Source organism: Telopea speciosissima, chromosome 4 (genome assembly GCF_018873765.1).
Source record: "Telopea speciosissima isolate NSW1024214 ecotype Mountain lineage chromosome 4, Tspe_v1, whole genome shotgun sequence".
NCBI classification, from domain to species: Eukaryota; Viridiplantae; Streptophyta; class Magnoliopsida; order Proteales; family Proteaceae; genus Telopea; species Telopea speciosissima.
Genome location: NC_057919.1, coordinates 58049685 through 58121773, shown reverse-complemented (window position 1 = coordinate 58121773; position 72089 = coordinate 58049685). Strand labels below are relative to the sequence as shown.

At 38.9% G+C, this 72089-nt stretch overlaps 1 protein-coding gene across 1 annotated transcript; it reads right to left on the bottom strand.

The window, feature by feature from the left end:
• Positions 1 to 29552: 29552 nt before the first annotated feature.
• On the bottom strand, positions 29553 to 68535 carry LOC122658346. The gene is made up of 14 exons (XM_043853262.1): positions 68441 to 68535; positions 65574 to 65655; positions 64010 to 64113; positions 46420 to 46546; positions 46058 to 46152; positions 45002 to 45125; positions 36040 to 36120; positions 33607 to 33705; positions 32370 to 32528; positions 32213 to 32273; positions 32035 to 32105; positions 31302 to 31343; positions 30601 to 30795; positions 29553 to 30181 (listed from the first exon to the last, which is right to left on the bottom strand). Exons 1-14 carry the CDS (start codon positions 68476 to 68478, stop codon positions 29738 to 29740), a joined length of 1722 nt encoding a protein of 573 aa, XP_043709197.1. The 5' UTR covers positions 68479 to 68535; the 3' UTR covers positions 29553 to 29737.
• Between the last annotated feature and the right edge of the window lie 3554 nt (positions 68536 to 72089).

The window sequence follows — 72089 nt, the reverse complement described above, 5'->3', positions numbered from 1 at the left end:
AGGATCGGAAGTGAAAGTCCTCATAGGAAAAGCCGAGGTAAGCAAAGTAGTACACCTTGTGTCATTCAACCCAAAATTTTAGGAGTACAAATCTTGGACGAAGTATACGGAAATAGTTGCGTCTCTCTATTTCTAGAAGTATAAGCTCGAGTTTGATTTTCACTTGGGTCCTTATATACCTTGGACTTTATATTAACTAAACCGGAATTGATTTGTACCATTGTGTAAGGTGGATACTATTAGAGGACAAATCAATACAACTTAGTTTAAGCTAAATAACTAAGCAATCCGGAGCGGAAGTTGAGCACGTTTTAACCCCTCTATCCGGCACTATCCAATACCATTTAAGCAAAGCCAATGTGGTGGCAATGCACTTAGTAGGAAATCACAAACCCTTCCTTGGTAGCCTTAACGATCAATGGGCAGCTCATAGAGGAGGCTAGAAGAATGGAGTTGGAAGTGTTAGTTGGTGATGCTACTATGTTATTCCGCCCGACAATACAACCCTCATTAATAGAGAAGATCAAAGTAGCCCAACCTCTGATGCGAGAATTTTAAAAAGTGATGGATGGCATTGAGAAAGAGACGCGGAGGAATCGGATTTTACTTTATCCGAAAATGGCATCCTTCGATTCGGGGGTAGGTTGTATGTACCCAATGATGAGAAGTTGAGGGAAGAAATTATGAGTGAAGCCCATTGTTCTCCATACTCGTACATCCTGACACCAAGATGTACAAGGATTTGAAGTTACACTTTTGGTGGATAGGCATGAAAGCTGATGTGACAACATTCGTATCGAAATGCCTCACCTGTCGAGGTAAAGGCCGAGAGACATCGACCCTACGGATTACTACGGTCACTTCCCATCCCAGTGGAAGTGGGAGCACATCACCATGGACTTTGTCACGGGGTTACCCCGCACAATTAGGGGTGTTGATGCCATATGGGTGATTGTGGATTGGCTCACCAAGACCTCACACTTCATTCGATTAAGGTAACTTACCCAATGGAAAAGCTAGCAAAGGCTGTACATGGACAATATTGTTCGCTGCATGGGGTTCCGGTAAGCATCATCTCCGATCGTGATCCCAGGTTCACATCCGATTTTGGGATGGTTTCGAGAAGGCTATGGGCACCTTGTTGAACTTTAGCATGGCCTTCCACCCACGGACCGATGGGCGGTCGAGAGAGACCATACGGACACTGGAAGACATGCTCGGGGCTTATGCCATTGATTTGAAGGGTAGTTGGGATGAACATATCTCACTTATTGAATTTGCTTACAACAACGATTACCAAGCTACCATTGGTATGGCATGTCGAAGCACGAGTATGGCGAAGGTGTAGGACACCACTTGTACTAGGGCGAGGTTGGTGAGCGAAGAATTTTGGGGCCCAATTGATACAAGCCACATGTGAAAAGGTAGATTTGATTAGAGATCGAATCAAGGCGGCGTTGATCAGCGAGAAAAGCTATCTTGACTTGAAGAGAAAGGACCTTGAGTTCACTATAGGTGATAAGGTGTTCCTTCGGTATCACCACGAAAGCGTGCTACGATTCGATAAGAAGGGAAAGCGAGCCCTAGGTACATCGGACCATATGAAATCCTGGCAAGGGATTGGACCATGGCATACTGTGTGCACTTCCCCCATCTTTAGTCGGTGTTCATGATGTATTTTACAAATTTATGTTGAGGAAGTACATTGCGGATCCGGCCCACGTGTTGACCCAAGAATTACGAACTCTCAGAGGACTGACTTACGTCGAGGAGCTGTGAAGATTCTTGAGAGGAATGAGCATAATCTTCAAATCGTGTCGTCTCTTATGTTAAGGTACGATGGAGAAACCATTCTAATGAGGAGGCATCTTGGGAGCGAGAGCGAGATTCGAGCAACGCATCCCCATCTATTCAACATGAGTCGTTTTAATTTGAACCATTCGCGAGGAGGCATCTTGGGAGCGCGAGCGAGATTCGAGCAACGCATCCCCATCTATTCAACATGACAGGTACGTTTTAATTTTGAGGACAAAATTCTTATAAGGTGGGGAGGATGTTAAATCCGTGCCCAAAACCCGGTTTAAAACTCGGTCTGACCACCGGTCTGGTTTGAACCTTTTATGTAGAACCGGGAGCGGAGTACGCTCGTGAACTATGGACCATGATACTCAAGCCATCCCACAAGATTGTTGACCGTGACTCTAGGAGAAGTCGTTGAGGATAGGTACATCGGCAGAGAGATAGGGGAAAGTTTGTCTTCGAGGGTGCATTCCTAGCATTTCCTTATTTCGAGGATCCGCCCGGCCCTCGCCCGGTGTACCCGTTCCCACTTATAGATGATTGAAAGTAAGTTAATATCCTAATAACTCATGAGTATAAATACTAGAATGGGCTTAAGACCTGATGTCCCTTCTAATCATATTATGGGCCTAGTAGTATAATGGGCCCAATAACTTAAAATGGACCTAAAGACCTAAGACAACCAAACATGACTTAAGACTAAAGTGAGGTAAATAGGGGTCAATCCACTATTCACCTCACAATAGAAAAACCTAAATCGTGGAGAGGAAAGGAGAGAAGGAAAGAAAGAAGAAGAAAAAAAAAGAAGAAGAAGAAGGAAGAAGGAGAAGAAAGAAGAAGAAGAAAGGAGAGAGGTGGAACTCAAGCTTGCTCTCCTACATTGGTGAGCATTCTCTATCTCTCTCTATCTCTCTCTATCTCTCTCTCTCTCTCTCTCTCTCTCTCTCTCTCTCTCTCTCCCTCTATCACTTCCTAATTTATAGACCTAGGGTTTGGAATTATGAGCCATTAATGGTAAATCCTTGATGCTTAACTATGAAGCACCTAACCCTACCTTAAACCCATTCACCCTTCTCCATTTATGAACCCGAAGTTGGGGATTTACCTCCATTTATGGGTTTCACCAACCCTCATGGAAGACCATAGAGGTGTGGTTTGTGGGTTGTTAAATAACATTGATTAAAGACCCTTTCAAAACCCTAATACCCAAACCCATGAGTTTTCTTTCCATATGTATTTTAATGGAAGAAAACCTAATCGATCATAGGGTTTACAAACCCATGTTGGGTGTATGCTATGGCACCTTGGTTGGAGTTGTTCTCATGGCCAAAGAGACCCTAAAAATCCCTAAGAATATCCCATTTTAGCCCAAGACTTTGGGGCTGCAAAACCATTCTCGGAATGGCATGAACGAAAAGATCGGCACATGGACGGGCACATGCAAGTGCCCACGAGGAACTAGATCTCGCGTGGGAAGTCCGAGAGAGACAGGCACATGGACGGCACATGGACAGGCACATGCAAGTGTCGGTCCTGAGAAAGATCTGCGGTGGGAGGTCGAGAGGGACAGGCACATGGACGAGGCACATGCAAGTGCGAGTCCACGAGAACCTAGATCTCGGTGGGAAAGTCCGAGAGGGACAGACACATGGACAGGCACATGATATAGCCTTGTTGTATGTGCCGGTCCCCTATTTTAGCCTTGTTTGATAACTTATGGGGCCCAACTCTTCTAACCCTAAGGCACAATCTCTCCCCACGTTGTACACTCTCTTTAGGTTGGTGACCCGACTCGGGCGTATTAGTACGTGGGGCAGTGTACTTGGCATCGAACGCCGATTTGAAGAGCTCCGTCTTGACGATTGGGAGAATCAAGTGAGTGAGTTAAGCAAACGTCTTAATTTATGGAATGTTTGTGTGTCGTGTCTTGCGAATGTCATTCATGCATGTGTGCTATAATATATAATTATTAGTAAGATATAGGACGATATAAATGTTTAGATGTTGATAGGATTTTACATTCTTGTTTTGCGATATTATTTGTTTTTGCACTATGGTGCGAATGGTGTTGGATTTAGTTATGGGACTCGGTGCTTAGGTTGGTCTGGACTGAGGATTCCATAATATGGACTCACTCATGGCATGTAGATCTAGGGCTTGAGCGGGATCCAAGTGCCGGGTGGGTGGCTTGAGATTGCCGTGCTTGAAATTGCATTAGAGTTGTCCATTGCATTAGGTGGAAACGGGATGGTGACCGACCGATCGCCTCGGTATTCACATCTCGTACTTGTATACGTGCGTATGGGCTAGAGGGCGAGAGGATAGCCGGCCGACCGTATTGCGGTATCTATGGACTCGGCCTCGGCCTATGCACATGCGTACCTCACTCATACAATAGGTGAATGCTGGCTAGGATAAATGTTTACCCAGATGACTATGACCCTTACCGACGGGGTTAGGTGTCGGTCAAATCCGTGGGTTCGACCGTTATTCGGGTATACCCACCGGGAAGTTCGGGCGCCAACCGTATTTTGGGCGAACGCCAGGCGGGATTTGACTCGGGGTTTGCGTATATCTCTTGGTGGAGACCGATGCAGAGCTTCAGTAGCGACTCGGGTTTGTCATCGCCGGTATACCATCCGTTTATGGTACCGATGTTGGGGATGCTACTTAAGGTGTTGCTATAGTACTATACGACTTAGTTGTGTGTTAGGTGGATAACAATAAAACCATTACATCATCATTCATTCATGTAGCATGATTGTAAATTGTATGTGATGTACGGTCTACCTTGGTGGTATGGGACACCTTGGTATCCGTTCATCATGTATGGTTTGCGATCAACCCCATTCATTATTATTATTGTGTATGCTTGTGTGGCTTAGCCACTCATTGGGCTCGATTGGAGCTCACTCCTCGAGGAAACATATTTTTAGTTGATGCGGTACATTCGAGCATGACGGCACGGAGTTCAAGACTCCGATGAAGGTCATGAAGAGTGGTGGACTTGAGTATGAGGATCATGGACCGGAGTGCTATCGTGAGATGTGTTCCACGAGGAACAAGTGATTCTTGGTGGTGGCCATCTTTTGTTACACTTTGATAAACTATTTTCTGATTCAAAGGTGTATTCTTTTATTCCTTTCTTGATAAGTGTATTTATTATACGGTGATAATACATAGATCCCGATTAGAACCCATTGATATGAAGGGGTAAATTTGAATAGACAATATTTTATATGCTATCACCTAGCTTCCGCTAACTCGATGTTATTAATATTAATCCTTTCCTTTTACCTATTATTTGTCGTTGTGAATGAGTTAGTCTTGGGTACTGCATCAGTGATTCTGGTGGTTAGAGAGCGTATTGGTACGCTCCAGTTGCATTCCCCGTGGTTCAGGGATGGGGGTGTGACAGTTTGAAACAATAATAAAACACCCCCCTAATTTCACCTTTTATGTATAACCCCCTGATGGCTCACGGTATTAGTGAGTTGTTAGTTTTTAAAGTAAAAAGACGGTTTTACCCTTTTAATATAGTGACTTATTTTAAGTACCATTTTACCCTTATTCCCATTCTTCTCCTCCAAACATGAATACTCCTAAAACAAATTCATTAATGACGAGGATATTGTCTTCAACAGAAAAATCAGAAAACGCTAGGGGTTTTTGTGATTTTTAGCCATCGATTCTGGCTTCTCCCGATGGTATTCAGTCTCCATGATTCTAGCAAACGACTGCGTGACTCCGACGAACTTGATGCCGATGTCTAATCGTCGTTCTAATGCCCATAGGAAACCCTATATCCGATTGAAACCCTAATAAACCCCTTCTTTTAATGTCCGATTCAAGTACTCTTAAATCTGTGTTCCCACCCCTCTATTGCAACCCTTTTTTTTTTAGATAATCAGCAGGTCACTGGAGATGAGAAAACTCATCGCTGCTGATGCAAAAGTGAGCAGAGGACAAATGGTGGGTAAGCAGAGAGCACCTTGCTCCTTGCTAGCTGGGCGGCCATGGCTGCACAGCCCTTGCGGCTACGTTCGGTCATGGCTACACAGCCTTTGTGGGCCTTAATATGCGCCTGCTATGGTGCTTCAAACGACAGTCATGGCTGCCGATCATGGTGGCCTTCGGCTGCCCCTTTTTTTTTTAAATACGACTCAATGAAAGAGCCATCGACATTAAAAAAAATAATTATAGCAGGTTGTGGGGTTGCTCGTTAATGACAGTAGCAGTAGCAGCAACACCGGCGATGATAAAGATACTTCATAGTTCGTTGGAGAAGAAAGGGATAGGGTTTGGGCTATGGTTATATTCTATAAGGGTAAAATTGTCCGTGGCAAAATTGAAGGGTAATATAGCCATTTTCAAATGTTTAACTCCACCTAACGGTTTAAACTTAACGGTAAGGGCTTATTTGTAAGCCTCACAAATATCAGGGTGCCGTAAAAGGTGAAACTAGGGTGTGTTTTGTTATTGTTTCAAACACCAAGGGTGCATGTAATTTGCTCCTTTTTTTTTTTGCTTTTTTTTTTTTGTCAAATCCTATGAAGGGCCCATATGCCACTAGAGGAATAAATAAGTTGAATGTTAAATTTAATGGTCTATCTTAACCAAAAGATTCACCATGTGGGGAACTGGGGATATCTAAACGACGGATTTTGGGTTTCTTCCACACACAAAAATGATTTGGAGGCTTTTGTTTTATTTTTTAATAAGTGTGTCAAATAGGAAATTGGCATCGTCACCCAATCAGTTTTGCATAGATCCTATTTTATGAGTTACCTTTCTATTTAAAGGAAAATTTTATAGGACTGGCACACGATGAGTTATGATGTATGTGTGAAATGTTGGCATCATAATATATTCAACCATTCACCATGTGCCACTAGTTGAAGAAATCTACTTTGCTCTACCCAGCATAGCCCCCTTGAAGGCACTTGGGCTAGATGGGTTTCCACCCATATTTTTTCAAAAATTTTGGGATGAAACAAAGTCAAACCTGGTCCATTTTGTCTCTGAATTTTTCACTTGGGGGTTGCTACTGAAAGAGATGAACAAGATATGTCGTAGTTCAAAGAGGGATAATTTGGAGTGCGTGAGTCAATTTCGATCGATTAGTCTATGTGGAGTTGCAACAAACATCATTACAAAAATAATGGCGTCTCGACTAAAAGATGCATTAAGCAACATTGTCTCGCCCCCACCAATCGGCCTTCATCCCAGAACATTTGATTTTCGATAATGTCTATATTACTCATGAGATATTTCACTACATTAGGCATAGGAAAAGAGGTAAGAAGAAATTTGTTGCAATTAAATTAGATGCAAAATACAAAAAATGATAGACTGTAATGGCCATTTATTGAGAGAGTTCTTCTTAGATTGGGGTTCTGTCCCCGTTGGGTAGCACTAGTTATGGAATGCATTACCTCTGTGTCATTTAATATTCGTATTAATGGTGCGGATAGAGGTTCTGTCTCTCCCACCTGTGGTATTCAGCAAGGGGATCTCTTATCCCTGTTTATCTTTATTTTGTGCTCGCAGGCTCTTAGCTCTATCATGTCGAAGGTTGAATAATTGAAACTAGTCCATGGTGTTAAAGTTTGCATAAGGCTCTACCAATTTTCCACTTGCTATTTGCAGCCGACTACCCTCTCCGAAGTTAAGCTACAAGAGATACACCAACCTAAGGATTGTTGGGATATGTATTGCAAAACTAATGGCCGGGCTTTTAATATGCAAAAAACTATCCTTACTTTTAGTCCCAATACACCCGCCGCATCAAGCGATGGTTTTCAAGGATTCTCAAGATCCCATACGGAGAAGGTCCTTTAAAGTATTTGGGCCTTCCCACGGATTTCAGGATTTCTAAAGCGCAATTTTTTCAAGATGTTAGAGACAGAGTGTGCAATAAAATGGAAGGGTGGAAACAACAACTTTTGTCTCATGCCAGTAAGGAAGGGGGTGAAATCGGTAGCTTGTTCGATCTTCAATTATGTAGTCTCTCACTTTAAATTATCAATGCTTCATCATGACCAAATTAGAAAATCAGCCGCTAATTTCTATTGGGTTCAAAATGGTGGTAAACAAAAGGCTCACTGAATTTCATGAACTAGACTTCATTGATCGAAGGAGAAGGGGGGTATTGGACTACGAGACCCTCTCTTGCATAATCGAGCTTTACTTTCTAAGCTTGCTCTGAGGCTGTGGTCCAATCCGGGCTCTCTTTTAGTTAAATTCTTCAAAGCTATTTACTTCCCTTCTTATGACTTTATGCAAGCAATAAAAGGAGACACTCCTTATGGGCGTGGAGGAACATCTTAGAAGGGTTTAAGGTAATGTAAAACGCTTAATTTGGCGAATGGGCAATGGAGATAGTATTTCAATATGGGAAGATTGTTGGATTCCTACCATCAAGAACTTTGAGCTGCGTTTGGTGACGGTCTGAACAAAGAACGTCCATTCTTGACTAGAAACGTTCTTTGGCGTTTTTGGTCTGCAACGGTGTTCTAAGATCGAAAATGACCGTTTGATAATGATCTCAAGAACGCGGTTCAGAACGAAAATGATGTTTTGTATAATCTGTTCTTTCTTATTTGATATTAATTACAATAATGTCATCCTTACCAAAAAATACATGTCTCTTACATAACAAACATAAATTAAAAATATCTTATAAATTTTCATATTTAACATAGATTAAAATATTTAATAAATTGCCAAACTTAACATAAATTAAAATATACCAACTTATAGTCAATTAAGGCATGAAATTACAACTTTAACAACCTAAAATTAGATTTAATCTTCTTCTTTCTTCAAGTCTAACTTGGTAAGACCTTCAAGGATGTCTTTGAACATCTTGGCATGATTCTTCGATGATGTAATTGCACTGTTGTAATAACCTTTCAGAAATTCCGATGAAGGCAGAGCGGATACAGCTGTTGAGCCTAACGGACAAACCGTTGATACATCAGTCTGTTGGCTAGAAGATGAAGTCGTGCCTTCTTCAATCCATTGGAAAAATCCATAGCTGCGATTGTCACTCTGTAAATTCATGTAAGTTACGAGTATCAACAATAATATATAAATCATAGGAAAAATATATAAAATAAATTAAATAAAATGATTGCATGGCTAATCGTACCCCAGTCGATTTGGGACACCACCAAAATGAGCAACCACAGTTTATTTCTGTTTTCGTTGTCCTAACATTATATTGTCCTTGTGCACATGCACACCACTTCAATTGATTAACCCAAAGAAGAAAAGAACATCCTCTAGGACATCTGAAATAATCCCTGCCTCTAGACTTCCCGGACTTAAATTTTCATATCATACATTCTCTTCTACATTTCTCTCATTTTGCAACAGAATGTAAATTCATATTAGTAGACATCTGCACATTGAATATGAATGTTCTTAAATTGCAATGTCTTGATGAATATACCCAGTTTATATGACAGTTAGATTTAACAGACATAACAAATTATTGAAAAAAATGGATTAAAATAACCATCCATCAACTTAAAACGTTGTTTGTCTTAACAAATCCAACAAAAGTTACATGAACTATCAATAATTTGGTCAAACATATACAAAAAAACTCATATAAGTCAGATTTTTGTCATCCTACTACTTCTGGCCAAATCATTTGTAATATTTTTTCGCAAGTCATTCATCATTCTTGCACTGTCTTTCTGATTAAGAGTAGACATAGATGTTTCATACGACTCGTGTACATGATTTAGTTCACCTATGATTACTTTGTCATCATTACTTAATTCAGCAAATTCTTTGTTCGTCGTTTGTTCGTTATGAATATAATTATGCAATCCACAACAGGCAATTACAATGTATGAATGGAGTCTGATATCATAGCTCGGCATATGTCTTAATATTTTAAATCTATTTTTTAGAATCCCAAATGTACGCTCAATTACATTCCTAAGTGAGGAATGTCTGTAGTTGAACAGCTCTTTAGCAGTCCTTGGGTTCCTCCTAGCTCCTTGGTAGTCTGAAATATGGTGGTACCTCTCACCTCGAAATGGGATCAAATACCCAACTTGACTTGCATACCTCGAGTCTACAACATAATATTTTTCTATACATACAAACCATTGTAAGGAAAAACCCAAGTTAACAAATTAAGTACTTTATATCAACTGATTTCATATATCAGTAGGATTAAATGGGTTTTACCTTCAAGTGGGTGTGGGAATTGTAATGCAGGATCTCTCCTTGCGTGTTCAAATATACAACAATCATTAGCGCTACCCTCCCAACCCGCATAAATATATGTGAATCGTATATCGAAAGAACATACACACATCACGTTTTGTGTGGTAATGTCATTTCTATTTCTGTAACGAATAGCGTCTTCCTTAGGCACTATATCACTAATATGACTATCATTGATTGCTCCAATACAATCCTAAAAATAAATTTCATAAAATAAACTTGTCATACTAAAAAAAGAAAAATTAAAATAATTGAATTTTCATATTTGTATTGATTGCATATTACCTTAAAAAAATAATAGAGTTTCGATTTTGTTTGTATGTCTAATTTAATTTGCTCGATATTTAGTGGTCTGATCTTTTCTTTTACTAATTTTTTCATAACCATTAACACCCTCTTGAATATACGGCTAATGGTCTCCCCAGAATGTTGAAAGTCCTCTTGAATATCCCAATTAGAGAAACCCTTTTCCACCATCATCATAAGCATGACTATTTGCTCATCCATCCTTAAATATCGAGTGTGTTTCAACCACTTTCTAGATATCATCAGTATACATAGGTTTTGGAAGACATATCTTTTCATGCAGAACATCTGAAAGCAACGGTCTGCATGACCACTCAAAATCCCATGGGCCAGTATTGATCTTGGATGTTTACCATCGTTATAAGGTTCTTTTGCGTATAGAGATTGTGCGGCAAGTAAAGTTATAGCTATCATAATCATGTCATCCTCATCACTTGAAGATTCATTACTGAACTGGTGTATTGTTGCCATGACTGCTGCATATGCACAACAATACATAAATTTTAAATATAATTTAAAATAAACCTCAAACACCAATACATATTGTTCAACATAGATCCACATAAGCAACAAATTGTTCCAAACAACCAAACAAAATCAAATAAAATAAAAGTTTATATCATCATATCACTCAAATGAAATATACAACATAACTAAATTCAAGTTCATAGGATAACAACACACTATTCTAAATCCTCCAACAACCACATCCTCCTGCCAGGCCTACAACCCATGAATGACTCCCTCCACACAGCTGACTCCCTAATTTATTTTAAGGCCTTCAGATACATGTCCTTACTTATATTAGGTATTTCATTAAGGACACTGTGTATATACCAAAACACTAGTGTCGATAGAAGCTGTAGGAGTCACTGATGTGCCAAAGCTTGAAACTTCAGAAGTAATCTCAATACTTGTAGTTGTCTTCTCTATCTTTATCTGGCACAACTTTTCAATATATCCCAAAGCAGTTGTGACACTATTGGATATACTCCGCTTCCGCTTAGCTGTTGGAGTTCTATCTTGTTTATGGATTGTAGTCTGTATCTCTTCCTCAACCTCATTGACTTGTATGTTATCTAGACATTTTGGAGTGGTGTAAATTGGTGTAGTTATTTTCTCATCAACCTTTAGATCTTCAATCCCAGTTGTCTCCTAGTCTTGTGTGCTATCTACTCCACTGTCTCCACGGACATAAGAATCTCCAAATATAATTTGAAGATCAGGCCAATGTGACAAGCTTTGATGCCTAAATTTTTTCCATCCTGAATTTATCTATATATAATATAAAATAAATTATTAAACATTTACTACAAAATTACCAACATAAGACCAAATATAATAGTTTATATCAAACCAATGAAGATATTAGTATAGTATTTACCACTATAGCTTTATCCCAAACACTGTTATCGTCAATAGTAAATGTGTTGGTGATTGAGTTCTATCCAAATCTCATAGTTTGAATCAATGATTTGAAACTTCGGTACTATATCTTCATTTTGTTGAACTTGTTCCTTATCTGTTCTCCATCGAACACCCTACTGAGTCTGGCTTCTAATCGGGTATGAATGTCATCCCACCCAATTTTGTTGAAGGTTGCCCCAATCTTATTGTCGACCCTTACATTATCTACCATGAACCTAACTAGTAAAGCAACCTCATTGCTGGACCAAGGGGCAAGACCAACTTTTGATTTTTCTTTTGATTTTGATGAAGTAGTCATACTATCTGAATAACACATACATTATATATAACAAACAATATAAAATAAAAAAAGCAATGGCATTAAAGGTGAATTATGGTATACAAGCAATTTAAATAATTGATTAATAAATTCAAAAGAGTATAAACATATGAAAGAGAATAAAACAATGAAGATAACTAGATCTCAAGATTGAGTGTCTACAAGGTCATATCATGATGTACTCTTTTGTTTTGATTTTTGTGTGGTAGGAAAAAGAAGTAGATAGAAGATTAAGTATTATTAAAGAAATAGGTAAATGAATATCTACTTAAGCTTCTTGTTAGTAAGGGATAAGGAAAAAGATCACTTAGATAGAATATTAGGACAATCATTTCAAACCCCCTTCCCACAAAGAAAAATATAGTAGGTTGCAGAAGACATTGGGTAGAATGATGATTGATGAGTACAAATGCTACACCAAAAGGTAAATATAAATATGCACTAACTCCCTCTTATATAAATCACAAGCACCATATGATTGCACTCATATACATCCTACAAATCCAATGCCAAAGGTAACACTAGCCATTGCTCAATTTTTAGTCCTACAAAAAATTTTATTATCCACACCAGCGCACAAAGACAGAACCAACACAACCATAACTCAATGAATCCCCAGTCATACATACAATTTGCTGTCACATTATGAATGGATGAAAATGAGATCAATTTATTTTTCCTTTTTTAGTACATGTGCCAGGGGAGGGATGGATCCATTCAGATAATTAGTTACTTCCTTTCTCCAAGCAAGTTAATCAAATCCTGAGTAAAAACACACAATGCTTTCTCTAAACCTGGTTATTTGTAATTAACAAATAATAAAATTTATTCTGGGTTCACCCTTGACATACAATTGTATCAACAAATGACATAAGAACTCCAAGTCTAAACGCTAACTTAAACATTGAGTTCATTATTGACTAAAATGCATTCCAATAATGCATAACAACGCAGCCTTAAACTAGATCAATGAGATGGATAAAAAAAAGCAAAAGGATGAATAACACAAATCACATTAAGGCCTTCTAATCTCATTTTTATCACATAGAAAGTCATCAAAACAGCAATTCTAGTTAACACATTCAAACCCAAATGATAAGGTAAGATTCTAAATAGACATATGTATTATGTTGAGCTCCCATATACTGTATAATAAACAACTCTCTCATTTCAATAGCATAAACACCATTTTCCCCTCTTATCCCCACATACCTAACATATTATTTCAGCAACTAATTATATATATTTTTCCTCTCATGACCATATTAGCCTCTTTATTTTAATATTTTTTTTATTATTCAAACAACCCATTACATCATGTAAAACATAGACATCCCTTTACTTGAAGATCATGTGAGATTTCTTACATGTTTTCTACTACTATTTCATATCATTTGTAATCATAAGAGCAAAATAATAAATCATTTAAGATAGTAATACTCATTTAACAAATAAAAAATCGATTACAGGAAAACCACTGATTTTCTCTAACTATGTACATTGGCAATGCTATTAATCTAATACATAACAGTCCCAATTAAATTCAGCATATAAGTGGTCCCCAAAATAGTAGCAGAATAAAATCCCTAAAATCCCTACAATCTATACCTAAAATCAATTTTTCTTAAAAAATCCCTGAAGCCTATACCTTTCGGTTCAAAAATTCCAATTAAAGGGATGCTGATCCAATTCCTGAGATACAATGGGAGAAAAAAATACAGAACTTGTCAGATCTTCATCCAACAGGGACGACTGAGAGCGAGACAGAGAGAGTGACACAGAGAAACTGTGAGAGGGAGAGAGAGTTACAGAGACAAACATAAAACGATGCAAAGACTACAAAAGATAGAGAGCGAGAGAGCGAGAGAGCAAGAGAGAGACAGAGAGAAAGAGATAGCGAGAGAGAGAGAGAGAGAGAGAGAGATATATGAGGCGATCTCACCTTCAAGGGTTGCAGAGCGTTGCAAATCTCCTTCGTCTCCATAGCTCCACGGGTAATAGACTTCTTCACAAACTCAAAACCCCAGACTTCTTCACGAGTTCTCTTCGAAAAATCACGGGTCATCCTTGATTTATCCCCTTCAAGTTGTTTTCGTTCTTTACAGACTGTATTTGAGACGATTTGTAAAGAACATTCTTTTGATGAAAATTTTCTCCGATTCATTCTGAAAGACCAATAAAACGAATCAACAAACCAAACACGATTTCCTTTTTTTTGTTCTCAAAGAATGGAAGAACGACAAAGAATGTCGTTCCGACCGTTATCAAACCAAACACGATTTTCTATAGGATGCCTCATATCTCGAGTCTCAAATCTTATTGACTCGATTACTCGAACCTGAAATTCAGCAATGTTGGATGAATTATTCTACCCAGAGGTTAAGAAAGAGGTTCTTAATGTAAACCTTAGAGTGCTTTCTAGGCATAATATTCAAGTATGGGGTAGAGCTAAAAGCGGCATCTTCTCGGTAAAGACGGCTTACCATTTTGCTTGATAATCAAAGGGCTAAATCAAATACTCCTCCAGCATACTTATCCCGAATCTATGAATGGCAAAAAGTAATCAATCAAGTGTGGAAGAGAATCTGGTCAAGTAATACTCTTCCCAAGATCAAGTCCTTTCTTTGGAGATTGTGCGCCCAAGGTCTTGCCTCTGGGAAGAACTTAGGCTGAGCCAAATGACTACTGATTTAGCTTGCCCTCTATTCAATTGTTTAGCAAAGACTAATGATCATATCCTATTTGATTTCCTCTTCACAAGGGAAACCTGGTTTGGTAGCAACCTCTCATTTTTTGTGCCTACCAACACTGAACCAAAACTCCATGAATGGCTACTTAGCTGGGATCATCTAGTAGACCAAGATAAGCTTAAAGCTGCTGAAAATCTCAGTTTGGTATCATTTATCTATTGGACATTGTGGTTTGCAAGGAATAACATGATTTTCGGTAGAATACATTGGTCTCCGATTGAAGTATTCAAATCAGCCTAAATTCTTATCAATTAAGAAATTAGGGTAACATCAAAGGGTGAACCAACACTCACTACCTGCTACGACCAATCCCTAATGGTCTCCTCCACCTAGTGGCACATTCAAAATGAACTGTGATGTTGCGCTATTCCCTGACTATCATTATGGAGGTATTGGTGTGATCATTCACGACTTTATGGGCTCTCTAAAGTTTGCCTTCTCAGAACCACCAAGTTTCTCCTCTAGTGGGTGGGTGGGAGCCTTAGCGATCAGATTCGGTCTCCTAAATGCCCATGTCAACAACTTGAGTTACCTTCAGGTAAAGCATAACTTTAAAGAGATCATTGAATACTTCAACAATCCAAAGAAACAACTGTTGTTACTGCTTCAAACACTGGTAGAAGACATTATCTAGATTTATGCGGGTTTTAATTCATGTGTATCCTATCATACTCCGAGAAGGATGAATAGTATTACTCACTCTCTTACCCAGAAGGCTTCGTCTTTAACATGGAAGACAGTTTGGCTGCTTTCTATTCTCTGGCTCTATGATATGTGTATCATTGAAGCTAGGTGTACTCCATTCCCTTTCTCTTCTCAATAAGATTTCTTATTACCAAAAAAAAAATGTTGGATAGTTAAGAAAAATCTTATAGATAAACCAAGTATAGTGGAGATGATCATGATGCTGAGATGGATGTGTGGCAAGACCATGAAAGATAAACTAAGGAATGATCATATTAGAGCTGAGTTAGGAGTAGCCCCTATACATGACAAGCTATGAGAGAGTCGTATGATGTGGCATGGCCATGTCTAACGGAGGCCTTCGGATTCCCCAGTTCAAAGGACTAATTTGATTCATATTGAGGAACTAAAAGTGCCAAGGGCAGCCTAAAATAACCCTAAGTGAAGTAGTAAGGAAAGACATGCATAGCCTAGGTTTCATATCTTGTATGACGTCGAACAGAACTGATTGGAGAGCAAGGATCCATGTAGCCGACCCCAAGGGAATTGGCAAACTTATAATAAACTATAATTTGAGAATGATAGAGAGTAGTAAAGGAGAAAATGAGGGGTATTTTTGAAACTGAAGATAAAAAAAAAAGGGTTAAAAATAACTTACGATTTGATTATTTCAAACTTTGAACAACAGAACCAGCAAAAAAGAGGGAGACGGCTTATGACAATGTATCTTTATCGGGGAAGCTCCAAATGGCCAGAAACTCTAGGTAGAAGTCGACATTTTTTTTGTATAATAAAGCATTCTACTGAACTAAGAAGAAAGGAAATAGTCTACATCATCTACTATAGTTAATATATGCTTATTCATCCTTTCCCTTGAATCCAATTAATCTATGCTTATTCATTCTCGCCCTTGAAGCTAAAATATGGGTTAAGGATATTATCCTATAATCATGCTTAATATTTATAGAAGAAAAATTCTTAATATCAGAAAGGAAAGTAAATGAGTCCCAAGGCCAAATGCCCATGCTTCGATGTAATAGGTCCACCAAATTTTGATAATCAGTTCAAATGGTTCGGTAAATGGCTCCCAACTAATTTGTTTGTTGCACTCCGTGGGGCATTCCCCTTACCTCTCCTTCTAATGTGCTCCCTGTATAAAATCCATGAGGACAACAATGATTTTTTTTTATCACAAGCAATCACAGATGGTCAGATGCCCATCCTTCTTCATTGCAGCTAGCAAAAAAACTTCCATCATAGATAATTATGAAGGGATTCAGATGAGATCAGATTTCCCTTTCCAATGGTTTGGATAACTAGTTTTCAGCATTCCATCTGCGATAAGAAGGTCGTCCGTCTCCCTCCTTAAACCAATTGTGAACACTACTTTTGGTAGCCTGTGGCAAAGATTATAGCATCAAACTGTTGTGTATTTCCATTCTCAAACATGACATTGTTTCCATGAATACTTGAAATTGCAAGCACAACCTGTATCTCTCCTGCCTTAATCTTTTTCAAGGTCCCAACATCGATAATTACAGATCTACCAGTCGTCATTTTGAGATATAATGGTCCCTTAATTGGTCTTCTAATGCTGTATTTAGGAAAATTTCCATGTTGTAAGTTGCTGAGCACCACCATTATAGAATCCACCAAGTTATATGGAAATTTTTTCAATAAAACCATTCCCAAGTACAATGTCTCTTTGTTGAACACATGTACTGAGCCATGGACAACAATAGGGGTTCTTGCGCCCCAGTCATTGAGATCATAAGCCACTTCTATACCAGATTTACCAAAACCAACAACCAAAACATCCTTGTCTATATATGGTTTTCCATTCTTGTATTCACTAGAATGCACAATCTCCTCAGCAAAGCTATCCAATCTTGCAACCTTAGGGATAATTTATTGGGAATAAACCCGATACACAGCGGAATATGGATCGGGTCAATACTTCTAGTCCATGATCAAGAGTAGGGAAGAAACAATTGCAAAATAACATTCATGGTTACCTTAGAGTCGCAAGTGAAACTCCTTCTATAGATAATAGGTCTTCCAACTTGTGCAAACTTGGAGATTGAAAAATCGTTCAACACTTTGAAGCTTGATCCATCCTTGCAACCTTTTAAAAAAACACAAAAATCACCAAAGTCTCTTGAGTTCTGTAACTCAAGTCTCACACACACCACTACAAGAGAGGGGAGAGAGAGAAATCGTGGGAAGGGGGAGAGAGCACTGCCAAAATCATGGGAGGCTCCTCCCTCTCCCTCTTTTATAGTTTTGGAGATCCTTGGGTCTCAAGTAACCTCCTTCCATCTTGGCCTTGGCTCAATCTTCTATTTTGGTGTTTTGTGAATCTTCTAATTTTTGCAACTCCAATTTGCTACTAAAGTGAAGACATAGAATCTCAAAAGGGATATAATCTTTCTAAATTATGGTTAATGAGATATTCTCATAATATCTCTTGCCATAATATAAAAAGATATTTAACCATAAATATTTTGTTCTCCCCTACAATGCCATGTGTCCAATAAACTCCTTTATTGCACATAAACCCTTCCACTTTCCTAATATCCCATAATGAATTGTAGGGTATGTACTTTAATGCTACTAATCCCCAATTCATCATGTACGTTGATTGAGAGAATATGTGATTGCGATCGGACTGCCGAAAAACTTTGAAATCAATTTTCAATATAATTTATATAGTAATTTTATATTAAAAATAAATTAATAAAATATTTTGAATAAACACTGGATCCAGATTTAGTTTCGACCAATCACTTTCTCTCTCTTGGATATTCCCCGCGTACGCGCAGTGGATTCCATGTTGAGAATCCTCTTTGTTTATAATGCAGGATCACGAATCCAGTGTACCGGTTTATAGTCCAATTGGATATCAACCATTGGCTTACCAAAATTCGTAATGCCACACTGCAACAAATGGAATCTCTCAGGTCAAAGGGCCATTGAGTGGCGGGTAAGTATATCACGCATACAACCAGTGGCAATACATAAGATATACATACCAGATTCTCATCTATACACGTTCTCGACGTGTACCCTCATCCATGCACCAAAATCACCATTTCTCGTGACATGCAATATGGAAACCATATAAACGGGATGTACAGTCCCATTCCTTGTTTAGACAAGTTTTAGGTAAAGACCTATAGAACATTCTTATAAGCCCAAAAATAATAAAGTGTAAAAAATTAAATTCAATAATTTAATAATTCGGGTTTGATGGACACATAATTCCAACAATCTCTCACTTGTACATCAAAGCCAATTGCCAACAAAAGTTACACCCATGCTCTCAATATGTTTTTCAAATACTATAGGAGCTAATCCTTTTGTCATCGCATCTGACACATTGTCAGCAGTGCCAACTTTGAAAACAGCTACATTACCTTGCTGGATTATCTCTCTAATCAGGTGATACTTCCGCTGCACATGTTTGTTCCTCTGATGAACCCTAGGCTCCTTGGACTATGCAATCGCCCCCGTGTTATCACACAATAAATGCATGGGGTTCTTGACTAACTCTGGAATAACCTCTAAGTCGGTAAGAAATTTCTTGAGCCAGACACCTTCCTTGGCTGCATCACCAGCTGCCAGGTACTCTGCCTCGGTAGTAGAATCGACTGTAGATTTCTGTTTGGCGCTTCTCCACACAATCGCTCCACCACCCATAAGGTAAACCATACCGAATGTAGACTTTCTATCATCCTTGTCAGTTTAAAAATCCAAATCCGTATATCCAACTACTGATAACTCATCACGCCCATACACCAGAAAATAGTCTTTGGTCTTTCTCAAATACTTGAGAATATTCTTGACCGCAGTCCAATGCTCTTTTCTTAGATTGGATTGAAATCGACTCACTATCCCCATAGCATAGCAGATATCTGGCCTTGTACACAACATAGCGTACATCAGACTTCCCAGTGCAGAGGCATAGGGAACTCTCTTCATCTCTTCAATGTCCTTTGGAGTTTTGGGGCATTGAGATTTGGAAAGTGAAATTCCATGGCGAAAAGGAATATTTCCTTTCTTAGAATTTTCTATGTTAAACATTGCCAGTATCTTTTCTATGTATATGGATTGTGATAAGCCTAGCATCCTTTTCTGGCGATCTCTAATAAGCTTGATCCCAAGGATATAGCTAGTTTCACCCAAGTCCTTCATTGAAACAGTGGTGGACAACCACACCTTTACGGATGAAAAAAACCCAACATCGTTCCTTATTAGTAAAATGTCATCTACGTACAATACGAGAAAATAAACCGCACTCCCACTAAACTTCTTGTAAACGCAGGGTTCATTCATGTTCTGTTCAAAGCTAAACGATTTGACAGCTTGATCAAAACGGATGTTCTAACTCCTGGAAGCTTGCTTGAGTCCATAAATGGATCTCAATAACTTGCACACTTTGTTCTCTTCACCTTTTGAAGTGAACCCCTCTGGCTGTTGCATGTAGATTTCTTCATCAAGAAATCCATTTAGAAATGCAGTTTGCATATCCATCTGCCAGATTTCATAATTGTGGTGTGCGGCTATTGCCAACAAAATCCTGATGGATTTCATCATAGCTACTGATGAAAAGGTCTCCTCATAGTCTATACCTTCTTATTGGGTATAACCTTTTGCTACCAGTCTTGTCTTGAATCTCTCAACCTTTCCATCTACGCCTCTCTTCTTCTTGAAGATCCACTTGCATCCAATGGGCTTTATGCCTTCTAGTGGATCCTCCAGAGTCCAGACGTTATTAGAATACATTGAGTCAATTTCAGAGTGCATGGGTTCCTCCCATTTGGGTGCATCTACATCTTGAAGAGCTTGTTTATATGTATACGGATCATCATCCGATTCAGTGGTAACAATGTAGAATTCTTCTACGATCTTAGCTTCTTCAGTAAGAAGTGTATAACGTGTGGGTGGTCTTATGGTCCTCCCACTACGTCGCGGCTCCTGAACTATATCAGGCTCAATGGGGTTGATAGTTGGTTCAATTGATGGATTAGGCATTTCAGGTATAGAAGACATCTCTTTTATGACAACAGGGTCGCTTCTCTTAGCAATCAAATCTTCTTTAATGAAAGTAACATGCTTACTAACAATGACTTTCTGATTTACAGAGTCATATAAGTTGTAACATATTGTGCCTTTTGGGTATCCCAAGAATAAGCATCTAAAAGAACGTGGCTCCAACTTACTATCTATTTGTTGCTTGCATACATACGCAGGATAACCCCATACGCTGGGCTTGCGCCCATACCATAATTCAAATGGGGTTTTGGGTACAGTTTTAGTAGGAACCCTATTCAATATATAGATCGCAGTCTCTAGGGCATACCCCCAGAAGGATAAGGGTAACTCACTAAAGGTGAGCATGGTTCGAACCATGTCCAACAAAGTCCAGTTGCGTCTCTCAAATACACCATTTTGTTGAGGTGTACCAGGATTTGATAGTTGTGACACAATCCCCTCGATCATGAGATATGCTTTGAAATCGTCTGATAAATATTCCCCTCCTCGATCTGATCGAATGGACTTGATCCGTTTATCTAATTATTTTTCAACCTCAGCCTGAAACTATTTGAACTTTTCAAAAGTCTCTGACTTCTTATGCATTAAGTAGATACTACCGTATCTAGAATAGTCATCGATGAATGTCACAAAGTACTCATAACCATACCTAGCTTGGATGTTAATGGGCCCACACAAGTTAATGTGAATTAATTCTAACAAACCGTCGGCTCTCCTGCCTTTATCGGGAAAGGGCTTCTTGGTCATCTTTCCTTGTAGGCATGATTCACAGGTTGGGAATGGTTCAACCTTTAGGCTTTCTAACGGCCCACCCTTCACCAGCCTGTTAATCCTGTCTACATTGATGTGACCTAATCTGAGATGCCATAGGTAAGTAGGACTCACTGGAGCTCTCTTTCGTTTCAAATCGATATTTGAAACCTCATTCGTTATCAGGGGTTGTTCTAGAAAATACAAACCATTTTGTAAAAATCCAGAAGCAACAAAGATATTATTATAACGAATTGAAAGTCTAGTACCAAAAGTAAATACATAACCGTTTGAAACTAACTTTGAAACGAAAATAATATTCCTTTAAAAGAAGGAACATAGTAGCAATTATTTAAAACTAAAGATGCATAATCAAATTCTATGCTATAAGTTCCGACTGCCAACGCCTTGGCCTCTGCTCTAGTGTCCATCTTGAGACACACTTCATTCTTGTTCAGTCTTTTTGTCTCCTTAAATCCCTGCAACATATTGCAGACATGGACCGTAGATCCGGTATCCACAAGCCATAAGTTAGATGGTCCAATAGACATATTAGTTTCGAAAAGGACAAAAACATTTAAATTACCTTCTGAAGAGGTATTTTTGTCGTCCGACTTTTTTTTCAAGGAAGCCAGGTATGCATGGCAGTTACGTTTTCAATGCCCCTCTTTCCCACAAAAGAAACACTTTCCTTCCTTGGGAGATTTCTTCTTCTGAATTTTTCCGTTTTTTTCTTTATGGGTCTTACTCTTCTTTTTCTTTCCCTTGTTCTTGGAAGAACTTTCTTTCACCTCGGTGAGGTGCACTTCTGCCTTTTCCTTTTTAATCGCTCTCTCGGCTTCTTGTAACATATTACCCAACTCGGTCAACTGAACATCTAATTTGTTCATATTGAAGTTAAAAATAAATGAGCTGAATGAGCCAGGGAAAGATTTAAAAATGATGTTCCTCTTATATCTCAAGGAGAACTTTTCAGAACCTAAACCCTCCAACTGTTCGAACAGGTTTCGAATTTTCATCACGTGGTTCAAGACCGGAGTTCCAGGTTCCAGCTTGAGACTATGGATCTTATCCACCAGCTCGTACTCTATGTGGGTGTCTTGTTGGCTATACAACTCTTTGATCTTAGCCATCATGTTACCCGTAGAAGATATTCCCTTGACAGACTCGACAATCGATTTGTCAATGGAATTCAAAATATACAGTTGAGTCTTTGAATCCCTTTGATGGTAGGATTTGAAGATGTCCACCCTTTCTTTTAGTTGTTCTACGGTAAATTCAGTAATATCCTCAGTTCCATCCATATCAGAGGATGGTATAGTGGGAGACTCTTCCGTTAGGACAGAGTCAAGCCCCTCAGCCTTGAGAATGAGCATAATGTTACGATGCCAATCCTCATAATTTGGTCCGGTCAATTTTGATTGGGTGATAAGTGATATACGGGTGTTGTTGATTGGGACAGCCATATCAAAAAAATCTACACATGTACAAGTAATAACACAATAAATATCGAGACCATTGAATTTTGATTTTAGGCTAATTAAAACAATGGTCATTCATAATTTTCATATCCCTCCATAATGAAAAAAATGTATTGAAACTCACCAATTCTTGCATGTAAAACTTACCCTATCGGGGATTATCCCATATATGGTTAATGGGTGGACTATTCTGTCCGCCTCCTAGGCTTTCAATGTAATTGACCACTTGAACGTCATGTCCATATCCTATCGGTTGACACACACTCAAGTCATGTGTATTCCTAATGATTCGGAATAAATCATGGCATCATAAAAGATGGCCCACTAACGCAATGCCCTCCCACTATCCATGTCCATTTTCTATCCAGTGGGAGAAGGTGCAGATCGTACGATAGTGAGATCCTCACAACGTTCTATAGACTCTATTATGAGGACCTCATTACCTACCTCTACATCCATCATCAATAGGGGGCCATGAACAAAGATCTACCGGTTAAGATCTATCCATATCACACATACTTTTAAAAATGGAAGGTAAACTATTGCGCACAAAATATATTGTCATATATAGAAAATACAACGCACAAGGTAACACATATATAAATTATGGTTATGGGATGGTAGATTTAATGCGAATAATAACGTATTATTACTCCCACTAAATCAATAATAATTTAATTTAATGTGAAAAAAATTATATATCCAATGCATCAAGTGATGCATAATAAAATGCTTGCTCTATCCATTGGTATCTCCATGCTTTGTTCTTTGCATCTTCATGCTCCTTTCTATTTCCTTCCATCATCGTATGTTGACCTCCATCTTTCTTTAAGATCTTCAAAAATTTCATCGGTTGAACTTACATAAAAGAAATAAAATTACAACCTAGTTCTCTATACACTTTCCTTGGGGAAGAAACCCCCTTGGTAACCACAACCCACCATTGGATTGCCCAAGGGGTGGAGTACATAATTTTATCCAAAAGAAAGGGGGGAGAGAGATAGAGGGAAAAGAGAGCACAACGCACATCACATTCCATATTTCACATAAACAATTAAATATCACCATCCACATAGATTTACATATTAAATCCATTCCCATAACTACCAAGATAATATAAAAATTCTCCATGATCTAATTCAATAAGGTAATGATACATGTGATCCCACATCAACATATGACAAAAATTGGGTGAATACAAATTACCTACTTAACTATTAAATGTGAGTGCATTCCAAAAATTGAACTAAAAAGTTTAATAAAAATAACTATTTATTTTTCTTCCCTTTTTATAGCAATCATAATATAATCAAATCAAAACATGTATTATCTTATTGAAAAAAATAACAACTTTATTCTAAGATCATGGAGAACCCTATTCTATCAAAATCATACTCCAACCATGAACGTACAAGCAACGTTCTGATACCAATTATTGGGAATAAATCCGATACGCAGCGGAATATGGATCGAGTCAATACTTGTAGTCTATGATCAAGAGTAGGGAAGAAACAATTTTAAAATAACATTCATGGTTACCTTAGAGTCGCAAGTGAAACTCCTCCTATAGATAATAGATCTTCCAACATGTGCAAACTTGGAGATTGAAAAATCGTTCAACACTTTGAAGCTTGATCAATCCTTGTAACCTTTTAGAAAAACACAAAAATCACCAAAGCCTCTTGAGTTCTCTAACTGAAGTCTCATACACACCACTACAAGAGAGGGGAGAGAGAGAAATCGTGGGAAGGGGGAGAGAGCACTGCCAAAATCGTGGGAGGCTCCTCCCTCTCCCTCTTTAATAGTTTTGGAGATCCTTGGGTCTCAAGTAACCTCCTTCCATCTTGGCCTTGGCTCAATCTTCTATTTTGGTGTTTTGTGAATCTTCTAATTTTTGCAACTCCAATTTGCTATTAAAGTGAAGACATAGAATCTCAAAAGGGATATAATCTTTCTAAATTATGGTTCATGAGATATTCTCATAATATCTCTTGCCATAATATAAAAAGATATTTAACCATAAATATTTTGTTCTCCCCTACAATGCCATGGTCCAATAGACTCTCTTATTGCACATTAACCCTTTCACTTTCCTAATATCCCATAATGAATTATAGGGTATGTACTTTAATGCTACTAATCCCCAATTCATCATGTACGTTGATCGAGAGAATATGTGATTACGATCGAACGGCCAAAAAATTTTGAAATCAATTTTTAATATAATTTATATAATAATTTTATATTGAAAATAAATTAATAAAATATTTCGAATAAACACTGGATCCAGATTTAGTTCCGACCAATCACATTCTCTCTCTTGGATATTTCGCGCGTACGCGTAGTGGATTTCATGTTGAGAATCTTCTTTGTTTACAATGCGGGATCATGAATCCAGTGTACTGGTTTATAGTCCGATTGGACATCAACCATTGGCTTACCAAAATCCGTAGTGCCACATTGCAACAAATAGAATCTCTCAGGTCAAAGGGCCATCGAGTGGCGAGTAAGTATATCACACACACAACCAGTAGCAATACATAAGATATACGTACCAGATTCTCATCTATACACGTTCTCGACGTGTACCCACATCCATGCATCGAAATTACCATTTCTCGTGACATACGATATGAAAATCATATAAACGGGATGTCCAGTCCCATTCCTTGTTCAGACAAGTTTTAGGTAAAGACCTATGGAACATTCTTATAAGCCCAAAAATAATAAAATGTAAAAAATTAAATTCAATAATTTAATAATTCGGGTTTAATGGACACATAATTCTAACATAATTGCCTTCCCATTTTCTCATGGCAATGACATGAAACTTGCAAATATACTCCTTGACCTTATTTGAGACTTTGTTCTTGGTAGTGATACGTCATTTTTCGATGATCCTATCGTATGTTGTCGACTCAACAGATCAACAATATTCCAGGTTGTTCACATTGAACTTTGAAGTATAGTTTTCCAAGTAATCTATGAATCCTTTATTGTGAACAAATTTTTGTGCATCAGAAGGGAAGGGCATATGAGAGAGTTGACAAAATTCCTTTCCCAAGTGAAGTTTTAGGCGATCATAAGAGTGTTTCTTCCATAGAAAGGTAGAACAGTCCTCTCTTTCAAGGACTAAATTTGGGACAAAGAGAAGGTTTAGGCATGCAGAGTTTGCTAATCCTAAAGGACTTGGTTTTAAGTCCATGGTCCTTTTATCAATGTTCTTCATTATTTGTATGTAATTAGGTTGATATTTAGTCATCAAACATTGGTTCCTAGTCATCCATAGAAATAACACATAATAAAGCAAACTAAAATTATGAAAGACGAATCTTTTTTAGTAAAGGTGGAAGAGGACAATAAATTTTCAAATAGAAGGGGTAATGAAGGAGCTTGAAGATACTCTGACCTTAACCCCAAAAATCATGCTACCCATATCCTTTGAGGAATTTTTATTGTATGCGGTTCCCTGACCGGTACAGTTCTCTAGTGCCTCTCACAAGAGGAGGGTGGATCCCACTCGGGCAGAGTGTTCGGTCAAGTGCCCTGGATGGGTCCCACCCCCCTCTTGTGAGAGGCACTAGGGAACCGCACCGGTCAGAAAATTGTAGACGATAAAGATTCATCCTTTGAGATAAAGGGCAAGGCAAAATGAGATGCCAATCGAACTCTTTATCACAAACGCAAAAAGTGCATCGATCATTAATATTTAAAAAATGCCTCAAATAAGCCTTAACAACAATGCCTTTATTAAGAATTTGGAAAAATAGAATTGACTAACACCTTCTAATTAATAAATCCAAAATCTTATCAACTTATTGAGTATAATTCGGCCTTGCCACCCCAAGATATGTATTTGGATATTAAGGATTCCAAAAATTTCTCCAAATACCAACAGAGATTTCGGAACCTACTTTCTTTACTATTGAGATTACATGAGAGGTACTATTTCAAGTCCAAGAACCCCTCTTAATAATATTATAGGATTAAATATTTGAATGTGGAAATATTTAGCCCTAAGAACTTGTCCCATAACAATGATGGATTATTGACGAGTCTCTAACCTAACCAACAAAGCTTCATTATGGGCAAAATTCAAACGAAATCCCAAGCCTCCCTCTTGTTTTGGTTTATAGACAAGGGATTAAAGAAAGTTTTTTCTAACCATATCATTCCCCCTCCAAAATTTAGAATTGATTTTGTTAACAACAACAACAAACTAAGAATTGATTTTGTTAACATGCCTACAAATTTTCTTGGAAATAGAAAACATGACATAAACAGGTAGAGATAGAGCTTAAAACCGATTTAATGAGAATGGATCCCCCTACTTGTGAAAGCAAGAAAATTTTCTAAGATTACTTTGAATCCTATCAAACACTGTAGCCAAGTGTCTTTATTGTGCTCTACTTAAGGGGATGCCAATGTGTACCCAATACCGTATACCGTTACCGTTTCCATACCAAATTATCTATACCTAATCGTACCAAATAAATCCAATATGGTATTGGTATGAGATAGCTGTATCAAGTTGGTATTCAACATAGTATCAGTATGGACATAATATTGAAAATACACCATACTATACTAAATAATACCGAATCGATTTAGTACAGTATTGGTATGAGATAGATGTAATGAATCAGTATTGGGTAAGGTATTGGTATGGGGTATATGTGTAGTGTACCGTACCAAAACCATACTGATATCCCAAAACCTTATCTGTATCCTAAAACTATACCGGTATCTCGAAACCATACCATTTGGCATCCTTAGCTCTACTAACCAAAAGAGGAGCCCCTAGATATACAAAATCTGGTGATATCTCCCTCATCCCAAAATGTCGGCATATTTGTTGTTGGAGAGAGAGACCGAGAAGGGTATTTTTACTAAAAAATACTTCACTTTTGGCAACATTAACTTGTTGACCCCCCAGATATTGGAAAAGTAAAAGAGTGGCTTGAATTGACTGGATGTCAGATAAATTTGTGTGACAACATAAAAGTGTCATCAACAAAAAGAAGTTGGAAAATTTTCAGGGCAGATAAATCACACCAAAGTTCTGAGAGACCCAAGAATTGGAAAGCCGATAGCATGCCTTTGACATGAATAATCTCATGTGCAATGATAATATTTTTAGTAATCTACCTTCCTTAATAAAAACATATTGAAAAAGAGCGACAATTCGATCTTACATGCCTCGAACAATTTTTGTTAAGAGTTTGGATATGACTTTATAAGCTACCGTACACAAACTAACAGGTCTAAAACCTTCAAATTTAAGAGATTTGTCTTTTTTAGGTATTAAAGTTAGGGTGTGATTAATCTCACAAGGAAGATTTAAAAAGATAAAGAAGTAATAAACAAACTTCTCAACATCATGTTGAACAAAATCCCAACATTTAAAAAAAAAATAAAGCTGATATTCCATCATGAGTCAAGTGGACCTTGGTGCAATGGTAAAGTTGCTCTGTTGTAATCAAGTGGTCATGGGTTCGAGTATCTGGAAACAGCCTCTCCGCAAAGCAAAGGTAGGACTGCGTACATTATTACCCTCCTCAGAGCTTCGTGCACTGGGTATTCCCGAATTCCATCATGGGTCATGACTAGGTGCTTTAAAAGAATCGATGCTAAACATAGTCTCTAATCTCTTCCAACGAAGGAAGAGAAGTTAGCATATGATTCTCAAATGAAAAAAATGAGAGGTTGAAAAAACAGGAGCAAATGAGGATCACTGGGATTAGAAAGAAAAAATAGTATTAGAGCATTGCACAAAGATATTAGCAATCCTAGGGATATCAAAAACTAAAACCCATTCACCAAAAAAAAAAAAAAAAACCTAAAACCCTATCAATGTCCTTAATACATTATTTTTTTTTTTTGTAAACAGGTCATTAATACAATCAATAAACCAAACTATGACACCACATTAGATAAACCCATGGCAATATGATTTGAGGGGCTAAATCTTTTCCCTCCAAACTTCTCATCAATCTTAAGGACTTGATCAAAGTCACCAATAAGAAAAAAGAACGTAAAGATAGAATTAAGGAAAGAAGATAATTCTTCATTAAAAAACCCAATCCATCAGCAGCTGGGATGGGGGTATATAGCCCAACCAAAGTCTCCCCTCCAAATCCAAGGGCTCCAAGTCATGAACAGAATCCAAAAGAGGAAATTTATTTAAAATACAAGGCCAAGATTTTTCATCAAGGGCTTTCAGTTTTGTTTCCAGCAAAAAAATATAATATCAGGTTTAATCTGGAAAATATGTTTTTTTAAGATTGTAAGAGTGTGAAGTGAATAAAGCCCCTCTGCATTCCAACAGAAGACAATCATCAAGCCGAAAAGGAAAGAAAACAAAGCTGAACAAATGATAGAGAGAGCAGAAGAAGAAAATCAAGAGAGAAAAAGAAAGAATACGGTAGGAGATGATGACATGGTTAATACACGAATCAAATTCAGGTCATAGATTGACATCCGCATGTCTGTTCATGGTGGAAACTGAGTCCAGGTCCAGACATGGTGAGTCTTCCTACCTAATTCTCTGTCTCATGACCGTACTCGCATCATGTGGGTCGAAAAATTCTTTTTCCATTGCTTATCCAGAGAAGTTTTTGAAGGATTCATAGCTCCGATGATTACAATTGTCTGATCAATGCAATAAGTTTTTTAGATAACTCATCAATTTAAAGCCAAGAATGGAATGTGGGAAGGGGGGGGGGGGGGGGAAGAGGGAGGGGAAGAAAACTGAATCATTAATATAAAGAAATATGATTTCCACCTACACAGACTGCACACATCACATTGTAATTTTCTTTTCATTTTCCCCCTTACTGAACTTTATTTTCTTTGCTATACTCTAATAACAACTGCACACATCACATCTTCACATTTCTTATAACATACTAATTGTTTCAATTGTTCCTAAAGAAGTTGAAACCCCACCTCTGTGTCAATCCATCTACAATATTGTTGGTTGGGTTCCTCTCCACCGTCAAGGTGGCTCTGGTCTCACCTGAAATGTCCACATCTTTTGCTGATGAAGTGCCACCTGTAGATGACTTGGGATCACTCAATGACGTGCCACTTTTAGCAGAAGTCTCCATGCTTCCCATTGTGGGCTCACTTGCATCTTGCGAAGGGCTTTGACAGACCAAGTCCTGGGTGGCGGTCGGTGAAATGGAACCATCATCCATCTTTGAGAGCCTTGAGTTGTGTTCTGTGACGGAAGAAGTTACTGGGTTTTCCTTCTCTGAAGATTCAGGTGAACTGGCGCTGACATTGGATACCTGCTGCTCCTCGTGAGGATGTCTGATCTCCATGTCTTTTAAAGACTCGAAAACTGCTGCCATTAACATCTGCATCATATTGAACATTCAATATAGAAAAATATGGTCCAGAAGAAAGGATCTCTCTCTCTCTCTCTATATATATATATATATATATATATATCGCCACTTGTTTCAGTGGACTAAGCCCTCTCTATGGAGCAGCCTCTGGTCTGATCCGTAGGAAGGGACAGATGTGAGCAGTTGTCCATTCAGTGAATCCCTGTCCAACCTGAGCCTCCTCGCTTTACAGTAGAGTATCTTGCCAGACTCAGTTGGGTTAAGGCGGCTGTAATTGAATGGTTAGGAGGTGTTATCCATCAGCCCAGCATGTTGATTTGGGAACAAGGTGAACTCCCAGTAAGTCCTATGAACCCCTTGATAGAACGTGTGCGAGATATTGAAAGCAAAATAATTAAAATATGGGATAAAATTAGCATGGGACTTACCCTTTCTTCCTCTTCAATGTTGCATGGGAAATCTGCTATATTGTCGAGTGGGTACTCCACATATTCATCATCATCATCATCATCATCATCACCATCAATTGTGGTTGGGACATGTGGACCATAGAGATCACCATTGGAGAATTCGAAGCTAATCAGTCCAGAAGATGAGGCAGGCTCCTTTTCACTTCCTTCTTTCTGCAATAAAAAATGATAGGGTCTCGACTCTCAGTCCATTGGTAAATGAAATAGTAGTTTTGACTACAGATAAAAAGGCAGGCCACCTAATGACTGACATCCAATCTAAACCATCTGCATTTTTTAATATGAAAACATGAAACCATCAATATATCTTTTCAAAATAAAACGTAGATAGAAGCAAGGAAAAGAATAGAATCAAGGAAGAGATGGAGCTATACAATCATCATTGTTTTTGTGCTACTAGCTGCAGCCCATCCAAGAGGTGGTTCACTGACTAAAAGGAATAGATAGATGTAGCTGTTGATCACCATTTCTATGATGTCCAACACCACCATATTTTCATTAGATTCTTTGGCAGCTCTCCAAATAATTGGCTTAGGTGTCGCAGTCATACATACTGACTGAGAACAGAAAGAGAATTTTTTTTGGGTGGAGTTGGGGGGGGGGGGGGGGGGGATCCTTTAAACTACAACTGAAAAAATACCAAAGCAGCAGCAAAATACCTCTCCAGATTGTTTTTCTTTGGAGGGAATATCAGAAGGGACCTGAGAAGTATTGGAGAAACAAGCACTTGGTAAGTTCGACAATATTACATACAAAACAAAACTACACAATATTCAATCTTAAAATATTTTATAACGATGTCCAAAGTCATAACTTCAGTCAGATGTGTTAATCATAGTACAAAACTGCATGACAACATGCTTACATATACCTCAACACAACTTAATTGACCTTGAGCAGCCAGACACAGGGGTAGCAGCCTTAAACAAGCCACCAAAATTCGAATCTCTAACCACCCTAAACTGTCTACTTCCTCCATGATTTTGGATTAGCTAATCCTAAAATTTGTGTTCTGAAAAACTGGGAAGGCATCAAGTTGGCCATCCCTCAAAGCGACTGGATCCAATAGCCCTTTTCCCTCTCTTCTCCCCCACTCCATCCTGTAAAAGATATCAAAAAGAGGAGAAGGGTCGGGGAGGGGGAGACACCTACCAATCCTGACCCATTTCTAGTCTTAGACTGGTTAATCTGATTCTAGATAAGTTTATTTTGGGCATTAAACCAACCAAAGCCAGAGATTTACAAGGATAGCCTCATCTACGTAAGGTTTTAAAACACAAAACACAGAAATATGTGTTGTGTTTTTCAATGTTCAGGTGACTGCATCTTTCACTGAATACTTATAAGAAATAAGACACATGCAATGCATTAAACTGGAGCCCCTTTACTAACCTCTGTCCGACTCATGGGTCTTATGGCACGAAGTTTTTTAATGGCATCTTCTGTGCTTTTTGCTGCTGATTCTGCAATTAGTAATCATTAATAAATCAATTGGAGAACAGAAAATCTTCTAAATAAAAGGTACAACAGAAACCAAACTGAAAAAATAGACGTGATAAGAGGGATATGCCTGAAGTTTCCGAAAAATTATGTTCTATATGTCCTATTTCATGCATCGCATCCCAACTTCCCTGCAAATAAATTTGTCGACTCAAAATTAAAAATTGGCACCCAACATTTTCCAGCAAAATCAAAACCTACAACCAGGTTTTTTAGTATTCATCTACCTTGCCAAAGTAATCGTGCATGGTCCCAAAATAATTTCTCTCAACTGCTTCCTTTGGAGGTTGCAAAACATTATGAAAGAAGATAGTTATAGAATCAAAATAGAATTGAGGACGCGGGGAATTGTGATCTCCCTCGAATTTGATGATATTTTTGTCTCCCTGTTGAGTAAATGAGTTGAAATTTAATATAACTGCAACACATATATTAAGCAAATGGCAATACATTGGCATAAGATGCGGGGAAGATTCCAAACCCCCTCCCCTGTAAATTGAAATGGAGGTATCTTCCTTTTCCCTTTCATTAATGTACTTTTCTCCTTTACAAATTGAAAGAAAAGAAAAAAGGAAAAAAGAAAACTATAAGAAATTAACCTATAAAATGAATGAGAAGAGTTTCACATTAGTAGAATTCTACCAATTTTCATTTTTTGACAAGTAAAAAAGTAGAATTCAACTTTTAAAACTATAAGAAAGGTTGTTAGTAAGATAAATCACAAGTTAAAATATGCATCATTAGCCAGTACAGAGCTATTAAGATGAAATAATGATTCTAAATACACATCACTGCAAAACTTATGATGCTATTACGATTTTTTTTTTGTGGGGGGGAACAATTAATGTCAAGTTGGGTATATACCATGAACAAATTGCATGGATATAACTCATGATACTTTATTTAAAATCTTTGAAACTTTGTTTCCCTGAAATTGCAATATATGAGCTAAGGGGTCAACTTTCTTTAAAAAGTATTCATAAGATTCACTGATCAGAACCTTCATGCCGGGTGATTGACAGACTAGGAAGTTTGCTGCCAACGAAAAAAATTTAAAATCATAGAGCCACAAGGGTGCATCTGTCATTTTGAAGGTATTACTGCATTTATTTTTTATTGCGTGTCTGTCTGTTTCCAGGTACAAATCATATAAAAGGAAAAATTTCAGGAAAAAGATTATGTGCGTGTGTGCGTGTGTCTATATATATATATTACATGGTTTTTGCACACACACACACAAAAGAAGAAAGAAAAGAAACAGAGCCTCTATATTCTATTACTATAAAATAAAGGTTCGACTGGGTGTAAATTTCGTCCCTTTAATAAATAGGAATGCAAATGACTAGATTGATACCAGCAAATAAAAAATACAAGTAGCAAAAGTGTGATGCAAAATTGGAAGATAAGTTAGAAAATATTTCTAAAACTTTTTTACAGCAATTTTCAATGTGCTTAACTGCTTACCACATAAGCCTCATATATCTGATCAGAGTGGTGAGGAAGAATAAAATCATCGTCGGTGGCATGACCAAGTAAAACCGGGACGAAGCAAGACTTTGCGACCTACAATAAAAATAAGTTACAATCAGACTTTTTTTTCATGACCAACAAAAGAAAGAAGTAAAATAAAGACAACAGGATAAGTCCTTTTTACTGGTACTGGTTTTATTTCATTCACATACTCGTTCATTTAAAACTTGTCCTAATACACCAAAAAAGGCAGGAACTCCTATTTTCACTACGGGTCTTAAGAAGTGCAGTACGAAATGAACATGAGAGGGAAACCGCCTAAATGTAATAAAGCTAAAAATTAACATTGGAACCTACTATTATGGATCAAAGGAGACTGAAATGGTGATCCAGAACTGAAGACTTATCAGCGTAGGAAGTCCAAGAAGAACCAGGCCTAACGTGGCCTGGGTCCACTTTGTTTTAGTTTAAGTTGCTTTGTTTTATTTTTAAGTGCTTTAAGTTAGTTCTGGTTGAATCGGTGGTTCACTGGTTCAATTTAAGTTGTTATTTTATTTCCTTTTATAGTTTAAAGGGTGGGACAGCATGTAAGGGGGACGGTTAGGGGGTATCCTAGTCTACTTAAAAATGTTTTTAGTTGCTGTTATAAATAACAGAAAGAGCACCAATTGCAGCTCACCATTTTTTACTCTACAGAATTTTGCTCTCTTGGCTGTGGTGAAGTTGTGACCTGCCTGTAGCCTGGTAGTGATTCAAGGTGACGATTAGTGGTGAAACCAATCAAACCTTGTGGTGGGAAGCCCAGGTTGCCGCTGTGTTATTCTCTTAAACTCTTCTTATCAACTCCATTCAAGGTACAACAGCGGTACTACCATATCTTGCAGCAGAACCAGCAGTACCCACAATATACCTTTCCTACTCTTGATGGGATTTCTGATAATAGGTCATCTACAGGTCTGATCAATATCCTGATTCCATACATCTTCTTCGGTCAGTGGTCTTAACTTTCTCCTACAATCAAGTTTTGATTTTTCTGTTTGAATGCAATATTCCTATTCCAAGTTGGTTCAGTACTTGCAATTTTAGGAGGTTACTCAAGAACTGAAATTTGTTGGTCTATTGAGTCTCAAATCAATAGCATAAATTGATCTACTATTGGGTGTATTGATGCTGAAACCTGATTGTCAAAAAGATTTGACTGGTCAAACGTGAGGTCTCTTACTCCAACTAGGAATTGACCATTCCAGCAGATCCAACCCTTGGATCAGGCTGAAACTTTCAGTAGCTATTCTAGGCCATTAGAGGAGAGCTTGACATGCATTATCTGGCCATCTAAGTTGTTGATTTTGTTTTATGCAATTTCTCTTAAATCTGGAAATTGGTCTATGTTTTCGAATCTGTTTTGGTTGGTACTGGTTTTACATATCAGAAGTCAGAACCACAATAAATGGAGCCTTACCAGTAGAGCTTAATGGCTATAGCTTAAAGTATAACAGATTCCTGTTAAAAAGTAGAATGCCAATAGATAACTAGGTCCAGGATCCTTATAAAGTAAGCTAAAGCATATCTGAGATGTCTAGGTTTTCTAAAGGAAACGCTGAAGGTTTTCGAGAGGGGGGGGGGGGGAATCATGATATAAGCTCGGGACACATATCTGAAAGAACATATTATGCAAAGAAAGTTTCGCTGGTTTCGATAGTATCTTTCTCTTCCAAGGTTCTTTCCAGAGTGCTCCTTCCCTTTTTTAGTTCCTTTTACTTTTAGTTTATCTGCATAATTGTTTTTACTAACACTTCCATTAAGGATGAAAGAAAAGGAAAGGATGAAGCAGACAGAAAGCAAAAACTGGTCATTCAAAAAAAGGAGTAAGCTATATCAAAGGATACAGCTTGATATCCAATTAGTTCCTGAATCTAAGAACTTCAATGAATTTCCTGGAGTCCCCTGCATTGATTCCACTTGAAGACATGGAAGTCCAGTCACTGAGAATACTCCAATTAAGCATACTCCTCCAAGTCAAGTGCTTTGACTCATTTGACTCTTCCTCATTCATATAGTAAAGCTGGAAATTATAAAAATAAAGTCAAATACATGACGGTTTGTACCTTGGGGTACAAGCACCAAAATTCTTTTCGTTAAGACCCTTTTGCGCTGACTCTTAAATAATGCTTCCCACCAGCAAACATAATTACTTTATAAAAGATTTCAGTTGACTTCTATGACCAAGACAGGGTCTCTATGTATCCTGTTCATGTGAAATCGCCTAGAGATCACTGTGGCTGCGGTTACGTAGATTTAAGTCACAGATCAGTTCACGTAATTACTATTATGTTCCATAATTAATATAAAAAACCAAGATTCTATACTGTTTCAACTAATCATCCAGATATATGCCCAAAATGGTACAAGTAACAAGCAGGATACAACCTTAATGGTGTTCAGGTCCATTATATCAAACTTTGCCCTTTTCTGGATAACTTTACGCATGTATTGGATTGCAAACTTCACCTAGGGTAAGCAAGATAAAAGGTCACATCAGGCTCAGAAAAAAATGTCAATAAAGTTAAGATCAGTAAAAATAGATAGTGCAACACATATATGCATTAAGCTCAAACATTGGAGAAAGAAAAGGGTTATTTCTTATGAGCAAAAGAATAAGAGTACTCCCAGTTGATATATAGTACAAAGGAAAAAATGGAAAATATCGCCTTAATATTCATTTTCTGAAAAAAGAAATAGCTAAACTACCCATTGGTCAGAATAGATAGATAGCAAAAATACTCAACTTTTGGAAGCAATATAATTTCTATACAAGGTAGATAGCCATCCCACTGACGTTTCTTGGGCTTTTAAATTTACTTTCATATCCTTCTTCATCGCAGTAAGAAGTTGCCAATTATAGGCAACATTCACATAAGGCTGTAAATTTCCTTTCAAACCCTTTTTTCATTGGCATAAAAATGCTGATATCTCTCTTCAAATTCTTTATCCTTTCTCTGCCATTTTCAGGGAAATGATTAATCCAACGGCCAATGATTCATATGGAGAGGATCCAACAACCATATCTAACCCATCCTCATCTTCCTATTTGGTGAGCAAGCCCACTCTCTCCTGCAACTGTCAATTTCAGGTGACATTCTGTGTTTTACAGCAACATTTCATTCTCTAAACTCAATACTCCGTTGATTTGGACATATGCAGTTCTTTGGTTCCCTGTGTCGGTTGGGTTTTGGCGTTGCAGTATCTTCTCAGTCGGTTTTTTCATATTTTTTTTTCTGGAAGCTTGGATTAGTTGCTGAAGCTCCCCCCCGATTGGAGCACTATCAGAACTTTTAGGTGGCAAAAACAGGGGTGGAGCTAGAAAATTTTGGCTTTTCAGTATCTTCTTAGTGGGGTTTTCCTGCGATGGTTTTGATGTTTTGGTAGCATGGCATAGTTATCAAGGCATCTAGGCGACCCAAGGTGTTGGAGAGGACCTGGAAGTCAAGGCGACACCAACAACGAGCCTAGGCGACCTTCCAGCAAAGGGCACCTGCACGCCTAAGCAACGCCTTGACAACTATGTTGCACAGTTAGCCAGCAGAACTCTAGTTTATGGTTTGATTTCTCATCGGAGAAATATTGGAATGGTAGGGTGGAGATAACAGGGGTTGCATTTGATTGGTGAAGCTGAGATGAAATCCTATATATTCAGTTATTTATTGAAATCTTTTGGTTCTCTCAAAAGAACTAAAAAGAACAACAAAACAACCGGAGATAAGAGGGACTTCAGCCACATGGCGGAAGGATTATTGTTTGGGTTTCTGTTAGTGCTCTCAATTGTTTTTGTGTGTGATCCTTCAATGTTCGATTTTGAACTTAATTCGGTATATGGGGTATGGGAATTGTTGCTTTTTATTTATTTTTATTAATAATAGTCTTACAAGATTTATAATCATGCCCACAACAAAGAGTGCATGGTCATTTTGGATGTCTTCTTAGAATCCTAGAAGCATGACCAGGATGATGGATCTAGGGTTTACATTGATTCATGTTTTTTTTTTTTTTTTGATAGGTTTGATTCATGTTCTGTTTGCTTGTATTTGTAGAGGAGAGTGGATTGGGTGGAGCAGCTGATGGATGGTGCGTCTTTGTCAAAAGCTTTTCTCATACAATGAACCGGAAGGGAATAATACCCGTGGATCCAGTTCCAGTCGGAAATAGAATGTAGGAGCAGCTCGGAAGTGGTGGGGAAATGGCGGTTTGTAATTTTTGGATGCTTTTGAAGAAAACCATTAAGTTGGGAAGAAGATGCTAAGTGTTGAACGGTCGCATGTACAAGGCACAAACAGACATATGCATCTCTGCCCAACTGACCCTGCTAAAAATGTGTTCTTCAAGCTCTCCATGGCTTGATGATGCAGATAAATTCTACTCCAAATAGTACCATCACAAGAAGGAAGAAGCTAGGCCTAAACTAAGTTCATTTGGTTCAGGCCAGACCCTCCAGTCCTAAATATTCTAGCCTAAGTTTCAGATAACTCTAGTCAAGATGGGTCAAGAGTAATTAATTCATGTGTGCTAAAAAAAAGATCAATTAATTCCAGTCCAAGACTTAGTCAAGAAGTTTCAAGAGTAATATGTGCTGAAAAAGAAAAGCATTAACTAGTTAGTTGTAACTATTATCTAAAGTAGTGAAGTCTTATTTTAGTCAATAGGTCAGTTTCCTTGTTAGTTGTAAAAGACCTTGAAAATGTAAAGTTCATTAATTGGTCAAAAAGTCTAGGAGGAAGTCCCCACAAGAGCCTAGAACCCTCCTAGCCGCTCTATGCTGCCGATAAGAACAGAATTTGAAAGATCTTGGCTTTGCCTACATAACTGTGAGTTACAGAGTTGCTTGGTGAGATACAGAATTTGAAAAATCTTTGAACAGATTTCGGGTTGGTGAGATTCGAACCAAGGCCTGGGTGAGAAGCCTTGATCATATCCCTTTTATCTTTTCCTTGTTCCTGTAATTTTTGAGTTATTAACCTATTTGTGCCAGAAGGTGTTTGGTTGCTAATCATAAGGAACAAACAGCGCATAAACTGGTGTCGGTTTTACTGTTAGCACTTCCCTACAATTCTATCAAGGATTGTAATTCTGTTGTCAGGGACCTCACCGCTTAGCATTGATTGGGTTTAGAGGGTCAGATACTAAGACCATTACGCCATTGAACAGAAATTGGGGAAAAGGGGGTTTGATGGTCTAACTACACCGTTCAACTTTCCCCTGAATTCAGAAGTTTCTTTTTAGTGTTTGGGAGGCATGGGAGGTCACGATCTATATTGTTGTTGTATTCTGGAATTCAAAATCATGAGGAGTAAAAAGGGAAAAAGGTTCAACAATGACAAACTGGAAGACAGTAGTAAACACCTCTAGCAGGAGGTGTCAAGTATTGTAATCGATGTACACCTTGGCTATTTCTTTTCCTCACTTGAATATTGAGAGTATTTTCTCATAAAAGAATAATTGCAGGAAAAAAGCAGTAGTGAAATATACAACATTAATATTCCTCCAATAAGCAAGAAAACGGTGATGATGTCCAACAAGGTGAGAATGAGATAGAGGTAAGAACAAGTGTACAATCTATTCTATTGCTACAGAAACTAATATTTAGTGCAACACAAAATTCACATCACTAGTTAATTACTTAATTTGGTTGATGGGACATATTCTCGCCCGGTTCCAGGTTTCGACAGGTTTCATTTTAAGGCTAAAATGAAGGATTAAAAAAAAAAAAATTAAAGCTAAAATTAAAGTTTGCACTGGTCTGACATTGGCCAAGCCCAATGAAAGATAAGGCCTTGCAGAAATAAAGTACATGGCCTAGCATAATTCACCGTATATTACACATACAGGTCACATTATACGGTATTATATTGCATTATACAAAAAGTACCCTATTGTCTTATTATATAATGCACAATCTATTTATAACATCAACTGTATCATATTGTATCATATGTTGAGCAAGGTGTTGTGAGTGTTGTCATTGTTGTCAACACACACACCAGAGGATGGGTGTCACTAACATGGATAAGGGCGAGTGATCAGTCGTGAAGAAGAGCACATGATGCAACAGTGACACTCAATACACTCTTTTCGATGCTGAATAGAGATGCGTCGACCTCAACATAAGGATTCTTGATATCATTCAATGTCGACTGCGCCTTATCAAGCAACGACCAGAGGACATTCCCTGTCGATCAGTGTTTCTAAGGAAGTCGACTCTTAATGTGTTCTGTTTGATACCACATGGAGATTTGCTGACGTCGACTAACGGCTGGTTGACTTCGGAGACACTCATCCGACGTCAACCAAGCCTCATCGAATGTAGATCCGAAGCACTCGACGTCGAATGTGGTTACACATGGTTTATTTTCTAAAGTCATCATGTGCCATATATAAGAGGGTATTCTTGTGCAAGAAAATTAGAGGAAGATACCCAAGAACCCTTGAAGAGAACTTTGAAGCCACACATTGAAGCCATCAATCAAACAATTTGTGAGAGGGGTTCTTCAAGTTTCACAGTCAAATCAACAAGGGTTGTGAAGGAACGAAATGAAGAGATTGAGAACAAGCCAAGGGTTCTGTAAGAAGTCAAGAAGCATTCAAGCCTACATAGCTTGCTTGGTTGAAGCTCAAGAAGTGAAGAAGAGACGAGTGTGAGTGTGAGATAAGGAAGAAGCAACTTGGTTGTAGGTAACCTATTTATTTTGCTTTCTTCCATATATTTGTAAGCTTGACTGTATTAGCTGTTTGATAAAATACCTGAGACAGTTTTGTGATTATTTTGAGACATCCTCGTATTTCAAATTAAACAAAGCATTGTAAGCTATCAAGTGGGTGCTTGATAGAGGAGTAGATGCTCCTTCGTAGTGGATGCTACATAAATTTGAGGCTTGGTGCTCCTTGTAGTCGGTGCTACTAAAATTTGTATTTTGCTTTATACCCAGGATAGATTTGGATTGTAGTTCAAGTAACTATTTGCACTGTGGACGTGTGTTTGTGTGATTGCTTTGCCTACAAGTGCCTCTTGACTAGATCATCTCTTAGAGGAAGAAGTTTTTTGCAGTCATTGATTCACCCCCCCTCTCAATGATGGTGTGAGTTCAACAATTTGTATCAGAGCCTGGTCCTTTTATTCGGCTAAATCAGCCAAGGGAGATCCCAGTGAACTCAAATGACATCTGGTGAAGGTTTTTCTTTGAACAAGGCTCCGTTGTTCGATGGTACAAACGACACCTTCTAGAGGATTAGATTGGAGACATATCTCAGTGCTTTGGGATATGATGTTTGGAAATCCATTTTGAATGGCTATACCCCCATCTGCTACTTTCCCCACTGATACAACAAAGAAGAAAAAGTATGAGCATGACCCCAAGGCCAAGAATGCCATAATGTGTGGTCTTTTAGACAGTGAGCTTGTCATGGTCATGGGCTGCAGAACTACCAAAGAGATTTGGGACAAACTGAGAAGCATGCATGAGGGTGATGCCAAGATCAAGGAAGCAAAACTGTAGACACACCGTGCCCAGTATAAGGGGTTGAAAATGAACGAGGAAGAAGAACCAAAGTTTGACTCAGAGGTGGAGGAAGCAAGAAGATCCAAGTCAGGAAGATGGTACAAAAAATCATCCTGAGGAGCAAATCGTTGGAGATCCTAAGGTTGGAGTTCAGACAAGGCAAATGAATACCAACACTTATTCTCTTCTAACTTGCGTAGAACTCAAGAATGTAGCTTAAGCAAGTCAAGATGAAAACTAGGAGAGAGCTATGGAAGAGAACTTAATCAAATTGAGAGGAATCAAACTTGGGAGTTTGAGCTAAGATCAACTGACAAAAATATGATTGGTACAAAGTGGGTCTTTCGAAGCAAGTTAAATGAAGATGGACAAGTAATTCGGAACTAGGCAAGACTAGTTTGCAAGGCATATACTTAGGATGAAGGCATTGATTTTGAGGAAACTTTTGCTCTAGTGGCTAGATTGGAGGCTATCCAGATGTTCCTTGCATTAGTTATGTACAAGAACTTCAAAGTTCACCAAATAGATGTGAAGTCAGCTTTTCTTAATGGTACGCTTGAAGAGGAGGTGTACATAAAGTAGCCAGATGGATTCCAATTAGGAGAAGATCCCAACAAGCTGTGCAAATTGAATAAAGCCTTGTATGGACTGAAACAAGCCCCCAAAACATGGTATTCAAGACTTGACACATACCTTTGTCAGCTAGGATTCAAGAAGGGGATGGTGGACAACAACCTCTACATCAAACAAGAAGACTGCAGCCAGATCATTGTTGTGGTGTATGTGAATGGCATCATTTTCGGAGGCCACAAAAGAGGAGTTATGCAGAGACTTTGCTGAGAGGATGCAAAAAGAGTTTGAGATGGCCATGATAGGAGAACTATCATACTTCCTTGGGTTGCAGATAAACCAGTCGGAGGATAGAATATTCATTCCTCAAATCAAGTGTGTGAAGGAGATGTTGAAGAAGTTCATAATGGAGGAGGTTTGCAACGCAGTTAACACTCCTATTATAACAGGATGCAAGTTGAGCAAGGACAATGAATACACATCAGTTGATCACACTACATATAGGTTTATGATTGGGAGTTTGTGGTACTTGACAGCTACTAGACCAGACATCTTGCAGGCAGTGTGTATGGTAGCCCGCTTCCAGTCAAGCCCAAAGGAATCACATGTGACAGCAGTAAAGAGGATATTTCGATACCTCAAGGGGATTATAGTATGGTTTGTGAAAGAGAGCAACGACTTCACCCTCTCATCATACTCAAATGCAAATTGGACAGAATGCATTGATGATAGGAAGAGCATTAATTGAGGCACATTCTGCCTAGGCAACAATCTAATTGCATGGCACAATAAGAAGCAAGAGCCAGTCTTCCTATCCACATTTGAGGCAGAATATATAGTGACAACTTCATGATGTCACCTAGTATTGTGGATGAAGCAAATGTTGAAGGATTTGGGGCATACACCTCAGCAAGTCTGTCTCAGTATTCTGTGATAACACAAGCGCGATCAATATCTCAAAGAATCCGGTAATGCATTCACGTACCAAACACATAGTTATCCGGTATTACTTCTTGAGAGAGAAGGGTGTTGAAGGAGAAGTCAAGCTGGAAGTCATTCCAACAACAGAGCAAGCAGCAAATTTTTCACAAGCCATTGCCCAAGGAAGGTGTTTGAATACCTTCGCAAGAAGTTGGGAGTGGTTACTCTTCCCAAGTGCTGATTTGCGCAGAGGTGCATATTGAAAGGGGGAGCATGTTCAACTGTTATATTTTTGCTCTCGCATGGACTCAGGGGGAGTCTATTCTGCGCCCTTTGGTATTGTTGTCAAAGGGGGAGAGAGAATATGAATGCCATGATGTGTAGGGGAATCCAGTTTCAGGGGGGGTTTTGTGGTTCTGTGGCCTATGTTCGTGTGTTGATGCACGCATGCGGACAGGCTGTGTTTCTGGAGGTTTTTGGAGTATGTGTTGAAAACAATTCCAAAAGGGGAGATTGTTGTGCAAGGAGTTATGAGTGTTGTCATTGTTGTCAACACACTCACCAGAGGATGGGTGCATCGCTAATGTGGATTAGGGAAAGTGATCAGTTGTGAAGAAGAGCAGATGATGCAACAGATTTTGAAGAGTTCGACAATCAAATACACTCTGTTTGACGCTGAATAGAGATGGGTCGACTCTCAATGCGTCTGTTCAACATCATGTGGAGATTTGCCAACGTCGACTAATGGCTGGTCGACACTCATTTGAGGACCACCAAGCCTCATCGAACGTCAAACGCAGCTACATGTTAATTTTCTTAAGTCATCATGCACCATATATAAGAGTACTGTTGCATATGAAAAATAGAGGAAGATACCCAACTCAAGAGAAGAAAAGAAAAGAGTCTCTCCAAGAAGAACCCTAGAAGAGAACCTTGAAGCCATCAATCAACAATTTGTGAGACGGATTCTTCAAATTTCAAAGTGAAATCATCAAGGGTTGTGAAGGAAAAACGTGAAGAGGTTGAGAACAAGCCAAGGGTTATATGAGAAGTCTCAAGAAGCATTCAAGCCTTCACAGGTTGATTGATTGAAGCTCAAGAAGTGAAGAGTAGAAGAGTGCGAGTAGGAGATAAGGAAGAAGCAACTTGGTTGAAGGTAACCTATTTATTTTGCTTGCTTCCATATATTTATAACCTTGATTGTGGTTAAGCTGTTTGATAAAATACCTTAGTCAGTTTTGTACTTATTTTGAGACATCCTTGTATGTCAAATTAATCACATCATTGTAAGTCATCAAGAGGCGCTTGATTGAGGGGTAGCTGCTACATAAATTTGGGGGTTGGTGCTCCTTCTAGTCAGTGCTACTAAAATTTGTATTGTGCATTATACCTGGGCTAGATTTGGATTGTAGTCCAAGTAGAAATTTGCACTGTGGACATGGCATCATTGGCGAACCAAATATATCTTGTCTCGTGGATTGCTTTTCTTGTGTAGTTGTGTGTTTGTGTGATTGCTTTGCCTACATGTGCCTCTTGAGTCATGACCGGAGCGGAAGAAGTTTTTTGCAGTCACTGATTCACCCCCCTCTCAGTGACGGTGTGAGTTCAACATCATATATAGGACTTTATGCATTACTAACTTACCCTCATTATCTCTCCGGAGGAAAGGGGTAAATAAAAAGGGGAAAAAAAGTTTCGAATTGGAATGGTGAAGCTTGGGCTGGCCCAAGACGGCATGGCCTAAATTTTTTCTGGCTGCCTTGGGCCCAAGGGTTGGGTGAACTCGCCAACCTAGGCCCAGGCCTGGCCCAAGGAAAACAAACTTAGGGCATGCAAACTCAGCCCAGTAGCTCCAGCTGAAATAGAGCCCTGTTTGCACCAATGATTAGTTATAAAATTTGCAAAATGGTATATTCAATTATTCACTTCAACAACTGAAAAGAGAGAGAAATCTTGATAAATATAAGGAAACTTTTCTAACAGTATATGAGTAGCAAACCAAGAGAGCTACCAAGATGAATTATCGGACATTCCTCAGATATGTGTGGACTGAAAATGTAGAGTTTGACCAAAAATTTCATTGACCTCCACTTCACAACTTGAGGAGAAGGAATACCAATTGATACAGTCAACCTATAATATCTTTCTTAGTTTGCACAACCAGGAATGAGGCAACAATGTTAGAACTGTTTAGAAGGAAGTATGCATATGCCAGTAAGTAGTCTTCTTCATTTACTTTAAAAACCTAGACATGAACAGATATCCTTTTTGACAAGAGAAAATACCAGAAGTTTCTGGCAAAAGCTCAATTGAAGCATCTAAATATTTATCTGAGAAACATATCTACTTACTGTGAATTTCGGTACACGGAATTTGTATCTATCCGCAAGTTCCATCATCAATTCAACCAAATCAGAAAATGGACTATCAAGAACCATTCCTGCAATTGATGGATCTTCAGATCCATATATCAAGCTGCGAGTAACAACATCAAAGTGTTTGCAGGTAACAAATCAGATGATCTCCATTAATGTTGGAAAAACAAGACGGGTGTATAACACGAACATAGGAACAGATCAACCAAATAAATAGTCATAAACTTTAACATGGTCTCTGAAAATAGACTGTACTAACAAACGTTGCAACAGAAGCACATCATGACATCAGAATGAAATATAATTCAAAAACTGTATATTTGCTAATCGGCAAAAGTTTCTCTGGCCAGGCACGTTCAAAGGGTATCTATGGATAAGTACACCTAGTTTTGCCATGTGGAAGGGTGATGTGGCAATCTCGACCATTGAATATCCAGAGAAGGGTTTCAATAGGCCATGTGTTAAGCTTCAGATTCGAATTCAATCGTAAACCCCCCATGTTTTGGCATGCATCCTTCGGTAGTCTAAGCATTCATGTGCATATAATATTTATGAAATGTGATTACCCCAAATATAATATATCAAATGTGAGGTACCCCAGACATAGTTTCTCTAAATGTTAAGTACCCCAAGTGTAATTTTACCCTAATATTTATAGATAAACATTTCGACACTCAATCAAGATCCCAAGTTCCCGTATGAGAAACTCAATAATGAATATAAGTATATACCATTAGAAACAACCAACCTGGTGAATTCACACAAGCGATTTAAATATAAAGGTTGACAACTACTTGATCAAACCATGGGTTCATATTAGGTGCTACAGGACCTTTGGCTGACTGAATCAACCTCCAATATCAATATTTCAGCCTTTGATAACTGTGGCATAGATTTCTGAATGTGGAATAACCATCTTTTCCAAGGTCAATATCACATCATTGCTTTTGATACAAATAAATGAAATTAGGTGCGCAAATTCTAAGCTCTCTGTGTGCAAGCCCAGTCAAGAACTGATAGCAAGAAGGATACCTGGTCACAGCTCCCATAGAACGGCCCCACAAACCAATGCAAGACACATTACCATCTGACCGCAAATAATCAACCACAGCCTTCAGATCTTCTTTCTGTAAAACAACAAAACCAGGTCAGATTGCACTAAGAGAGAGCAAGGCAGCTATTGTTTACCACTATCACCATCATGTAAGTTAAGCAAAAGGCTCAATCTCTCAATTTTGTATTCACTTGATTAAGGAAATTGATTTAAATCTGTAAATAACAAGTTATCTCAACTTTCAAATTCATGAATGGTGGGACCACCATTCATGAAGCTGACCCCAAATAGTTGGGAAATGGCTTTGTTGCTTGATTTTCCTAGTTACTTAGGCACTTACTTCATTCCATCCCAAAGTAACGTGTTCTCCTTCAGAGAGCCCAGATCCAGAAAAGTCAAGGGCGAAAACTGTAATGTATGAAGGCAGCAAAATTAGAGCAGCTTCACTGGCATCTGCTCTGCATCCACTGAGACAATCAAGATATATTTCTTGTCAGTAACAAACTCAGTTAACAAGTAGCTGCAAACCACACACACACACACACAAAAATCCATTTCAACCAATGAGGACCATCTAGAGCAGAAACTTCATGTGCAATCCTACATCAAAGGAAAAGCAAACAGTCATGTAAAGGACTGAGAAGGAGGAGATTGATATTCCACTTGAACTCAATGTCTGGACCATTATCATTCAAGACTTGAAGCCTGAAAAGAAGAAGCGTGCTCTTCCGGCCCAACCGGCTTTTGCATGCTATTCCTTCTGCCCTGATTCAGGGCTAGTTTAAATAAGCACTAGCCAGGCTTACATAGTGACCCAGGGAACTAGCTCTTCTCCTCAACCTGTTCACAATTGGAGAGAGCTATAGAGTGCACTCTTTCTATGCTTTATTTACTTATTTTAAAGGGCGGGCTTTCCCCTCAACAACTTTACCCTACCTACCAACAGACTTCAGTGCTACTTACTCATAAGCCGGTCCTTCTTTTCTTCATTTGGGTAAGTCATAAAAGGGCGTACCCAGTACATGAGGCTCCCGCCCCTGCGGGCGTCTGGGGAGGGTCATGCCTACAACAATTTTGATAAATAAAAAGGACTCGCATTTTTGTTGGGCGATGTGGCTTTCTCCCCTTTGGATTATGATCCATTGACCAAATAGCACTGAACTGACCCAAGGTCCAGTAATTCACTTCAAAGCTCTAGGACCGGAGTCGGAAATCAACCACCATCCTCCTGGATTAGTTGGAAGAGTTGGTTGCTATTCATCTAAAGGAAGTGGTTCAAAATGGGCGGTCCTGCCAAAAAGGGGGGGAAATTGCTGCAGGTAAAACCCAATGGACTAGACTAAAGCTCTAGGACCAGAGTTGGAAAACAACCACCATCCTCTTGGCTGAGTTGGAAGAGTTGGTTGCTATTCATCTAAAGGAAGTGGTTCAAAATGGGCGGTCCAGTCAAAAAGGGGAAAAATTTGCTGCAGGTTAGACCCAATGGACTAGACTAAGGCTCTCTTTGGTTGGATTTTTATTTCAATTTCAGGGAGCTAATTCAATTTCTCAGCCTGTTTGATATGATTTTCGCACCCAATTTCAGAGAAATTGAAATCAAGTTACCAATCTCTTTCTCATTTTGGCCACATAGGGACGAAACATCGCTTTTGGAATACATTTCATAGCCTTAAAAACCCTTATCATTATCATAATCATCATCATTATTAATATTATTATTACTCATATTTTATTTAGTGTTATTATTGTTGTTGTTGTTGTTATCACCATCATCATCATCATAAATAGGGAGAATCTATTTTAAAATTGAACTACCAAATGGTTTCCTTATTCTTGAAATATTTTCAATTGACGCAACCAAACAATTTCAATTTCTTGACCAACAAAACTATTTGTTGACTTAATTTAAGAAATCAATCTGAAATCGAAATAGAAATCCAACCAAAGAGAACCTAAGAAAACAGTATGCTTTCTAAACATAGTTCAAGAACTCGCTAAGATCTCGTCGAGATCTTGGTAATATCTCGGTTTTTGAAAAAACAGACAAGATTGAAGGCGAAATGGAGAAATACAGTGTCTCAGCCAAGATATCAAGACCTCGGTGGGAATCCTTGGTATACAGACACTTATTTATGCAAACTTTAGTATACAAACACTTATTTATGCCTGAAAGCAGGACAGACTCTTACTTGTGCCAAAAACCAGAGGACAGGCACTTATTTATGCCTAATATCATTTAAATAATGAAACAATATTTGTTATTTCGTTTACTTAGGATATTATTCATAAATAAGCAAATACCTCCTATTTGAATCCAATAGAAAGAGTTGAAAAAACAAATTCCAAAAGGATAAAAAGTCAACCCCCCCAGTTCAAGAACAAAAAGCTGGATTTACGGTAGTAGGTGCAATTTTTCAACTTTTAAATGCTGGGATTTTTATTAAATCAAAAAATTCCACAAAACTTAATATGTTAAAACATTGCTAAAAACCAAAAGTGCGGTAAAATAATTATTTGTTTTGATGTCTAAAAAAATCTTTTCATTCAAAACGATTTTGACAACATTCACGCACACCAAATCAGGTTTGACCGAAACATAACTCCTTCAATTTAAATTAGATTTGCGCAATCTTGGATTTATTGGAAAGCTTTACAACTAAGCCATCAAACAAATCCAAGATTGCTTAAATCTGATTTATATTGAGGGAGTATTGTAAAGCTTTCCAATAAATACAAGATTGCTCAAATCTAATTTAAATTGAAGGAGTTATGTTTCAGTCAAACCTGATTTGGTGCGCATGAATGCTGTCAAAATCGTCTTGAATGAAAATATTTTTTTAGACATCAAAACAAATGAATATTTTACCGCACTTTTGATTTTCAACAATGTTTTTCCATATTAAGATTTATGGAATTTTTTTATTTGAGAAAAACCTTAGCATTTAAGAGTTGAAAATTGAACCTACCGCCAAAAATGCAGTTTTTGTTCTTGACTTGGGGAGATTGACTTTTTCTCCTCTTGGAATTTGATTTTTTAACTATTTTTATTGGATTCAAATAGGGCATATTTGCTTATTTATGAATAATGTCTTAAGTAAATGAAATATTTACTTAAATGATAGTAGGCAAAAATAAGTGTCTGTCCTAGTTTCCCACTAAGTCAAACTCTTATTTGGACTTAGATTTTTCAAAATCTGATAGTGTCATTTTGTTTAAATGGGCCAAAATAGGTTGTATATCAACTTTCATGACCAAACTAGGTCAAAAACCCACCGAAACCATCAACCGGGTTAAAAAAAAAATGCACCAACTCGCCGAGATCTCGGTCCAACTCGGTTTTTTGGCTGAACGAAACCAGTACCGAAACCGAGTTCTCGAACCATGTTTCTAAATAGAAGATCCTCCATTCAATGGGGTCTTCTAGAAGAGATCTATTACTGCTCAAAGAAACATGAGGAGTGGAGGAAGAACAATGATGTAAAAAACCAACCTGATGAAATGTTCTGGCTTGTTCTCTATATTTTCTTTGACCATCTAAAGAATATAATAGACCATGCAATTGCAAATGTCTGATGGAATGGATCTTTTATAATATGATATCTTCTAGGTCCAATATATAGAATTGAGTCGATTTAAAGGAATATAACAGACCATTGGATGGATACAAAAGGTTTTCTGCTGTCCTTATAGCTGCACAAATGAGGCATGTGAATCCTTTTTCTTAATAGGTCCTATAGATACTAAATGAGTAATCACAGTCATCCAATTTGAAGTTATTTATTCTTTTGCATTATATCACTCTCTCTCTCTCTCTCTTTTTTTTTTTAGGGGAGGGGTTGGAGGGGAGGACAGGAGTGGGAAAAATACAAGTGGAGAAAAATTAAAAAGTTGACAAGGATTCTAGTTCCCTATCCTTTTCATATTTATGATTCCTTCAGCAGTGGTGCTCCCAATAGAAGCTGTTTCATCTTTTTTAACCTTCTTTGTTTAAGGTTTCTTATAATTGCAAATCTACTCCTGGCATGGCCCGACCTAATGGACAAGATATTCTCTGTTTACTCATCTTGCCTCTCCCATGGGTACCCACCCCAGCTGCGCTGAAAATTTGATAAGCCCATGAATGATCACAGGGCAAGTTGTGTTTGAGCTGGGCAATATTTTAAGAGGGTTACACAAGGCATAGGAAACCAGACTCCCCATTACCATCCTTAGGAAGAGAGCGTTATAGATTAGGGTCAAAATTGAAATTGGATATAATCTTTGTTAACAAAACAGGAATTTCGTGAATGGCTTGAATGATCAATGAGATCAGTCAAGCTCTCTATTTATAATAATAATAATAAAATAGATTACAAAGAGAAACACTGTTCACGATACTATTCACAACACTGTTCATACGAACAGTGTCACAGCCCAAATTACAATCCTACCCTTGTTCAAAAGTACATAAATAAAGCATAAATAAAAAACCAAAAATACCCTTATAATATCGGGTAACACATCTCAACCATGGTATAAAATCTCGCGAAATATCGGCGATATATCGCCATATTTCGTGAATCTCGATATGTCCGAGATACGAAACACTTCCGAAACATAAAAATACAATATCTCGTCGATATATCGTGATATATCGACGATATATCGTGGATCTCACGATATATCGCGAGATATTGTAAAAGTGACAAATAGTGTCACACTAAGGGCCTTATAATTCCATATTTCGCAGCTCTTGGTCGATATTTCGACCGAGAGCTGCTGAAAATCAAATTTTCTCTCTTCTTCCTCCCTTCCAAGCCTCATCCAAACATTGTTGAAGCTCCTTGTCGCCGGGAAGACGTCGGAGGGTCATCTAAGCTCATCATCCAAGCCTATTTTCATTATTTAAGGTAAATTCTATTTCTCTAAAACTATTTTTTTAAAAATTTTGTACAAATGTTGTTGGATGTTGATGATATTAATATATGTTAGACACCGGAGGCCGATCTACAGCCTCACGGTGTCAAATTTTTTCCCATATGTATTTTTTTTTTTTTTCTGATTTTAAAAATTCATTTTCCTACAACTAAAATAGGAAATAATTAGGGGTAATATGACTTAGATGGTAATGAATTAAATATATGTTAGACACCAATGGCCGATCTACGGCTTCACAATGTCGGATTTATTTTTCTGCTCTTAAATAATTCTTTTAATTTTCGAAAATTAAGAAAAATATATAAAAATTAAAAAAGCAGAAATAAATAAGGAAAAATATGAGTTTTAAGTTTAAAAATAATGAAAAAAATGAAAGTTATTTCTATATGTTTTGAGATGCATTACATGTATATTATGTTTACTAATTTTTGGTTTTGTTGTGTTAGGTCAATACTTATATTAACATTATATATAAAAAATTGGTTTTAATTATGTGAAAAATATATGGGTTAGGGGAAAAATATTAAATAACTATACAAGTGTATTAGTAATCTAAAAGTGTCAATTGAAGTGCATCTACATTAAGTTTTTTAATTATTTGTGTTACTTACATTGCAAAAACAAGTATCATTATGGCGGATCGTGATAGACAACGTGCGAAGGGCAAGCAAAAGGTGGGGAAAGTAGTCAACAAAGGGGGCGGAGGGAACAAAGAGAACAGAGGGAACAAGAGAGACTAGCCAGCCAAGATAGGGGTGACATTGCATGGTTACATGGTACTCCCATTGATGGGGATAAGAGAAAATCTATATGTAACTATTGTACATGCAATTTATGGGAGGTGGGTCCAAGAGACTTAAACAACATCTCGACGGAGGATCTAAAGATGTTGTAGGTTGTCATATGGTCCCTCTTGAAGTAGCCAGGAGATTGGTGATAGTTTGAGGGGAAGAAAGAAGAGGAAGGCGATCAAGCAAAGGATAAGAGAACAACTTGAGGATACAGCAGGAGTTCGATGGGAGGACGAAGACGATACAATGATGATGATGATGATGATGATGACTCCTCGATGATGATGATGACATTGCATAGCTGATGACATACAAACAAGCAGAGGAGGCTAGGGATTTTAGGCGGACTGTTTCAAGGAGTAGAGTAAGTTTTCAAGATGATCAGCAGAGACAAAGAGTAGGGGGTAGTGGAGGAGCGGCGATTACGGAGGTCTTAGAACTTTGAATCCTTTTAAAAGATCACAAAGTGTGAGGGCAACCCCAACACCTCTACCGAGATCAGTACTCACCATCAACATCTCGATCCTAAATTGCATAAGAAGAAAGGAAGCGATCAACCCGTAATCAAAGGAGCATGGAAGGGGATGAAGGGATTGGTTAAAGAATCAATAGCTAAGTGGATGCTTTACCATACCATCCCAAGAACACGCACAAGGCCCCCATTATGATACCATGATAGATACCATTGCGGAGGCTGGCCCAGGATTCAAGGGCCCCACCCCATATGAGGTAATGAATGTTTATGTACCTCAACAAAAGAGTGAGATTGATGAGTACATTAGTGAGATGAGGAATATGTGGGAGACATATGGGGTGACTATAATGGCGGATGGATGGACTGGGCCTACAGAAAGTCCATCATCAATTTCATGGTTTATTGTGATGGGAGGCGGTGTTCCTCAATCTGTGGATGCATCCAAAGAGATAAAGGATGCAAAATATATTTACGATTGTTAAAGGAAGTAGTGGAAAAAGATGTAGGTATTGAGAATGTTGTCCAGTTGTAACGACAATGGAAGTAACTTCAAGCGGCGGTGAGAAGATGATGAACAATAGTAAGTACCGGCTCTTCTAGACTCCTTGTGCAGCCCATTGCATTGACTTAATGCTAAAAGATATGGGAAAGTTAAAGTTGGTGAAGACGTGGTTGAAAGTGCAAGACAAGTCACCAACTTTGTATACAACCACTCCTATGCACTCAATCTATCGAGGGAAAAATGTGGGGGTGACTTGGTTAGGCCTGGCATCACAAGATTTGCCACCAACTACATTGCTCTCAAAAGCATTGAGACAAAGAAGGTCGGGCGAGAAGCATGTTTGCTTCGAGGAGTGGTTTGAATGGAAGGGTTCCAAGACGCAAATGGGAGGGAAGCACAAACAACGATGTCATCCGAGGACTTCGGACCAAACTAAGCAAAGTGGTGAAAGTTTTAGAGCCAATAGTTAAAGTTCTACATGTTGCGACTCCGCTCAAGGGCCCAACCATGCCAGTCCTATATACTGCAATAGACTTGATGAAAGATAGTGTCTATAGTGTGGCTCCTCGCAGAGCAAACACTTCTTAGATATCATAAATGCTTCTTAGAATCAACTTATGCATCCATTGCATAAGGTGGTAGTAAATTTGTTTTATGTTTACTAATTCATAGTATTATTATTTACTAATTACCTATGCATTTGACAATACCTCTATTCTATATGTCATATTTCAGCATACTACTTAACCCTAAGTATCAATATAACAATAGGCTTGGGTTGGAAACTCAACTTATTGATGCTTGTGAAACAAGTAGTGAAGAAGTTGGAGCGGATGGTGCACTCTAAGCAATTTGCAACAATGAAGTGAGTTCATTTGGAAACTCAACTTATTCATGCTTCCAAATAAGTAGTGAAGAAGTACTTACTAATTTTCCACATGGGTGTAGATCAAGGTATTTAGGGATGCATTAGGAAGTTTTGGAATTGAGTCGCGATCAAGGCGAGCACGTGGTGATCTTGGTAATTCTTTTAAGTTCTAAATTACATATGTATTGAAATTTGAAAGTTGAAAGTTGAAACAACATTTGACACATGTCTTTTTGTTGTAAACTTGTAATGCAAATTGAATGGTGGGTGTTGTATGGGAATCGGCTGAAAACTTAAGAAGAATAGCAATTAAAGTCCTTGCCCAAACATGTTCTCGCATCCGGTTGTGAGAGGAACCGGAGTACCTTTGCGCTCATCCACTCCAAGAGGCGCAACAGTTGGGGTCTCAACGTTTATCCGACATGGTATATGTACACTACAACTTGAGGCTGAAACCGCAACACATACGCAGGACATGTGGGACGAGGGGCACCATTGATCTAGCGACATCTTTCAAGTTGACTCGAGGCGATGAGGACCCTATTGTGGATTGGGTGAGGATAGAGGTGAGCCAATGTTGGATGAGGAGGGAGGTAGGCCCGACCCATGATAACTTCCGAGATTGGTGCTGATGTGGGCGAGTATATGGTGGACGAGGGTCGGATACATGCGAGGAAGCCTCGCCATACCATTCCAGCCCGGGTGGCAATGTTCTTGATGATGAAGACGGGTCTAAGTCCTCGAAATGATGATGATGGTGATGATGGTGATCTTGGTGGTGGTGATGGTGATCTTTGGTGGTGGTAATCTTTGGTGGTGGTGATGTTGGTGGTGGTGATCTTTGGTGAAGAATTTGGCGACATGCGAGGCGTTATGTGGTAGGCCAGGAGGCCCAGGATCACGACACTGTAGAGCCACTCCGATTCACCTGGAGAGACACAGTTTGATCATGCCACACAAGATACGAGCACGTGCCCCGCACCCCCACCTCGAGAGGCCCCTACATACATACACCAGAGCGTAGGGGTCGACAAACACGCTTCAACTCGATCACATGGACATTGATAACCTATCTAGCTCTGTTGGTGGTTTGAGTATGGGTGATAGGGAGGAGGGACCGATCAACATTGGCGTGCCCCATCTTTTGACGCACAGCCACTCCATTGGCATCGGATTATGGTGCATCACAACCTTACGGTGGATATGGATATGGATCATCATCATATGGGCGCTTTAGTGGGGTAGGGGACTATGACTACGTCCCAGTCCCAGGGACATCTCGATCATCTTTTGTAGATAACATCGTTGCATACCCTAGTGGACCTAGCTACCAACCTCACCACCATACATGCAGCCAATGCCATCGCCTCTTGCGCCGGCGCCAACATCATATCACAAGGATCATCTTCTTCACTGATCGGATCGATTGGTAACCCTAGTTTATATCCTAGGATAGGTTACCTACGAGATGTTGATGATTCCATTTACGTGACACTTGTGGATGACTACACTCGTTTCTTCTCCGATTCTATACCGTGGTCCACATATGTCCTTCAAACAGAGCAATGGACGTCGACTCGGCGAGGCATGAGTGGGATTGATCCAGGGAGGCATAAGCGACTACTATTAGTAGTTTAGCACTTGTAATTTGTAACTTAAGTTGTGATTTCATTAATCTATGTGTATTTAACTATTTATACATTAGGGTCGGCACGTATGTCAATCAGGGCGCAAGCCCAAAACACCAATTTGAATTCACATTTTTACAATTTTATGGTTTAAATGTGTTTATTAAGCTTAAATAAGGCTGTCCACGGAAGTTTCGGCCTAGATATGGCCAAATACCCCGAGATGGACCCCGAAATATTGCGAGAAAAAATGCAATATTTCGGGCATATTCGCGATATCTCTGATATTTCGGATATCTCGGTAGGCCCGAGATACCGATATATCGCGAGATATAGTACTATGATCTCAACACTCCCCCTTAAGTTGGGGCATAGATATCACACATGCCCAACTTGACTAGACTAGGATAAAACAACTTCCCACTCAACCCTTTGATGAAGACATCAGCCAGTTGATCTCCGACTTCACAAAAGGAATACAAATCTGCCCACTCTCTAACTTCTCCTTGATGAAGTGCTGCAATCTCCACATGTTCGGTACGGTCATGCTGAACTGGATTGTGGGCAATGCTAATTGCTGCTTTGTTGTCACAGTACAACATCATTGGAAGATGAACAGAACCACGGATATCAAGGAGTAAACTCTGAAGCCACAGTAACTCATATATGCCCTGGGCCATAGCACGGAATTCAACTTCAGCACTAGATCTTGCCACAACATTTTGCTTTTTACTCCGCCATGTGACTAGATTTCCTCCAACAAAAGTACAATAGCCGAAGGTAGATTTCTGTCGGGTTACCACCCGATCGCATCTGTGTAAGCCTCAATGCGAAAATGGTCATGAGGAGACAAAAGGATCCCCTTTCCTGAGCTGACTTCAAGTAATGGAGAATACGAAGAACAAGAGCCATGTGAGTGGAATAAGGATCACGCATGAACTCGGCTCACAAGACTCACAAGCAATGGCAATATCCGTCCGGTGTGGGAGAGATAAATCCGCTTGCCCACCAATCGTTGATATCTGCCCTTATCAACAGCTTCACCATCCTTCTCTTGCAGACGGGTAGTAGCTTCCAAGGGAGTATTACAAGGATGACAACCAAGCAAACCAGTCTCTGATAGTAAATCTAGAACATACTTTCTTTGGGAGAGAAAGATGCCTTTTGGAGAACGGGCAACTTCAATCCCAGGAAAATATCTTAGCTGTCCTAGATCTTTTATGTCAAATTCCCGTCCCAAGAAAGCCTTCAGTGAGAAACTTCATCTCAGATCATTACGATCCACAACTATGTCATCAACATAAACTATGAGAAGAGTGACCTTTTCTCCCTTTCGCTTGATGAACAGAGTGTGATCAGCATGACTCTGTTTGTATCCATAGGAGACCATGGCTTTATGAAACCTACCAAACCATGCCCGTGGAGATTGCTTCAACCCATAGAGTGCCCTTTTGAGCCTACAAACTTTCCCATGGGTATTGTCAAAGGAAAAACCCGGAGGAACATCCATATAGACTTCCTCTTCCAACTCCCCATGAAGAAATGCATTTTTTACATCCAATCAGTCAGAGGTCCCACCAAAGTTGACAAAGACAAGACAAGTAAGATCCGGACAGTGTTCAACTTCGCAACAGGGGCAAATGTCTCCTGGTAGTCGATCCCATAAGTCTGAGTGAAGCCTCTGGCCACAAGCCTGGCTTTATATCTATCCACTGTTCCATCTGGCTTCTGCTTGACAACAAATACCCATTTACACCCGACTGGTTTCTTACCCGAAGGAAGAACAACTAGCTCCCATGTCTCATTTTTAAGTAAGGCCATCATTTCTTCCATCATGGCTGCTTTCCACTTTGGATCTGCAATCGCCTCCCGCCATTTCCGAGGAATAGAAACAAAGGAAAGAGAAGAAACAAATGCACGATAGGAAGGAGATAAAGCATCATAGGAAACAACATTGGAGATGGGGTGTTGGGTGCATGACCTAACGCCTTTACGAACAGCGATAGGTAAGTCAAGGGAAGGATCCTTACCAAATGATGTAGTAGGGTCTGGATCTGGATCAAGTGCAGACGATTGTGGAGGTGGTATGGTGGTGGTGGTAGTCTCAACTTGTCCTGTGCGCTCCCAGGTATATACCTTATCACCAGGGATTTGACTGACTGGTCTATGCTCCCCCTGAATAGGAGCCACTATAAGAGCTGAAGTTACAGAGGGCTCCCCCTAAATAGAAGCCGGAAGAATAGCAGACACATCTTCAAAACCCTGATCCTGCTCCCCCCTGAAGAGGTGTTTGGGAATAATATGACAAGGACTCATGGAAGACAATATCCATGGAGACAAAAGTACGACGAGAAGGTGGATGGTAACACTTGTATCCTTTTTGGGTAGCAGAATAGCCCAGAAAAATACACCGAATGCTCCGTGGATCAAATTTCCCATGAGGATGATGATTGCGGACATAGCAAACATAACCAAAAACTTTGGGGGGAACCACAAAGGAGGAGGAACCCTGGAGGAGATCAACGGGGGAACGACCATCAAGGATACGGGTAGGCACACGGTTGATGAGATAAGCAGCAATAAGAATGGCATCACCCCAGTAGTGAGAAGGAACCTGCCGTGCAAACATAATGGCCCGGGCTACCTCAAGGAGATGTCTATTTTTCCTTTCAGCAACCCCATTCTGGGCTGGTGTGTCAACACAGCTGGTCTGATGGACAATACCACGTGCAGCCAAATAAAGTTGGAACTGACCCTCCATGTACTCTTTGCCATTATCACTGCGTAAAATGCGCAAGGTGGCATTGAATTGGGTTTGAACCATACGATGAAATAACTGAAAACAGCGGAAGACCTCACTTTTATGGCTCATCATGTACACCCAAGTGGCACGAGTATAACAATCAATAAATGAGACAAACCATCGATGACCAGAAAGGGAAGTACAACGGGCAGGGTCCCACACATCAGAATGAACCAAAGCAAAAGGAAACTCACTTCTTTTATTTAATGAAGAATAACTAGAACGAGTCTGTTTGGCCAAAACACAAGCCTCACATAAAAACTCATTCCTATTACAATGCTTAATCAAGCTCGGAAACAAAAGAGACAAAGTACTAAGGGATGGATGACCAAGTCGGCAGTGCCAGAGATGCAGGTCAGGGGACGAGGTGGACTGTAAATGATGAGCTATAGAGGAAGCCGAATGCAAAGTAGAAGGCTGACCCGGGTCAAGTAAGTAGAGACCACCCTGCATCTTACCACCCCCAATCATGCGCCTCGTCTCCAGATCCTGTATGAATAATTGAGAAGGGAAAAAAGTCAGTTTGCAGTTCAGATCTCTAGTTAGACTACTAATAGAGAGAAGGTTGGTAGAAAAGGACGGAACATGCAAAACAGATTTTAATGAAAGGGTAGGTGAGCAGCGTATGGAACCCTTCCCATTAATAGGAGAAAGGGAACCATTAGCTACTCGAACATTGTCTTTGCCAGGAAGATGGAGAATAAAGATGAAATACATGGGAGCGCCGATCATGTGGTCGTGGCACCGGAATCTATAATCCAAGGATCGAGACAGCCGATGCACACGACTCACTGACGGAGTACCGAGGCAAAATTAGAACCAGGAGGGGCAGCAAGTGTAGATGCCGTAGTGGAGGCAGCGGAAGAGGCCTGTAGCATGCGACGGAAAGCTAGGAGCTCATCCCGAGTAAGCCCAATGTCAGATGAGTAGGAGAATCAGCCATATGAGCCTTGGGCTTAAACTTCCCACGGGCTTTCTTTTCCTCAAAATCAGCAGGCTTCCCATGGAGCTTCCAAGATTGAGCCTTAGTATGATAGAGCCATTGCAGTGTTCACACTTGACAGGACCTTTAGGGACAGCAATACCACCATCGATCAGTGGTAAGAGAAGGAGTCTTGGAAGCAACTTGCAAGGCGGAGCGATCAACAGAGAGGAATGCAGCATAGCAGCCCGACGAGATTCCTCATTATGAACCAAGGCAAAGGCCTGCTCTAGGGATGGAAAAGGGGACTGCCCAAGTACTTGCACCCGAATAGGATCAAACTCTATATTTAGTCCAGCCAAAAAATCATAGACACGTATTTTGTCAACGTGTTTGCGATAGGCAGCCAGATCAGTAGCAGTAGAGGGCTGATAGTCGGAGTAATGATCCAATTGCTGCCACATGTTCTTGAGGGCAGCATAGTATTTGGAGACAGAGAGCTCCTGTTGGGTAGTGGCATTAGCCTCCTTTCTAATCTCATAGACCTGTGCATCATTCCCCGTGCGACCATAAGTCTCTTTGGCACCATTCCAAATAGTATGGGCAGTATCCAGTAGAAGAAAATTGTCTGAGATATCCCATTGTATAGAATGGATCAAGTAGGACATCACCATCGCATCATTCGATAACCACTTGTTGAGCTGAGAACCCTCTTCCACTGGTTTAGTTGTTGTCCCAAGAAGATGGCCAGTGAGGCCACGGCCAGCTACTGTCAAATAGGTAGACCGAGACCACTTCAAGTAGTTAGAGCCATCAAGTTTGATTGGGGCAGCAAGGGGAAGAAAATCAGTCCCGGGCTGGCCATCAATGCCAGAAGAGGCCGAAGAAGAATCTGAACCAGTTATTGCAGCAGGTAACCAATCTTCAATGAAGCAACAACCAGCCAAAAAATATCCAAAAAAAATTCTGGAATCGACCCCCAATAGAAAAGGGTTGTATTGGAGCAAAAAATCTCAGATATGTAGGCTGGGAATGATGTCAAATGAAGGCAGCAAGGGTGCCAATCAGATGCAGCAGGAACCAGCAGCCCAACCCCAAGATCGATTAATGTCAGGGTTTTGAAAAAAACCCTGAGAAGAGAGATCGATAAGGGGCTGGGGTCTTCAACCAATCTGATGAAGTGAATAGGGGCTGAGAACAATATCAAATAAAGATCCCACAACAGAAGATGCAGCCGAAACAGATGTAGAGGCCTGATCTCCTAAAAAAATAGGAATCTTCAAATCACAGACAGTGCTTCAGTTCCACTCGATCCAAAAAAGAGGCATAAAAAAGGAGGTATATTGGGGCAGCAGCTAAATCATTACGATCACCTCAGTAGTGCTGCCCTAATGGGAGACGAAGAACCAAAAGAAAGGAAGAAAGAAGAAGGGAAGAAGCTCGATGGAGGGAAGGAGAAAAAAAATTGAAGGGAGGGAGGTGGGTTTTGAAAACCTAGATCAGAGTGTATTTGGCTCTGATGCCATGTTAACAAAACAGGAATTTCGTGAATGGCTTGAATGATCAATGAGATCAGTCAAGCTCTCTATTCATAATAATAATAATAAAAGAGATTACAAAGGGAAACACTGTTCACGACACTGTTCACGTGAACAGTGTCACCGCCCAAATTACAATCCTACCCTTGCTCAAAAGTACATAAATAAAGCATAAATAAAAAACCAAAAATACCCTTATAATATCGGGTAACACATCTCAACAATCTTAAACAAATAGGGGGTGGAATATACAACATGAAGTTCATTGGTGGCACCGACATGGAAGGATATTATCACCATAGGACAAGATCTCGGCGAGATCTCACCGAGACCTCGTAATAATTTCGGTTTCGTCAAGTCTCAAAACAAGATGGTAGGCTATACAGGATTTGTGTAAGATCTCGGGTTATATCTCGACCTCGGTTCGACTCGGTTCTATAAAAAGGCATTTTCTCGGCGAGATTTCGACCTCAACTCGAAATCTCACCTTTCTCGTTCTGCTGTAAAGGAAAAACACCTCCAAGTGAGGGTTTTGGTGCTTTTTTTTTTGGCAAATCTCACACTAACTGAAGATTAAAGCTTGGAGAGTCAAGATTGAAGCTTCAACATCAAGAGAAGGAGCTGCATTGCATCTCAAGAACATCAAGTTTCAACATATCATTTAATCTGTCTCTTTCCAAGTTGCTAATAATTATTAACAAACCGTCAAACCATCACCACGTATGATTATAAATATGATGCCTAATGCGTAAATGGTCTATGGTTTGATGTTTTTTATTCCTAGTGCTTAATTAAGTTGTTTTACAAATCTACTTTAATTATATGAGTTCTAAATATTGTGTGGAATGGCCTAGGGTAGAGCTCACCTACGTCGTAGACTACCAACCTAGGGTCCAAAGTCAAAGTACCAATTTGGGTTTGAATTTGTAAAAACTAATGTTTCCATTGTGTTTAGAAGGCCTAAAATAGGGTGGATGTCAAGTTTCAGGACCTATCTCGGCCAATTGGCCACCCAGTCAAGACAGGAAAAAATACACCAACTCGCCGAGATCTCGGCAGAACTCGGTTTCGTGGCCTGGCGAAACCGAGAACTAAAACCTTGATTATCACATGGAGATAGAGAAGCTAAGGATACTGCAAGCATGACCCTGTGGTCTTGATATTCTGAGGGATTTGGAAACCCTAGATATAAAGATAACTAGTGGACTAAAATGTTCTAAAAGTTTTAAAACTTTTTTTCCTGGGTACTTATGCCTCTTTTCTTTTTTTCTCTTTTTTTTTTTTTTTTTTTTTTTTTGGGGGGGGGGGGTGAGAACAGTCCCAAAGTAGGCTCATGATTGTAATAAAATGAGCTGAGTTTTGGCCACGGTAGATCTACAAGGTGGGGAACAGACTGAATGACAAGATCCACTTCACAACTATTGCTACCTACGCATATTCACAGAAAATATCATATGTAGGCACTATGGGATGCCACAAGAATTAATCTTTGATCAAGGCCCTCCCTTCAGAAAGGAAGTCGAGGCAACACATGACCATTTAAGTATCCAAAGACATAGGTCTTCACATACCGATCATAGACTGATGGAGTGGTCGAAGCAACTAACAAGAAGTAAAAGTTTACTAGGACACTTAAGTTACTGTTGAATGCATGGATTTAAAATTCAATCAGATTTGGTGGAAGTGGACGATTCAAATTGGAATCAGGGTACCAGTGGAATTGATCAACCATGATTCCGATCGGATTACCATTGGACTAGGACATGAATGCAGTTAGATCTTAATTATTACCATTTTATTTTGTAAGGAGGCAAAATAATGATGGGGAATTGACGTCATTGGTCAAGTCAATCCCAAGTCTTCCCACAGTCATGACTACATCTTAAGAGGCACAGTCATTTGCCAAGCTCACGGCAGCTAAGACAGCCAAATTCATCACAGAAAACATCATCTACAGGCATGGAATGCCACAAGAACTGATCTCTGATCAAGGCCCTCACTTCAAAAAGGAAGTCGAGGCAATGTGTTACCATTTAGGTATCCAAAGACAAAGATCTTCCCTATGCAGATGGAAAACAGAAAGACCATCACACATTCATCTAGCCAATGGGTTCTTAGGTTTTCTGATAATCTGATGCGGCTCTGGGGTCCAGAAACCCTAATTGGATCACTTACGGGCCCACCCAAGTGTTAGATAACTCAAATCATAAGCACAAGTGGCAAAACAGTAAATATTTTAAGTTTTATAAGAGCAATGGCAGAATAGTAAATAACTAAAAGTTACAATGGAATGGCAGTATCATAATTAAATGAAATTCAAGCAAACAAGAGGAAAGGAACAATTCGTGGGTGGAGGTGCACTGGCAATAGGGAGGGTAATTCTGGAATTAAAATTGAAAAAGATAATGAATGAGATTAATAAGAACTAAAGGGCATGTTTGTAAATGGATCAATGGGGCTTTGTTTATTATTTCAAGAACCCATCTTCTTAACCCTCAATGAAGAGAAAACCAGCGTACCAGGAACCACTTTGATTCAGTGCTCTCCTCTTTGTGAGATCTAATCGATTAAATGCTTCAAGCATCAAATCGCTTCACCAAACCCTATCGAATCCAGCCAGATGTAATTCCAATCATCAGCTATCAATTGAATGGTAAACCCTGAAACCATGGACCGGCGCTTTGCACCTGAACTGAATTCTGTTTGGAATCTCACCACAGGAGGGGTTTTATGGGAAGAGATGCCAGAGATTTAGGTTGCCTAGAGGAGGACAATCAGTAACCAGATTCTCGAGTTAAAGAAATCAGGAATCAAGAGAGCTCAATTCCACTTTCACTGTTCTGCAACCCACGCCAGAAACAGAACCACAAGTGAGATAAGAGGGAAGAATACAAAGAACAATAATAGAAGAAGAGGGGTATCGCCGGGAAGACAGAGAGAGAAAATAAAGGGAAGGAGAAGAAGAAAATATCAGAAGAGGGGAGAAGAGGTCACACGACCATTGTTATCGTACCAGTCGGCACCCCAAACAGCTCAAGAAAACTTCATTCTTTTCAAATCTACTTCCATTGTTGGGTTACACATCTATTTATAAAACCCAAGACTCCTAATTAAGACTAATAAGAATAGAAACTAAACAAAACTCAAATTGGAAACTTCCCTACATCTAATAGCTACCCCAAAATAAATGTTACATATATTTTCCAAATAAAATAAACCCTAAATATCCTACTGAACCAGAACAAGGTTGGGACCCGGTTCATCTTGGTTTGGGTTCTCAAACAAGTTCGGCCCGGCCCATGGAACAGCTCCTGCATCATTTCCTTTTTTGTACATGTTATCTATATCAGAAGTTTAAAATTTGAAGTCCCTAACATGTTGAAAACATCAAAACTGCATAATTATAGAAAAAAAATCACACAAATTAAATGCATGCCATAGAAACACATCAAACTTATATCAAGTGAACTAAATTTCTTGTCTTACCTATTTCCATGACAGTATATAACACAGGGGAGTGTCTTTCCTTCAGGGACAATAACAGGCACGTAATGACTACATTGAAGCACGTTTCCTCGGCTGTTAGTAATCTGTTTCATGTTTAGAGCTATTTCTGTAAGTCTATTTATAATAATGTTTCAAGTTACTAGAAAAGCATAAAGAAATCAACACTTGACCAAAGAAATCTATTACAGATTACGTTTCTCAGAATAAAGCAACCTTATCAGAAAGAAAGTTTCTCAGAATAACATAGGACCTCTAGTTAAGAACAATTAGTATATATCCTGTGGGGAAAAAAACATAGATAGTAATATCCATCTAAAGCATAGTTATCAAGACGGGAAGGCGGCCATGGCGTTTTAGAGGGTCAAAAATCAAGGCGACACTGCCATGGCAACCAAGGCTCCCGCCTAGGCGACCAAGGAGTCTGGACGCCATGGTGTCGCCTTGTCGACGCCTTGATAACTATGATTTAAAGAGAGGACAACAGCATGAATGTGTGTCATTGGACTCTGACAAGTCAATATCAGCATTTCTATCAAACCATTATCACAACTATTTAGGAATGTCATGAAGAAAAACTAAAAAGCAAGCATACACCTTATGGGTTATGGGCCCGATAATCAAAGCTGAAATTCAATCCCCTCAAACCAGTGTTTTCAAGGGCCACTGGACCACGTGGTTGGACCATTGGCTATCAGGCCACAATGACCAAACGCGTTCCAAGAACTGCAGAATAGTCAATGGACTGTCTGATTTGTGATTACTCCATCCATTACCCTCTCTTTTTTGGGTGTAGAGCGGAAGGTGAGGAAGAGTCTCAAAACCGAAACCTCTTGGGAGATGGGCCATACCGCACCATGCTCCATCAACTGTGCTAAGAAGTTATCCTCAAATTATTTTGCTTTTTCCCTCTCTTTCACTCCCTATATATATTTATACCTTTCTATAATGGATGTCTTTTCCTATATAGCTGTATTTCGTGAACTCTAGACTTTACAATCTTCCACCTTAAAATCACTTAAACAACCAACATAACCAATTGGATATATTTAACCTCATTTTACAACCTTCAAATCCTTTGGCAGATTACACCTCTAATTTTATAACTGCTAATTGACCGATCATTTCGTATTGTTAGAGAGAAAAAACTCTCATTTACCAATCAATTCAATTCCTTCCTTTTGGCCAGAATTCTCTCTTTTACTAAAGCCTAAAATTGCCAAAGCCCAATTGATTTCATCAAGTTCTTGTACCATAACCCTTAAGCATACATAGGTACTTTTCCCATTGATTCTGTTCTTGTCTTCTTGCACTATGGATTTCTCTTTTTTAAGGTTGAACTTACTTCTACCAAATTCCATAGAAATTTCAGACAAACTTGAAGAAATTTCAAATAATTTTCTGCCTAAAAAAAAATCTTACATTATAACCAGAGATAGAAAGACAGGAGAGACGGAATAATTGTATTTCCTACAATTAAATAATAGGTTTAGGAAAAGTAAGGACACACCAGCATTTTCTTTCTAAGAAGAGAACATATATTTACCTCCAAGTCTTTCCTTTGAAACCACTGTCCCTTTAGCATAAACTCTTGATCCAGTAAATCATTTTCTGGGATATATTCAGCTCTGAAATCGAAAATGCAAAATATCCAGTAAAAATGAAAGAACCGAAAGGGAAGACTTCCAAGACATCATATGATAAACAACTTTTGAATGATTTCCAATACAATATTCCCCATATTTTCAACATATGTGCAACTTGGACAATGTGTGTACTTGATAACTGGTTGCATTTAGCACACAGAGGTAAGCAAATTCCCTATGGTTCCAACAGCAACAACTTCAGTCAACACCAACAACAGAGAGGGCAGTATGCACCAAGCTAGAGTTATCAAGTAGAACCCAAAAGTTCCTTAACAGGGCCAAAAAGATCAAAGGAACCATGAACTTTGTCATCTATAAACTAAATAGTGAACAAGATGTAAGCTGTTAGACCATGTTTGACTGAAACAATGATAATGGCCATTGGAGTTTGTTTCCTATAATTTGAAGAAAATTAATTCAAGACCCGCTGTAAGTTGAAATACTATTTAATCTTCTGCCAAATTTATCAAAAGCTGGATTTTTAGTGGGAGTGAAAAACTCCAGCAAGCAAAAAATTCTAGCAATGATGATTACTAGTAAGGAAAGAACGCCTATTAGAAATATTTGTTTCTGACTAAGGAATCACCACTTGTGTACAGCAATGAACCAACACCAATTGTCAGTACATCCTAGTCCATTTTTGGAGTTTGTTGGAGCAGAACTACAATAATTTCAATAGGATGGTTCATTTTCTCACCTACTCTTCTTTATAGGCTCCCTAGATCCATTTATTCTAAATGTTGACAGCTGCTCACTTAGGATCCAAGAGACATCATGAATTGGTAGTGTATTCACATACTGGAGTCACTCAACAGGCAGCACTATATTTGTTCATTCAGGTCTTACAGGAGTTGGTGACTGTTAGGGTCAAACTTCTAGCTCTCTTTCTTTAAATCACGTTAGTTGTACATCTGTGTGGGATAATACTCTGATTGTCATTTGTTGGTACAATACTAGGTTCTTGCCCCGTAGGCCCTTGACACTGCTTGAGGATAAAACCCTGGTAGCCAAGTTGAACTTGCCCAAGTCAGGCAACAAGATAACAGACCAGTGTTACGACTCCAAGTGGTTAAGAGCCTAACTTGATGTGCTTCCATCAGTCCTATGATTTTGGCTATTGGTTAAGTTCCAAATAATTGCATACAATATGAAATCACAAATTCAAGTGGTAGAAGATAGGAAGGAAAACCTAGACCAAACTGGTAGCCACCACAAGGGACGGTGCTACACTGCTACCTAGAGTAGAAACTACTGTTTGTGCCACCACAATTCAACAGGCAGAAACCCGGTTGAGGGAAAGAACCGCTATTGGAAAGCTATCTGAAATGAGTGTAGCAACAAGAGAGGAAGTGTGTTGGAGTGTTACAACACCAAGTGACTGAAGGCCTAATTAAATGTGTTTCCATCAGTCATAGGGCTTCTGAAATATTGGTTAGGTTTTCACCAACCAGCCCATAAGAAGGGGTGCCCAAGGATTATAGCATAGGAAATTCCTCACTGGCTCGTCCTTGGTTCCCCTCCCTCCCTTCTATTAGTCTCTCCTCTATCCATTTCTTCCTTAGACAGGGAGGAGGGAAGAAGTCAAGTAGAAGAAGTGCAGGGGGGGAGCAGAACAGTTCCACGGGTGCCCATTAGGTGACCTGGTAAATGGAGTTGGATGTTAGGTTTTGGTCACCAAGTCCAAATCATGAGAAGAGATTACCTAGCTCATAGAATGGTCTCCTACATGATTACCAGACTCATTTACCTTCCTAAGATTTTGATGCAGCTCATAATCCAAAGGAGGTTGTTATAACTGAGGTTTTATGAACCTTCTTCCCCCCCCCCCTCCTAAATTGAACACAATTTTTGCAATTCATCGCTCATTAATCAACAAGCCTAAGTGGCTAAAACATTGATGACCACCTTCAAGGTACTGCATTTTACATTTTGGGAATTCAAGCTGTTGGAGATTTCAGTCATTACCAGCCTATCACCCATATACCCAAAAGTTCTTCTCCAGGTGGCAAAAGAGAGGGGTACTGACATGACCCAGGGTTATAATGCCACTACTGATTGAATGACCAAGTTTTCAGCTTTTAAGTAAAATCTAATATCAATCTCTGGAAAGCCCAAAGTGATCTACAGAGAATCGGGGTTATAACTGCAAGTTTTGACTTATGATTTCTGAATTAGTTAACTGTATCCAAAACTATCAAGGTTGCATAGTGCCCAGCACATAAAAATAAAATGTGTATGAGAGAGAGAGAGGTGACTCATGTTAGCAATTTTAGGCCAAATTAAAACATACAAAAGACAGTGCAGAAGAAACAATATATACTTCGGCAACAACTAAAGAAATGCTTCAATCTCACATGATCCCACATATAGAATTCGCATAGAAAATCAAAGAAAACAAGAAATTCAAGTCCCATAAAATATTGATAGTACAATATCCTGATGCTAAAGTAAGTCTGGTCGTAAATTTCACTTAAAAGTTCCAAACTAAAGAAACGAATTTAAATTCATTACCAACACAAGAAAACCCAAACTACACCATATACCCACCCATAAAAGAAAATTAAAAAACGATAATCGATCCGAGGATTCCCATCGTATCCACTTAACAGAGATGTAGAATAAATAAATAGAAAAAAATTAAACAAGTAAAACCCTTAAACAACCAAAGCTATAACAAGGAAGGAAACAGAAACATTGCCACCAAAAAATTCAAAAAAAAACAGAGGCAGAAAAAAACAGGGAAAGAGAATTGAAATCTCAGTCTCACCTGGGAGGGCGAATGATGAAGTTGACAAGCTGCTCCATGGATCAGGTAGTTATGATTTAAACTTTAGTGCTCAAATCTGAGCATATATTCAAAAGGGTTGAGAGAGAGCAAAAACAAAAAAAACAAGAAAGAACGGACAGCGTTAATGGAAGATGTATCTCTGAAGAAGAACAACGAAGCTACACCTATATTCCATGGATGGTTCGTTGGATTGGGTTTTTATTTTTAAAATCTATTTTTCTCTCTCTCTCTCTCTCTCTCTCTCTCCTTGCAAAACAGTACAGATTACAGAAGAAAGAACAAACCCAAGTCGAGATCGACAGATGTACTCTACTTGGGCCAACTCCCAAAACCTGAAAACGAAATCTGAGCAGAGAGCAGCACAAGGGATGTAGTAGGCACGTGAGAAAGCCTTTGGCGGGGTTGGGATGACACGAATTGTCACGCTGTCCTCCAGCAATCCCCTCTTGTGGACCCCACCAATCATTATTATTATTTTTCTCATTTCTTCCTTCTTCTTTTTTTTTTTTTTTTTTTTTGGTACGATTTTTCTCTTTTCTTCTTATGTTTTACTTACATTAGCTACCGTATATTTTTGTATTGTTGACTTGTCGTACCATCTCCGGCTGCTCTTGAAATGACAGATTTAACCTCACATCCCTCTTGGTTTCATGGTTTCACCAAATGATTTCTGATTGATTTTAGCACATTTATGTACATTTGAGAATATTAAACAATTGATTTAATTAAACGATCTAATTCAATTTAGATCATTTAATTAAACGGTTTCAATTTCAAAATCATAGATGAACCATTTGTTAAATGGTTTCATGATTTCGATGTAAAGGTTTGATTCAATTTCATTAAATGGTTTTCAATTTGATCTGACACCCTTAGTTGGGGCGTAGCCTTAACTGCTATAGCCCCGATCACAACACTTGTGATAAAACAAGAAAGAAAATTCCCACTACAACAATCCAAAGCTCCGTCAATGACCCACCAAAATCTACTAGAGGGAAGAAAGAAAACCTTTATTCTGTTCTTTGAACTTCATCCCAGTGTAGAGCCAATATCGCTGGTCAATCCTTCAATAGTGGTGATGCATATAAAAAAGAATCAATGGGTGTGGGACTAACGATCACCTTCAATGTAAAAACAAAAGGGAAAAATAAAGTTGCCAAACTTCGTAGCATACATTATCACCTTCCTATGTATATTTTTCGTTCTCCTTCTCTCATTAAATGATATATTTGTTCCCTAATATGGGAAGAGAGATATAGACACATAAGGCATTACCATACTATACACAATCAGGCAACCTTCTTTCCCACAATAAATAAAATATAACAGATTTAATGAGATAAAACCACTGTTTGGATACTTAGTAATATGGTAAATCGAATCTTGTAATTTTCCCCCTTTTTTTTTCTGTGTGCCTTTCAAAGACAGCCTAACCAACGATAAAATTACACTTCTCAGTTATTTTTTAAAACTATAAAGGGCAATTTGGTAACCCAAGTCAAGTTAAAGTCCCGTCCTTCCTCAATAAATATGGTAATGGTGTATGGTAGTGGTGGACTTGGACCCTCAATTTAAAAAGAATGTTTTCCTGTCAGTGTCCGTTTTGGGGTTTGAACTTCAAACTGAACGGCGGGGGTAAAACTGTCCAAAAGCCAAAAAGCCTCGTCCGTATTCCGTCGACCTTTTCGTTTTTAAATTGAAGATGTGCCAAGCAAATGCCAACACGACCAATAAAAAAAAAGTAAAAAAAATTACAAATCAAATCTGAAAATTTGAAAGGGCGAGTGAGTTCACGGCTCTCTTTCCTATCTGTCACATGGCCAGGTCAAGTGGACCCAGCTTTAGGTCGCTGCCGTTTTGTGTGTAAATTCTTTTAGTTCATGGATTTTCTTGGGTTCACTGGAAGGCAGGGTAGCATTATAGGGCCGGAATTTCTACTTTTCATGAGGGGTGGAGCGGTTATTTTGTGCCTTTGTTTCTAGACATAGGATAGAGGACACGGTGTTTTTCAATTTTTTTTCTTTTGGGGGAAAGGGGGTGATAAGTGGCAGACAATGAATCGTTATCCACTCCTGTTATAGTACGGTGCTGTAATGTATTGTGCGACGACTGCAGAGGCCATGTCAATCATGTGGGACCCATTATGCCACATGGCCTCTACAGTGCTGCATGATGTGTTACAGTACCATGCTGTAATAGGAGAGGATAAAAATTGGCAAGCAGCACCCATGGGGCACAGAATGAGGCATCATATAAGAGGGGCATGTGAGTTAGGGGGAAGAGAGATAGATATATAGGACGCTAGCCTGCAGTATGCGGGTGATGTGCTAGCTTTTCCTTTTCTTTTTTTTTGTTTAAGTTCATGACCATAGATTACAAATCGGAATTTGGATTTGGATTGGTCCTGGTTGATTTCGATTCATATCAAATCAGACTATTAAGATCAATCTAAATCAATGAAAAGGTTAGAATCAACCAAAACATGCCCTAACCCTAGTTTACACACAAGGATCAGATGAGCTAGATTGAATGGAATTGGGATTAGCTTGATCTAATCCCGATTCTTAAAATGTTGTATATGACTCTTCCGAGTGTTAAAATATAGTAACAAAAAAACAATAATGAAAAACACACGGGTCCTTCTAGGCATTACTATGTCTAGTGAAATATAATGTTTCACAATTTATTATTTAAATAGTATATTGATTAGCCCATGTGATATTGATCAAATTTTATCCCAAAATTAGTAAGGAAGTGATTCAAACTCTCATTTAAAGTTTTAATAAAATTATCAAAATACCCTTAAATAGAAATGAATATAAAATACAAAACGACTTTTTTTTTTTGTAGAAAAGTTCCTTGGATAGGACGCAGGGGCCACATCTAGACACATTAGGGGGTGAAAAATGACCGCCCCACCCCCATGAATGGCGGAATTTGGAATTTCTGCCCCCCAATGTGCAAGTCCATGCGTGTGGTCCCTGCGCTCCCATGCAAAAGACGTTCTCCCTTTTTTTCTAATAAAATTTCAACTACTTCTTCTACTCATCTTAAGCTGAAATTAAATCAATGAGATGCTTATCTAATTCTCATTCACAAAGATGGATCGAGATCCTCTCCAGCGCAGTTGTGCACCGGACGGTGTCCAGCGCACATCATGCGGCTGGGTCCTTCGATCAACACCACCGCACACATCTCGGTGCAATGGCGAGTAGATCGAGATCTCCCCAGCCGGACGATGTGCGCTGGACATCATCCCGCACGGGAGAGGATCTCAATCCCACAAAGATGTACTCATGTACCCATGTATCTCCAAATGGTTGTGGTTGAACCAGTCAATCCGGTCCGGCCTTCTTTACTTGATGGAATCATTAAAATAAATTAGATGTTATGTTAAGGACAGCTTATAGATTATGAGTCGGTCTATCTGTCTGTCATTCTACCAGCCAATACCAAACTGACGTTGACAATGGGCCAGCTGGATATGGGCATTAAAACTAACTTTATTCCAAGATCCCTTTCAAAGTTGCCCACTTAATTTTGGGCCCCCACTAAATCCAGGTGAGCTGGAGAAGTTTTCTTTATTAAGCTTCTGTGGTTCTCCTATACAAAATGACATCAGATGCAC

Coding starts and splice junctions, on each gene's coding strand:
- LOC122658346 (XM_043853262.1), bottom strand. CDS start 68,478: ATGGAGCAGCTTGTCAACTTCATCATTCGCCCTCCCAG. Junction 33,706..36,039: donor TGGACCTGAACACCATTAAG/GTTGTATCCTGC, acceptor TTTTTATTGTAG/GTCGCAAAGTCTTGCTTCGT. Junction 32,106..32,212: donor TAATTTTTCGGAAACTTCAG/GCATATCCCTCT, acceptor TACTAATTGCAG/AATCAGCAGCAAAAAGCACA.